The 60948-nt window shown below is 39.8% G+C and overlaps 2 protein-coding genes and 1 non-coding gene across 7 annotated transcripts; 1 reads left to right on the forward strand and 2 right to left on the reverse strand.

Annotated features, from left to right (window-relative positions):
* Positions 1-16713: 16713 nt before the first annotated feature.
* snai1b (snail family zinc finger 1b) lies at positions 16714-25843 on the reverse strand. Its single transcript, XM_088330089.1, has 3 exons — positions 25549-25843; positions 20925-21443; positions 16714-18379 (listed from the first exon to the last, which is right to left on the reverse strand). The coding sequence occupies exons 1-3, from the start codon at positions 25631-25633 to the stop codon at positions 18195-18197; spliced, it is 789 nt and encodes a 262-aa protein (XP_088186215.1). The 5' UTR covers positions 25634-25843; the 3' UTR covers positions 16714-18194.
* Positions 25844-37917: 12074 nt separating this feature from the next.
* trnaa-ugc (transfer RNA alanine (anticodon UGC)) lies at positions 37918-37989 on the reverse strand. Its single transcript has one exon. It is a non-coding gene; the product is annotated as a tRNA-Ala (tRNA).
* A 10543-nt stretch (positions 37990-48532) lies between these two features.
* On the forward strand, positions 48533-60690 carry tp53inp2b (tumor protein p53 inducible nuclear protein 2b). 5 transcript variants are annotated; one of them, XM_088332705.1, is made up of 5 exons: positions 48533-48802; positions 51899-52220; positions 54796-55104; positions 55177-55333; positions 57127-60690. In XM_088332705.1, exons 2-5 carry the CDS (start codon positions 52097-52099, stop codon positions 57380-57382), a joined length of 846 nt encoding a protein of 281 aa, XP_088188831.1. In that variant the 5' UTR covers positions 48533-48802; positions 51899-52096; the 3' UTR covers positions 57383-60690. The 5 variants fall into 5 exon arrangements, with proteins under 5 accessions (XP_088188831.1, XP_088188828.1, XP_088188830.1 ...); XM_088332702.1 differs by having other exon boundaries at positions 54796-55333; XM_088332704.1 differs by having other exon boundaries at positions 54799-55333.
* The last annotated feature ends 258 nt before the right edge of the window (positions 60691-60948 follow it).

The following is a 60948-nucleotide window of genomic DNA, read 5'->3' on the forward strand; positions in this document are numbered from 1 at the left end:
GATTGCTGCCTGAGTCTGCAATGATCCTGCCACTTTGATGCCCTCTCCCCCTTAAGTCCCCTCCACTGGGAGGTTAATGAGCCACAGAACGCTCTGTTGTTGGAGGATTGGAGTTGCTGGGTGCTCGGAGAATAGCAACATGGAGCCCCCCAAGCCACAGAAGGGGTTTTGAGGTGCCCCACCCCCCTCTTTGCTTGGATCAGGTGACAGCATTGGCTAGCTCTGTTTGGTTTCAAGGACGGGTGGGAGGATTAAAAAACATTAACTTGAGATGATTGAAGAAACTTGAAATGACAAAAATGCCATTTTGGCACGCGACCTTCCCGTAAATCTCAACCCACAAAAGCTAATGTTTTGCAAGTAGTGCTACTGTAATCCATCACTACCTCATGGCGTCAGTGCATGGCGGGTTGTAAAATATTTGCCATCCATTTTCCCCAATCACATATTACTTCAAGTGGGGTCTTCAGAGCGCACCTTTGGTAGGGCCCGCTGGCTTTTTTTCTCAGTTCTGTCCAACAACACGCTAACTGCACTCGTTTTTCTGCAATCCATTATCCCCAATCATATATTGCTAGGAGTGGAGACCAGCAGAGGGCACTTTTGTTGGGCCTGCCGGCTCTTTTTTTGTCTTTGCTGTATTTCACCATGAAATGGACTGCACTCATCTAACCAGGATCCATCATCCCCAATTTCATATTTCTGCGAGCATAAGGAACTTCTATTAGGAACCATGCCATTCTAGCACAATATTTTATCGCCGGTTGACTATTGCACAGAGCAGAGGTTGGCGGAGGACTTTTTTTTTCGGTTTGAGTCTCTGGCGCATTCCATCATTGCCGGACTTAAATGAAATACAGTACCGTATTTTCATGACCATAAGGCGCACAATGTTAAAGGGCGCAGTCTCCGTAGTTGGTTCTGTGTTTGTATTTAACACAAGGCGCACCTTAAATAAAAAGCATGGTTTTGGTCACAATCCTTTATCGCCGCACCGCATGATAGGGTTACAGCCGCCTTTCGCCAACACAGACGAGCATATTTAAAAATAGAGCAGGAGCAAAACTGAGTTATGTTGTGTTTTATTTAAGTATTGATTACAAAGTTAAACACAACGATAAAAACTTGTCGAAGTTCATTTTCCAGCTTTCTCCACTTGCAAACCATTTATTCATCAATCTTCACTTCTGTTGTGGCTGCTTGGTTTTTATGTTATTCTGCGTAGCATAGAAATCAACACACCACAGTGGACAAAAACACGGAAAGCATTTAATGGAGAGAAAGTAAAGTTTTGAATTTGATAAATATTTAGTGGGACAATTCTGCTCAGCCTTCGATAGAACAGTAACTTTGGAATTGCTACATACGCTACGGCGTTAGCATCCATGAGTACTTCGTCAAACAATGGACGCATTGCGCGTGACGTCACAAGTCCTTTTCTGCACACGTTACGCTTGTTGAGTTCAAACAGGAGATGCATAGATGGAAGTCACTGGAGATCAGAAACAAGTTGCATTTAATTGCAAATGTTAACTATCTCACAAAAACACCGGGTTTCACCCAATATTTTGTAAATCTTAGGTATGACTCAGCGAAGGCTCGAACCTCTGATCTCCCAGTCTGGGGGCTGTCTCCCAACTCGAAAGCCACCGAGCTGGTCTTCGCCTGCCGCTTTATATCATGCACAGGGTGCACTGCACAATAATGCGCGCACACAATTTGAAAAAAACGTTAGACTTATGGTCATGAAAATATGGTAATCCCTTGCTACATCGCGATACCAGCTCAGTAGCCTAGATGGTAAGGCGCCCGCTTTGAGACTGGGAGGTCCAGGTTCGCGCCCCGGCCGAGTCATTCCTAAGACTTAAAAAGTGGTCGGCGGCGCCCTCTGTTGGCTGCGGCTGCATCGGCTCGCTACAACGGGTCAGGTGCAATCGACATTTCGTTCTGTGTACATTGTTACACAGAATGACAATACAAGGAAATTATTATTATTATTATTATTATTATTTACAGTTGCTCTGATTTGCAGATTTTCATCCTGTATTGTGCATGCAATAAACAGAACCATTATCCTGGTCGACTACTACTGGGAGTAGGGATTGGCAGAGTGCTTGTTAAAATGGAGGGGTGGTTACATTGCAGATTTCTGCATATCGTGGGGGATCATGGTCCCCATTAACCGCGATAAACGAGGGGATCACAGTTTGTTTACAATTATGTGTTCAGTAACTTTAAGTGATTAGAATGGGTAAAACATTGCAGCTTTCAATGTTAATATTTTTCGCATTTTAACTTTTTCATGACTCGTGTTGTGGCGGGTTTGAGTCGAGGATGTGCTAACAACCCCACAGCGACAAAATAAGAAGGACTTATGATTATGCAGTTGTCGGTTATAATGCAGTTTACTGAATCAATCAATCCATCCATCCATATTTTTGCACCACTGAGCTGGGGTCTATGTGTCCTGGTGCCCATCCCAGCTATCTTTGGGCAGTGAGCGTTGACTGAATCCTGTACTCTTATTTTTTCATGCAAGCCATTATTCAATCATATCATGGAGTTATCTTCCATGAATGGTGTTTAATTGATAGAAACAAATATTTGAAATGGCTTGATTGTTTAGTATGAATCATCATAACGCAATATTGACAGTTTTTAGAATCAGTTGGAGCCGTGTGGAACACTATGCCATATAATTTATTTTTCATTTTAGTAAAAATACAAATACATATATCTTGACCTATTGGCATAATTTTTCCCATTTAGGGATTTGTTTTGTTTTGTTTGTAAAATGCACAAACTTTACTGATATGGTTGACATTTTTTTAGGAATCGTCATAAATGAACCAATTTAGGTATTGAGATTTTTATTTTACTACATTTTATTTTGCTACTAGACAAAAAATCCCAAAGGGCAATTTTTTTCTAATACAATAAAAAACGCTTATCAATATAGGTATCTCTTTCCATTTTTCTAATATGGAGGTTAAATTAATGTTCTTACTTTAGTAAATTAATAAATGATAAAAAATATTTAAAATATACTGTCACAGACCAGAACGGACACAGGACTCAATAGCATACGTTTCTCAGTTTTTTTTTGAAAAGAGAGGGAGAGTAAGACTTGCTTGCTTTATCCGAGGACTGACGGAAAACAGGAGCGAGCGAGGCGGGAGTGACACTTTCGTGTCGGACAAAGACAAGCAGGAATAGTAAGCCGTTTGGCCGGGCCTGGAGATCAGAGGCGATGTCGAGTTCGTAATCAGGGTTGTAGGCATGAGGCAGGCAGGTAACGAGGCAACAATGAGTCAGGTAATTGGGGCAGGCAGAACGGGTGTAATCAGGTCCAGAAACGGGTCAAAAACGAAGATCAGGCAGGAGAAAGGTTTAGCAGAAACGGAGTCGGACAGGAATGCTCACTGGGTGGAATACAACAGCTCGCAACGGTCTGACAATGACTGAGAGGAAGCCGGGGGTTTAAAAGGGAGTGTCCACCAATCAGCAGTCCTGACTGGTGCTCCAGATTGGCAATTACGACATATAACAAATCAGATATTTTTTCTCATTCTAAATGTCTCATCTCATTAGCTACACCGCTTATCCCCAGTAGGGTCGCGAGCCATTCTAAATCATATGTATCATATTATAAAAAAAGCTTTTTATATAAACTTTTTATACAACTATTGTTGTTCATAAATAAACTAAAAAAGCTGTACAAAAAGCTTATACAGTGGAACCTCGGTTCTCGACCATAATCCGTTCCAGAACCCTGTTCGAAAACCGATTTGTTCGATCACCGAAATCATTTTTCCCATTAAAAATAATGTAAATCGTTTTAGTCCTGAATGTTTACCTTGAATGTTTAACAAAAACTTAAAGCTAAACCAGGCTAATCGTACGTTCGCGTTATCGTAATCTTCCGTACGAAAGATTACACTGACATGAATATTAAAAAAAAGGATAAAGAAAAGAATTATGAATAGGATTTCTTACCTTTGTGGTGGTCAGCAGTAGGCGCAGGCAAGATCAGCAATAGTTCTACACACTACTTTTCTTTTTTCACCTGTAGCAACTTTGCTGCTTGCACTGACTTTCTTCGGAGGGATAATTGGGGGCTAAAACACTTCGTACACCTATATTAAAAGCGAAAGCAAAACAAAGCATGTCCACATGCGATAACAGTTGGTCACGAAAAGAGCGATCTACACCCGTACGCAGATCAGTATCGCACCCTAGCGTACGCACTCACGCATTACCGGAGTTCGAACTCCCATTTTTTGACCGAACAGCGTAGCAAGAATTTCTCAATTTTTGGTCGGACTCCAATTTGTTCGAACTGAGAGGCGTTCGAAAACCGAGGTTCCACTGTATATGTATTATAATAATAAAAATTGTATTGAAACTGTTTTAAACAAACAGTTGCAGATGGAGAAAAGTTTTCGGCGGTATAATTCATTGCCAGTAATGTCGTACAACTACAGGAATACCTTACTTAAAAATATATGTAGTATTCACTTTTCTTTTTTTCCAGAAGATTACCCATTCTTTTTTATTTTTTTGATAAAAACAATTCTTTTTTTCCAGCTGCTAAATAGTACCCGCTTACACCTTGCAGTTGCCGGCTTATTTTTATCTGCCATGAAAGCAAAGTACGCTCATCTGGAAAGGCTTAATTTGAAGTTCCCAACAAGTAAGAATTGAGTGCTTTTTTGTTTATGTTGCACTGCATGGGTGCTGCCAACATGTGGGAATCCTCTCTGCATTCTCCCTTGGGATTGCTTTCCTAAGGTTGAAAAAAAAACACATGACACACTTGAGTGTGTGCGGGGTTTGTGTGTGCATGTACGTATGTTTGGGCACACGTGCACGCTCACATGCCACCCTCCTCTCCTCATCTGGTCAGGCCCTGTAGCTGGTAATCTGAGCGTTAAGATTAGAAAGGAAAACAGCAGAGAAGAATGTCTTTGGTTAGGCCAACGAGGAATTTACAATGGCCTTCAGGCTGCTATGACCTCTCCCTCCCTTTCATTCTCCCACTCTCTCACTTTCTGTCTCTTACACACACACACACAGTTGACAATTTCATTTCTTTTTAAAACACCGTTCTGGCCACCATCCTTATCAGCCTGATAGCATTAGACACAACAGTGATGTCACAAAGACTTGTTTGTTCGTCAAATTATGGTCGGCATCCCGAATGTCCTTCTCATAGTCTGGTATTCTCATTTGATTTCTCTTGAAATTGATATATGATGTTGATATAATGACCCAAAAAAGAAGAAAATTAAGTTAATAATGAATGCAATACTCCAGACATAAACATAATGACCAAGTGTTGTACATTTTAGGATACTCTATATGTGATGTAATCAAGTGGTTATTCAACATAAAAGAGAAAAAACTATTTTGTGTGTTGTGTTTGTTGGATCTTATCAGTCTCATATTTTTTTTTGCAGTTATAGCTGTTTTGCATAATTTACAAAGAATTTAAAGAGTACCCAAGTAAGGATGACCAACACACATGGTTTTTAATCATCTTAAATGCTAAAAGGGAATCTTGTTATATTTTCTACTTTGATGGATCAACTCAACTTTACATCCAGCAATTTGTTGTCAAACTTGCACAATGAAGCCCAGGAAAGGCAATATTAGGCTAGTGTAAACGGTGTTAGCGTGTTGGCTGAGTTTAAAGGGCAGAAAAATATATATTTTATGTTGGCTGATAATATTGCTCATTTTATGTTATTTTATACAAGCAATAAAGTTCTTAATTTTGATCTGATTTCGCAAATTAAAAATACGTATTTTTGTTTTCAAGATTATTTTGGAGATTTTTACATTTATCTTGACAAATTTCATTATTAAAGCCAAAAAATCAAATTTTCTTTATTTTTCTCTTTTTTTAAATAGTTTTGGGTATTTGGATTTAGTTTTCTTATTGTTGTAATCTTTAAAATGAATTGTCAACTATTATTTAATTGAAAAGAAATGTTAAAATAAATGTTCTGTTACAAAATCATTCTCAAAAGACATTCTGAAATAATAAAACAAGAATTATAAACAAGCAGTATTTCTATATGAGAATAAAAATCTTAGGTAGGTTGGTCAGTACATAGGTGGATGGAGATGGATAGGTAGGTAGGTAGTCATGTCCTGTCATGAAAAAAAAAAACGTTTTTAGTTTAAACATGAGTGAAACTCTTCCATCTGTTCCGCCGACTACATTCATCTTGAGTCAATGTGCATCAGAATGGGGCCGTAAAGACATTTATCAGCTTTCATTTCAGACGGGACAGCTGTGATAATACACAAGCCGGACCCGACTCCTCTTCGCCTCGTCATGGTCCGGCGACCTGCCTTCCTGTCGTAGAGGTAAGTGAATGTCGTGTTGTGGGGTCAGACGAAGGGGACAGGTGTTAGGGACAGGAGGTGCCGTGTGGCCCCCGGGTGTGGTCAGGTGGTGGCGCACCTGTCCCTACTTGCACCACGGGGGTCCAGTTACATGCATGCACCGACAAGTGCGCACATGTCTCAAGGTCCAAATACTTTGAGACTGTAACCAATCCTGCAAAAACATATACAGTATGTATATCTGAATTCTGTTTTTTTCTAACCCAAGACCACATTTTTTTTAAATAAGAAAAGTAATTCTTAACATGAGCATGATTATTTTTCATCTGCTCTATCAGAATTTATTTTCTTGTAAAATATAAATATTCAGAAAGTGAGAAAATAATCTGCCAACTGCCAAATCTAGGCGGCAGAGTGGATGACTGGTTGGCACTCTCCCTCGCAGTTCAGAGGTCATGGGTTCAATTCCAGCTACAAACCTCCCAGTGTGGGGTTTTCATGTCCTTTCCGAACCTGAGTAGGTTTTCTCCGGGCACTGCGGTTTCCTCCCCATTCAAACGCATACATGTTAGGTCATTGGCAAATCAAAATTGTCTGTATGAATGAGTATTTGGGTCTGTCTTTGTGTGCCCTGCGATTGGCTAGCAATCAGTCCACACATGAAACTCACCTGACATAGGCTCCAGATCACCTACGACCCTAGGGAAAAAACTGTTAAAATATTTTCAAGGGGGAAAAAGAGCTCAAATGTAAATTGTGCAAGCCTTTTTGTTTTTGTTTTGTTTTTTGCGATGTTTGGTTGCACCACAAAAAAGGATCAAGAATATGGGACTGTGACCTGTCCCAGTGAGGAAAAATGTCTTAATATGTTGCTTACGTTTTAAAGAGGTACAGTCTTATACTAAAGCCCTTCATTTTTAGCAAGCACTCTGTCAACCCACTAAAAGTTGGCCACAGATAATACATTGCTTACAAAGCAGAGGTGTTCATTTCGGGCAGGTCACAATCTGCCGGTCCATGCTCTCATCAATTGTGTGCCAGTGATAAAGAATTGTGGCCACAACCACGCATTTTATTTGAGGCATGACCGAATACCACGTCTCCCGACAAATTGTGCCTTCTGCTGGTTCCCGCTCTCAGTAATAAAGGTTTGAGGATAATGGATTGCGGAAGAACAAGTGTTGTTAATTCTAAGCAGGAGTACAGTAACAGTAAAAATGAGCCGCTAGGCCCGACAGAAGTGCATTCTGCCAGTCCCCGCTTGCAGCGTTATGCAGTCGGCCATAATGGAACCCAGCCGCACGTTTGCAGTTCACTTTTTGGTGGACAGAAAATCAGAAAAGTGCCGCCAGTCAGGCCTCTGGTTGCATATGGAGCCTAATGGATAACTAATCATATAAAACTTTTCACTCTACGATGCACTTTGGTCACGAAGTGCGAAGTAGTGAAGGATCACAGTACTCTGTTTCATATAAAGTGTTACCATTTGCATTATGCCAATCATTTCATAAAAGTCAAGGCTAAATTGTGCAGATACCCCACTCAGATTATGTTTCCAGTACAAATGTAATTTTTTTTAATTTTATGATATACAGTACTACTATAAGTAGATAGCTAAAAAAAAGTTTGGGGCTTATTTTGGACAATTCTCCAAGGATTTGTGACTCATTTTACAAGATTGCCCTTGCAAGAGAAAGCAAAATGTTTGGCCTAAAGATGACCCGCAGCTCGTAACTCAAGGCAACAGTTGGATATATGAAAGCATTTTCTTCTGCCGCTCCAAAAAGATCTCCATTTACACTAGTAACGTTTGAAGTTAAATATAGCTTAGAAAATACCCAGAGTCCATTTTCAACCGGGTAAGCGGACACCCATGTGTGTGGCACATGCTGCGTTTATATAAAACGACAGAGATGGGGGAGAGGGGCATCTAGTGCATGGTGGGTTCGGATTTCAAGCAGGTGCATTTGCCGACGGGATGGAACAGCATGAGGCGAGAGGACAACGAGGGAAGACAATTCTGTAATCTCTGAATTCACGCACCCAATTCGATAGTCGCTCTAAAATGAACCCCCCTGCTTCGCCCGTATTCTTGGATGATTGGAATGCGCAGGGACAATGGACCGTCCCCGTGCTTCAGTCGGCAACACCCCCAGGCCCACACAGGTCCTGACAGGAGAACAAAAGTGCACCTTGCGCCTCTCAAAACCACCGCTTGCACCTCAGGGGCAAATACCTGCGCCTAAAAAGAATGACAGAAAGGCATGACGCAAGGTGAAAAGCAAGACGGCCTGAACCAAGAATTTGGATCTGACTGTTTTCATGGCACAGACAATCAGAGCGGTCCAACTACACAAAAACCGGTGCTGCTGTCTTGGAGCCATATGGCATGACAAGCAGATAACACAGTAAAATATCCTATTTGAAAACATTGTGGAAAATCCTAGTAAAACCAATTCCAAATCAAATATTTTCTGGTCGTAGATTTTTTGGGTCATTTTGTCAGATTTTTTCCAGGATACACTATGTTTTCCCTATTTTTGTTAACATTAACCCCTCACCCTATCTTCTAACCTCAAGCCCTGGGCCTATGTGTCCGTACTTGGATCCTCTCCACCCAAACATAATAACCCTCAACCCCATACTCATTTTTTACATCTACATGCATCTACACTCACTATCAATCATCAAACTCTTAGATCAGAAATTACCTAAATTGTTACAAATCATCATCTAAATAATTCATAATGTTTTGGTGGGGTGGACCCAAGCATAGACACGTGACCTGAATGAAAAGAGTTTATTTGGGGGCAAAGGGAATTGACAAAAGGCACTCCGCACGTAGGGGGACAACAAACACAGTAAGGAATACACTCACAGTTGATTAAGTTCAGATGGTCCAAAAAGATTGACTATAGATATACACAGAACAAAAATTCAGGACATCAAGGGCAAATAATGATCCGACGGCTTATGCTTCTGGCTCAGTCCTTTACTTGCCTCCTAATTAGAGTCAAGTGTTGGTGACAATGAATAGGTGAGAGGTCCTCCAGTCCGTCTACCCTTTGAAGGACGGTGGTATGCCGCATCCTAACATAAATGACCCAGTTTTGGAGAACTGTTTGGTAGAACATGATCCAATTCTAATGTAATTTGAGATTAGTCTAAATGATTCAATTTGGGGGATTGGTTAAAGCTGACGTTTCAAAACATTACCTTTTAAAACACAATCATCTATTTTGTTGTTGTTATTGTATTTTAACACCAACATTTGGATCATTGTTTTAAATCCCCCTTAGTCATGTTATTAAGTTATAAGAACCCCAAATAATTTTGTTTCAAAACCCATTTGATATATAACAATCTAAAGAATTAACTTGATTATATATGGGTACCAACCCAACCTATGGTGTCCTTCGGTCCAAAACAACACAGACTAGCATTCAAGTTGAAGATTGATCCATTGTTTGCTCAATATTGATTTTTTTTTTCCGTACCTTTTTATTTGGGGTATGAAGGTCACGTTCAAGTGAGAATTCTTTTAAAGCTTGGATCAACACAATTCCTTCAGGTCACACATCATCTGTTTACCATCAAAGACTTTTTGGCTCCCCTTCTTTCCTCTGACCCTCTGCAAGAGAGAAATGTTTGTATTGAGACGGAAAAGACAAAAGCCTATCTAGTCCACTGAAAAAGACATCAGCAGTGAAGTTTAGTGCTCAGGAAAGAAATCATGTGTGTGAATACTATCAGTGAATCAGTTCGTTATATTTTATGAATTGTTTTTTAAAATAGCTGATGTCAACTTCATGTATTTCCAAGCAAAAATAAAGCTGGGTGTCTTTAGTTTAAACATGGCCTTTTGGTGTGGAGAGTTTTTTATTTATATTTACTCAAATTAACCATTGACAATTTTGGAGGGCTTTTAAGAATTTATATATGGATATAAATTCTCTAGGGTAGTAGGATAAATAGGATAGTGGGATTGTGGACGCGTTCTTAAGGGTGGACTGGGCACCCGTATGATGCGGCAGGGGTAAACCAGCGAAAGCTGTCAGGCCCTGCTGTTGAACAAAAGAGTGTGTTGTGTCACCCTGACCCGAGTGACATGGCCGCTTTCTGGTGTCCCGTTTCATCTGAAGGGACGAAAGCATGACCAACTTGGGTGCCGAGGTGCCTAACTTGTTTGGGTGTTTGGGCAATTGGGTTGTCCATGGTCCAAAACATTTTGTGTGGGTTTTTTTTGTTATTTATTTCCCTTTTAGTTTCTTTGTTATTGTATGTGTGTGTCTTGCTGTCGTTCACCCCTCTTGAGGGATATGACCAAGGTAGATAGATAGATAGATAGAAAGATATAAATTCTCAAATTATATTATAGAAAGGTATTTTGTTGTTTGATTAAAGAAAGGATAACTGAATTGTGTACTTGGTAAATAACAGTTAGAAAAGTGAATTACAGTAATACAAAATTACACATTTCTCCACTGGTACCCATGAAGTGGGTCACAGACCTACAGTGCATCCGGAAAGTATTCACAGCGCTTCATTTTTTCCACATTTTGTTATGTTACAGCCTCATTCCAAATTGTATTAATTCAATCTCTTATCTCAAAATTCTACACAAAATAGGCCATTATAACAATGTGAAAACGTTTTTTTTTTTACTTTTTGAATTTATCAAAAAATAGAAAACTAAGAAATCACATTTACATAAGTATTCACAGCCTTTGCCATGAAGCTCAAAATTGAGCTCGGGTGCATCTTTTTTCCACTGATCATCCTTGAGATCTTTCTACAGCTTAATTGGAGTCCACCTGCAGTAAATTCAGTTGATTGGACATGATTTGGAAAGGCACACACCTGTCTATATAAGGTCCCACAGTTGAGTGTGCATGTCATAGCACAAACACGAAGCATGAAGTCAAAAGAACTGTCTGTAGACCTGCGAGACAGGATTGTCTTGAGGCACAAATCTGGGGAAGGATACAGAAAAAATTCTGCGGCTTTGAAGGTCCCAATGAGCACAGTGGCCTCCATTATTCGTAAATGAAAGACAGTTGGAACCACCAGGACTCTTCCTAGAGCTGGCCAGCCTTCTAAACTGAGCGATCGGGGAAGAAGGGTCTTAGTCAGGGAGGTGACCAAGAACGCGATGGTCACTCTGTCAGAGCTCCAGCGTTCCTCTGTGAAGAGAGGAGAGCCTTCCAGAAGGACAACCATCTCTGCAGCAATCCACCAATCAGGCCTGTATGGTAGAGTGGCCAGACGAAAGGCACTCCTTAGTAAAAGGAACATGGAAACCCGTCTGGAATTTGCCAAAAAGCACCTGAATGACTCTCAGACCTTGAGAAACAACATTCTCTGGTCTGATGAGACAAAGATTGAACTCTTTGGTGTGAATGCCAGGCGCCATGTTTGGAGGAAACCATGCACGGCTCATCACCAGGCCAATACCATCCCTACAGTGAAGCATGGTGGTGGCAGCATCATGCTGTGGGGATGTTTTTCAGCAGCAGGAACTGGCAGACTAGTCAGGATAGAAGGAAAAATGAATGCAGCAATACATAGAGATATCCTGGATGAAAACCTGCTCCAAAGCGCTCTTGCGAAGGTTCATTTTTATTAGCAGGACAATGACCCAAAGCACACAGCCAAGATCTCGAAAGATTGGCTTCAGAACCACTCCGTGAATGTCCTGGAGTGGCCCAGCCAGAGTCCAGACTTGAATCTGATCGAACATCTCTGGAGAGATCTGAAAATCTGAATTTACTTCAAAGAAAAAAATGATAGCAATTTTCTAGTATTCTCATCTCATCAGCCGTACCGCTTATCCTCATTAGGGTCGCGGGTTCTAGTATTCTGTCAAACTGAAATATTTTTTAAACATAATTGAAGTGAAATACAATAAAGTGCAAAACATCTAAGAATCACAAAACAGCAATGAGAAGTTATTCCTGGTGTATGATAGGACAATTAATCAAGTTCATCTCATGGGCCTTTGAGAGCCTGTGGGCCTTGAGTTTGACAGATGTGATTTAAATGGATGACAATACTGTACCCATTTTTTTTTACTTGAGTAACTCATCATTAAACTATTTACTCTTCGGGGTTAAATAACATTATAACTATGACTTAAAAGCAGCAGACGGAGCCGTCGTCTCTGCGTGACACAGTAGTATTGGATGTCTGTCACTAATGACCGCGGAATGTCACATTAGTCGTGGGACCGCTAACACTGAAGCGCTTTCAAGAACACAATAAAAAGGTATCGTCTTCACGCGCCCACGCGACGGTGACGCAGGTATCAAAGCCTGACCCAGCCCGAGCCGAAAGCAAACCCGAGTTTTCATATTTTATTTGTGAGGACTCAGAATGTTTTTGGCGTAGTCAGGCCAAAACACCCTTCCCCCGACGCGCCCGTCTGCATTCTGCAATCTTGACTTAGTTTCCTCAAATGCTTTAGTACAAATCTCATATCAGACATGGAATTCTCCTAAAAGTTTGTCAATTCTCAAAACAAATCGAACAAGTCGCAAAACACCATATGGATTACCTGCAAAAGCTAGTAGCAAATTACAAACTCATGACTGATTTAAAATTAAGTAATGAAAATTATTACAAATCAGCACCCACAAACTTACTTTATATTGCTTATTGCAAATGTTTATCTTATTATATTGTTTACTGTTCATTTTTGTTACACATTAAGTGTAGGATAAATCTGTTCCCGGTAAGGTACAATTAATATTACAAGTGCTATAACTTAACTTTCTGTCCTTTTCTATTCAACTGACTCGAATACTGCTCAGAAAATGTACAGTTATTTGACAGACAACTTCTTTTTAATGTAACAGAAATAGTTTGCGGGTAACTAGTTACTTTTCCTATAGAGTTATTTAGTTATTAACTCAATTACATTTTGGAAGAAGTATTGAGTAACTATAACTAATTACTGCCCAACACTGCTAATGATTATATATTGCAAGTGGGGAGACAATTCTATACTGACTCATGAAAAGCCATTTGGACAAATATGACAGATGCAGCTGATAATTTAGGCAACAGCAGAGAATTGTACCAAACAATTTGCATGAATGTACAAAAATATCTGCAACTTGTTCAAAGAAAAGAGAAGCTGCTTTTTGAACTAGTGATGCGATGTTGAACAAGTAGTTAATTTCAAGTCTGAGCAGAGAAACATACTAAAGCAATTGAGAAAAACTAATAACTACTGGAATAACGCAGTAACGCAACATGTACTAACCACAGTGAAGATACAAAACGTGTTACAGTACTCGTTACGGACAAAAATAATTGCGTTGCAGGAACGTGCTCCTTTGTAACGCATTAGTCAAAACACTGATTAGGAGTTTGTGGCAATAGATAAATTATCCACGCGGCAGGTGTGAGGGAGCACATGTGTAAAGCTTTTGCAGCGGGTGTTTACATTGAGAAACATAAGTCGTGCAATCTGAGAGAAACCACCCCCCACCCCCATACTGAGGCCACCCCCACATAACACACTCAAGCGCCTCCACCTCTCAACACCAGAAGCTATTGCAGGAAACACATTGTTACCTCTGCAAGACAGGCTGGCGTCAGTGCATGCAGGTCAGGAGGGCAAGGTGGGAGCGCAGGGGTGTATTGGGGGGACACATTGCTGCCATATGTACACGGCATCTCTCAGCTAGAAGCACTCAGCTTATACTTCCTCCTAAAGTTCCTCAGAGGTAACTAGAGTTTGGCCGAGCAGATGGCGAGACCAGACGCATCAGATCTTCTGGGGGGACGTCTTGGGCCTAATTTTTCTGCAGGTCACAAGCGGTATTAATAGGATTCTCACCGGATCAATCCAAATATCAATATAACAGATTCCAAGCAAGGAATTGGATCGGATCGATATTATTGTCCTCGGATCACTACTTCACTCCTCCACCAATTTCCTAAAAGCGCCGCTTCCATATGTTGGTAGCGCAGCCCTTCTCTCTCACCCAGCGCCCTCGGCAACTTTAAAAGTGTAGGCCTGGGCACACTTGGAGAATGAGTTTACACGCGTGCTTGGGGTTTTCTTTTGTTCCAAGATGAAAATGGTGAAAGTAGAAAAAGGTCTGTTTCAAATACAGTCCAAAATGCCAACCCAAAGCCTAAAAAAGATTTAAAAAAAAGAAAGGTTTATTCGAGCGCATCTAAGAGAGACTCGTACATGCACACTCAATACAAGTAGCTTGACAGAGACTGCAATGATGATTTAATCCAGAAGATGGCATCAGCAAGTAGAATATTATGAACTTCAGACACCAGCTTTACCTAGTCCTTAAAAATGTGAAATGATAAAAAACATTTTTCGCAAAAACTCTAAGCCAGGGGTATTCAACTTGCGTCCTGGGGGACAAATTCGGCCCCCTAGGATAATAGTTTGAGGTCCCCGCCATAATATGAAAGTTAAAGAGACAGTATGTATTATTTTCCCACTAGTTGACGCTGTATTCTGTCATGCCACCAAAAACAAGTGCTGAAAGAACAACCGAAGAAGACAAAATAGATTCAAAGTGACAAAAATGCATCTTGCAATGCATAAAATAAAATAAAAGGACATAAAAAGAAGAAAACAAAATTTAAAAAAAGGAATTAGAACCCAAAAAAAGGGATTTTTTTTCTTTTGTTTTTGTCTTCTATTTTTCTTTATTTCATTTTTTTCCTTTTCCCCACTTTCCTTTCTTTTCTCTTCTCGTTTTCCCTTTACCTGTTTTTCATTCTACTTTCTTATTTTTTATTCACTTTAAAAAAAATAATCTTTCCCCTTTTTTGTCTTTTTGAGAAAAGCTAGGTAAAAATTTGTCACTTTCAGTCTCTGTAGTTTGTAGACTTCCTTGGACTCTTTTTTGGTTGCACTACACATTACAGCGACATCTAGCGGACAAATGTAAAACACTGTCACTTCAAGAACAGCGAAATGTTTGTATCAGCCATATTTTTGTGAAAATCCTATTTGGCCAAACCTCACTTGGACCCTAGCATCAGCAGCCCCCAACTCAATTGAGTTTGAGACCCCTGCTCCAAGCTATATATCTTTACCGTCACTATTTCATTTCATGGAAAAAGGTCAATAAGAATGACTGATTGACCAATTCTCCTTTACACGCCGAATGGCGTCTTTGTTGGTGTAAAATTGGCCCTGGTCAGCCCTGACAGGTTGGCAGCAGGTGTGTGCAGGTGTCCCTGCAAGTCACTCAACAGGGCACAAAGCAGAAGCCGTCCCCTCAAACACACACATCTCCATCTTCCTATTGAGGACCTGTCACACCCTTCTCTAATGACATCATTTGGACTTGCCATTTTCTACAATACTTGTCGATTAACAGGTTTACAATGTCAATGAAAGGACGCTAGTCTTTGTTTCCTTTTTGTATAACAAATGTTTTATTTACATTCAACATGATGAAAAAAACGGTTCATAAAATCATGACATCAAAAATAAGTAAAAGAAAAAAAAAGGCAAGACACCACTCTAAAAAAAGGAAAAAACCCAAAATCGGGCCACAGGGACACCAATTCACTAGACGAATTTGATCCGATAAACCCCCCCCAAAAAAAGGCCTTTGTGTTCTACAGAAATTACAGAGTTATTTTAATGACACCGGTCCAATTTCCCCAAAAAAAGACTTAATATTTGTGGATACATGCAAAATGACATAATTAGGGTATAAAACAAGTCGCAATCGAATGAATTAAGTTTGAGGGAATTATTTGAAACAAAAAGGCCCAATTTTTGTGTCCGTGTGTGTGTGTGCGTGGGGGGGGGTATCGTTTAAATAATAGTTTGGGGTCAAAACAAAAGACAATGTTTGTGGGTTGGTTTTGATATAACAAGTTCTTATGTTTTTTTTGATGAAATAGATACATTTCTGATGAAAGTCATTTCAAAACAAGACCTTATTTTGAGAATACATACAAAATGACACCATTTGACGGGATTTCGAAATATATATTTTTGGTTGGTTGGCTGAAACAAAAAAGGTCCAACTTTTATGGATATGTGAAAAATAACAATTTTGGGTCGTCCAAAACCAAAGACAAGATTTGAGAGTTGCTTTATATCAAGTCGTTTTGATGAAATTGGTCTTATTTCCCATTTTAAAAGACCCATTTTTTGTAGTTGCATGTAAAATGTCAGCTTTTGTGTGTGGGGTGGGGGGTAAATCAAATGACAACCCAGTTTTTAAGTTTTTTTGAGGAAAGAAAATTAATTGGGAACAAAAAGACAGTTTTTATGGATACAAGCAAAATGACATCAATTTGTGAGGTCTAAAATAAACTACAGTTTGTTACAAATAATCAATTTGAGGCTAGCTTTTAAAACAAAAAAACGTTTTGTGGGCTTTTTTTTTATTGCAAAGCCACTTCATTTGCTTTCGAGTTTGCTTTATATAAACCTGGAGTCACAAAATCACGACCCGGAAGCAAATTGCATCCCCCAGTATGATAGTTTGAGACCAAAGCCTTGATATGAAAGTTAAATGGAAAGTATTACTTTCCTGTTCTATTTTCCCACTCGATATAGCTGTATTCTGTCGTGCCACCGAAAACGGGTGCTAAAGAACAATAGAAGAGGACAAACTACGCAGACTCAAAGTGACTGAAATGCACCCCATTACTTTTGGAAGGAGAAATGAGAATAGAAGGGATTAAAAGAGAAAAATGGGGAAAAAGGAAATAAGACAAAAGTAAACGGAGAAATGAAATTATTAAAAAGAAAAAACAAACAAAACAAAAAAATGAAAACTGCATTACTTTTCCCTTGCATCACTCGTTTATTGATTGGAAGAAAAGGGATGCCTTTTTGCTCACTTTCAGTCTCTGTAGTCAACAATCTTCCTTGGACTTATTTTCTGTTGCATTACAGCAAAATCTAGTGAAAAAATATAAAACACTGTCCCTTTAAGAACAGCAGAATGATTTTATCACTGCTGTTTTCGTGGAAAATCCCTTTTGGCCCAACCACTCCCTGATCTAAAATTAAAATATTTTTTTTAGGGATATTAGAAAACTGACACCATTTGGGGGGGTTGCAGGGGTTAAATGAAAATACATTTTGGTGGGTTAGTTTGGATAAACAACCCAGTTTTAAGGGTTATTTTGTTATATTGAGCTATCTGATTCATCCACTTTTTTGAGATTTTGTTCCAAAAAAATATTTTGTGGAGAATGAGAAAATAAGGACGGGGGGTTGTAAAAAAGGCAAGCCAACTGTTGTGGGTTGGTTGGTATCGAAACTCAGTGTTTGGGAGGGTTGTTTCAAACATTATTAGAACAATTTTGGAGGTGAGGGGGGCGGTTTGCCTAGTTAGTGGAAAACAATCCATAAATAAAGGTCAATTTGACCCAAATACTAAATCAATTCACTACTTTTCTACTATTAGAATGCAGAACATGTTGCAGGAGCACGCTCGGCCCTTTGGTCAAGGTTTCGTGGTTGGGTCAACCGGTGCTGGGAAAACGGCTGAATGAGAGTCACCTGTCACTCACCTTCACACCCAGCTGTCTCAACAAACACTCACAAACACATCTTGAATTTATCATAAGGAATGGCATCCACGCGGATGCACCCAGAACACCCCCAAGCAGCTGAAGGCACGGGCAGAGTCCCGGACCGGCCGGCACCGACGGGAGCTTCTGAGATTTAACTGCGTGTCCAGCTGCTCTCGTGTCATACGCGCTAGCGCTGTTGACAGGCCACAGCTCCTCTTAAATCTCAGTCCCCGAATCAAAAAAAAAGGCACTCTCGGATTTGTGCTGGGAGAGGGAAAGCCCTGGAGGCGGAAAAGGGAATGCGGCTGCATCTAGTGGGCCTGGTTGGCGCAGGTGGAGGCGTTGTGTTTTTGCAGCAGGGACATCCGGCTGAATGTGCGCGAGCAGGAACTGCATTGGTACTTCTTGATTTCGGAGTGCGTCTGCAGGTGCGCCCGAAGGTTGGAGCGGTCGGCAAAGGCCCGGTTGCAGTGTGTGCAGGCGAACGGGCGCTCTCCTACAGAGAAAAATGGGAAAGTTTTAGATTTGACGGGCAAAAAGTTGGCCGTCCACCAAGACCATTTTCATCATATGCAAATTGTTTAGTGAGGTGGTAATACTGGTTCATTGTGCATTGTGTTCTGCATTCTGATTTCCTAAATACAGGAAGATGCTCTCCATCTCCAACAAAGTTGGACCTCTACACCCACTAAACCTGCCCAGGAGCCACATGAGAGTCTTTGGCGCTTCCTAGCGCCTTTTTAAAAATGTTTGATTTCTGTAGGACAGAACCGGAAGGGAAATACAGTTTTCAAAAACAGGCACATGATGGCGGCAAGGTATATAAAAAGAGAAATGGATCAGGTCTTTAAGTCGAAGTTATGGAATTAGACAGCATTATCCATTCACTGCTTATTCTCAGGGTCGCGAGGGTGCTGGAGCCCATCCCAGCTATCTTCGGGCAGTGGGGAGGGGACACTCTGAACTGGTTACCAGCCAGTCGCAGGGCACACAGAAACAGACAACTCACTCGCTCATTCACACCTAAGGATGATTTGGACCAGCCAATTGACATGACATGATGTTTTTGGAGACCGGAGTGCCCGGAGGAAACCCACGCAGGATCGGGGAAATCATGCCAACTCCACACTGGGAGGCTGCAGTAGCTAGACGTGAACCCTGAACCTCTGCACTGTGGTGCTGTGCGCAAACCACCCAGCTGTCGTGCCGCCCGACAGCAATATTCATTTTTAAATTATAATATGACACTAGAGGAGTAACTTTGTTTTAAGAAAAAAAAATACAAATAAGTACTTTTATTTATTTAATAGTTGAGCCTGCTAATTTGGTTTGTTCTTGAGTAATAAATTAAGGTTTCTTCTTTGCAGATCTTCACGTTTCGCGGGGCGTTCTGAGATAACTGAAAGATTACTGTAATCGTAAATAAAGTACCATCCATTCAGAACGACGGGGCGCACCGGATTGTAAAAACCTCACTGAATTTTAAGCCAAAGGCTAGAACAGCCATACAAATGAACCAATTCAAATGCATCTTACATTTTAAGCCTGGCACTAACCGCGTGGGGAATTTGCCGTCTGTGCAATGGTGCCATGACGCCTTTTTCAGCTGCATCCTTCTCAGTTCTGCTCTGAGTTGATTTCGTCACATATTTTGGATCATGTGACTATTAAAGATGCCGATTACAAGGATGAGCACGTATTAACTACTGTGCCAAAAGGAAACAAAAATGAGGGCTGCGTCGCGAAAAATGTAAGCTCTATATTTCGAGACGACCATACTGTGGAGAATAGTGCCAGAGTTCAAAAATGACTTTTGTGGCGGGGTCATTGTTGGTTGCCATGTTAATAAACTAAATTGCATTTGCTTGTTATCATTCCTTAAAGATTAAAGGAAACATCAGCGACCTGACATTGATGCTTATTGTATGGAAAAAGATTTGTAGCGTTTTTGATTGATAATTTACACTGCTCTTCAGTTTGGATGCATCAAGTGATACATTTTAGAGTAGCATGAAAATGTTGAAAGTAAAAGGCCTTCCATAAATACAGACCGAGCGCCAACCTAAACCACAAGCAATGATGATGCAAGCCGCAAGACGGCTTAAAAATCAAATTCCGTACAGCTCCTTTAACTTTTTAATTTAAAAAATGAAAAACGGTCCTTAAATTAAGCGGGAAAAAAAAATTCAATTTAACTTAAAAGGAACAGTGCGATTTATTTGACCACTAAAAGTGCTAAAAAGTACTATTGTAATGAGACTCAAAATGACCAAAAGGCATTTTTTTGCCCGGTCTTTTGCAAGATTTTTGGATAATGAATGCTATTCAGTTACACTGCATTAGAGGTCAAGTTATAAATATCTTTCTCGTTTGATTAATTATTTAAATGGGATATTGTTTTTACTATTTGACCCCCTATATATCAATGTATTTTGTAGTACAAATAAAAACAATTTTTTCAAAGACCGATTTATCATCAGATACGCCAAAGAGTTGGTTCCTTTGTTGCGCCTTTTTGGTTTTATTTACGTCTTATTAAATCCAAGACCGGTGTATGTTGTTGGGCCCCTCTGCTGAATAAGGGTTGCATGGCACAGCAATTCACTCCTTGTTGTGCTGTGGGCTCAATGTTCAGTGTCAGGTTAGGAAGAGCAAAGGGGAGGGAATGTGAGTGTGTTCTTGACATCAGCCACCTCCCACTATGGGGATATGGCTTCAGTATATAGATAGGAAAGTAGATATAAGACAAAAGAAAGGGGAAAAAAACAGTCACATCTTTTATTTATTTCTGTGCCTGCGGAGGTCACGTTAACCGACAAATTTCAATCATTGGACCTAGCAATTTTAAAGTAACCCTCCCAATTCTGGGGATATTTTTTCTAAAAAATTGTAGGTGTCTTGTTGCTCAAGAGATGTGGTTGCATTTAATGTTTTTGCGATATATATTTATATTACATACATTTAGCTTATCATATCAAAAATTGCGCTTTTTGCATGGTTAAAAACGGCAATACAGTTTCCTTAACTTGAGTGTGTCTGACCTGTGTGTGTGCGGATGTGTCCTCTTAGCAGCCATGGCCTGGAGAAGGCCTTGCCACAGGTAGGGCACACGCATGGCAAGGTGTGAGAGCGGATGTGCATCTTCAGGGCGCCCAGGCTGCTGTACTCCTTGGGGCAATGTTTGCAGTGGAATGCGGGCCGAGAAGCCTCGACGGGCAGCGGCGAGGGGGAGTGAAGGTGCGACGTCTGGTGGCGGGAAAGCGCCGACAGGCAAGTGTAGCTCTGGCTGCAGTACATGCAGTGGTAGGCAGAGCGGGCCACGTCCGGGCTAGGGGGGTCTGAAGAACGGCCGTTGTCCTCGTCTTCATCCCCGCTGCTGCTGAACGGGGAGCCGCTGAGGTCCAGGGGTCCGAGCGGTGACGGGGGGAGGGACGACAGGTCTGTCGGGGACCTCGGGGCCGAACGGGCAGGCGCGAACGGAACGGACGGGTAGCAGCTGAGGGCGAAGCTGTGGTGCTGGGTCGGGAGGTCTGCCCGGCGGAAACTTTCCGATACGATAGCTGTCAGAAAGAAATCAGAAAGGGTTTCATATTTATTGAAAGATCAAATAGTAAATAGCTCATGTCAACCTTTCGACATTAAAAAGCAGTCAATATCAGCGCGCATTCTATTTTTACACATGAGACATTATCAGTCTTTAGAATATTAGAAGAAAACGTGGTTGTTTAAAACCAGAAGTGACAAACTCTTACCAAACTGGAAATCTAATTTGCTTGTCGGAGCGGTTTATTCATGCACAAATACATAGTCTCACTCGCATTTGACCCAAATCTGACTCTTCAGTTCCACATCAAGACTATTACTTGAACAGTTTTTTTAGTCCATTTCCATCCATCATCTGCACCGCTTATCCTCAGTAGGGTCGCGGGGGTGCTGGAGTCATCCCAGCTGTCTTCGGGCAGGGGACACCCTGAACTGGTTGCCACCCAGGGACATATAACTCTGCTCATTCACACCTAGGGACAATTTGGACCAACCAATTAACCTGAAAGGCATGTTTTGGGGAATGTGGGAGGAAACCAGAGTGCCCGGAGGAAACCCACGCAAGCACGGGGAGAACATGGAAACTCCACACAAGAGGTTTGATCTCATGACCTCAGAACTGTGCCGCACACGTGCTAACCACTGCGCCGCCGTGCTACTAATCCATTTTCACAACATTGCAATAATTCACCCTATACTGTCCCAGTCTGATGCTAATCACGTGTTTGTCATCTCCCCTCCCCATTACTGTAACGTATTACTCCTTAGTCTCCTAGCATCAATTGCCTGCAGCTGGTACAAGATACTGGAGCGAGGCTTTTTACTAAGATGAGAAAGTTAGTTCACATTACCTCAATTTTGGTTGACCTGCAATGGCTCCATGTCAGTTTAAGATGTGATTTTATGGTTATGTTGGTGTTATACAAAAAGATGCATGGACTTTCCCCTTCATATCTTTCAGATTGGATTTTTAAGGAGAGAACAGCATTATAAAGGCGTGAAGCAAGTGTTGGCGAGAATAAAATAGTGGGGACGGAATATGATTTTTTACAAAAAGTATTCTTTCATATGGGCAACAAATGGGAGAAAGACTGCAAATACAATACATTCTACCTGTAACTAGTTGTAAATTGTAGAGGGCACACATGTCTTAGCTATGCTTACACTGAATCTTAAAAGAGACAGTCAGCATTATTTGACCACTAGATATCACTGTATTTTGTCACGCAACTGAAAACAAGTGCCGAGAAGCACAAGAAAGAATCAAAATTATGGAGACTCATAGTGACCAAACCATACCATTTTTTTCTTTTTTTGTGCGGATGTTAAGTGGGAAACGATTAGCTGCAAGGTGGTGGAAAATCAGATTAGCTACCTCTAGGATACATTTCTGGACCTATTTGTATTTTTAAAAAATGCATGTTTGTACAATTGTTCGTGTATTTTTGCTTATTATCCCATTTTTAATGAATTGCGCTTTTACCACTAGGAAGAGCTCTATGACACGCAATGTCCCTTTAAATCAGGGGTGTCGATCTCATTTTAACTCGGGGGCCACACAATAGATCAAACATTCTGTCGAGGGCCGGACTAGTAGATTAAAGAGAAAGAAAAAGAGAGAAAGAAATAAAAGAAATAGGGAGGGAAAAGGAAAGAGGGTGGGACAAAGAAAAAAAGAGAGAGAGAGGGAGAGAGAGCGTGAGAAACAAAATGGATAAAAAGTCGTGAGAGGGGGAAAAGAAAGGGAGAGTAAGAAAGAAATTCAAAGAGAAATAGAAAGACAGAAGGAGATAAAAGAGAAAACAAGCGCGAAGGGCAGGAAGAGAGAAAGAGAAAAGGAAAAAAAGGAAGTTAGAGCAAAAGAGGTTAAAAGACAAGAGAGAGAGAAAGAGACAAAGAGCAACAAAGGAAGAGAAAAAGTGACACAGAGAGTGAAAGAGACAAAGAGTGGGAGAAAAGGGGTGGAAAAGAGAGAGAGAAATAAATACAAGTACAGTGTCTTTGTTCGAGGTATCTGGCTTTGGCAACATCAAGTTGACATATTTCAACCTGCAGCTTGGTTTTCTCTTGCGCTTCTCTGAGTGTTGTCTCGCAGGCTGGATTCAATCCCTTAACGGGCCTGATCTGGCCCGCAGGCCGCCTGTTTGGCACCGTGCTTTAAATAGTAAATAGATTTGCATTCATCTTGTATAACACGAGCCTCACCTAGAGGGAGTTGACATATTTGTCTCCCACCTTGCTCCTACAGAGCCCCAAAAATGACAAAAACCTTGTGAGCGATGGGCAGAAACAGAAATTACAACTAAATTTGTGTGGTTTCGTCACTTTAAGCCACCATATTTTGTAATCTCCCTTTTTTTCAGCACAAAAATATAGCGACATCTAGTGGTCAAATAAGACATACCATCCCTTTAAAGGACAATGCAACAGTAAATAGTTGGAGAAAAAAATATATTTAACGAAAACATTCTGGGTAACATATGGGAAAATATAACAATTGCTGTAACCTGACTGTAGCATCAGGTTGCAATACCACAATTCACCACTAGATAGCAGACCTGGCTTTGCTGTGTTGGCACTGGATCCAAACAACAAAGTATTTTTTGATACTTTAGTTCACAGATGGGAAAAAGACTGAAAATACACTATATCCAAACTGTAGCAGCAGGTTGTACTAACACTATTCAACACTAGATGGCAGATATGGGATAGTGGTGCTTACATTGAATATTAAACTCCTGACTGAGTGAGTCTATTGTTTTGTTGCTTTGGGATGATAAAGACACGCGTAAGCACATCAATAACGTTTAGTTTTGGGGAGGGTTATTTTTTAGCGCACATTAAACCTCTCAAAAGAATTTGTTGCACTTATGTCGCTTCGGTGTACTCACTGGACGAGCATTTTGTTCTCACTTTAAAAAAAAACTTAATCGGAAAAATCTGCTTTTCGAAGCAAAATATTTCCTTCGTTATTATTTTATTTTACGATTTCGTCGTTAATTAAGATCAATATTTTCAAATGTACCGGAGGCTAGATCATTCCGCTGAGTACGGCCATAATTTCTATTCCAGAAATTGAAGTATCATTTTCGAAATTTGTCCAGAAGTGAATCTTAAGAAAATTATTCATCATCTAATAAAGAAACATACAAATATCTTCAAATTAACAAGAAAAAACAGATAAAGATAAGCTGGGAATCAATTAAAAATATAGAGCGGATGACTGAAAAACACTTTCTTTTCTTTTTTACAAAATCTGCCATTTTTTTACATTTTAACATTAGAATGTAAACAAGATAAAACATGTTGAATAGAATAGAATAGAATATACCTTTATTGTCATTGTTACAAATGGGCTAACATATTGTGACAACGAAATTGGGCATGACACTCCAGTTTTACACATTCATAGTGAGGTATGAGCAAGAAGATAAAGGAACAGAGAAGATAATGTTATAAGACAAGAGGGGTAAGGCTATAGTTATAATTTACATGGTATTTACACAAGAAATGTCGGCATGTGGGATGTTACATACAGGGTTGTCGTGATAACGTTGGTATCGTAACGGTTGTGCAATATTGCATTTGGTGCAAAGTCATCATAGTGCAAAAATAGTCAGCATGAAACAGGAAATGGTCAGACATTGTGCAATTTGAGCATTAAACGTAGTGCAGTCGACATGTGCAAGAACAAGATGAGTAACATTATATTCGTATGAGGTAGTGTTGGCACGAGTTTTCAGGTTTTTTTTTTTGTTTTGTTTTTTTGTGCGGTGTCTGTTTGAGCAGTGAACAAACATAGTGCAGACAGCATGTACGTGAGTACCATTTTACATACGTGTGAGGTAGTTTTTTTGCAACAGTTTTCAGTTTTTGTCCGGTGTCTGTTTAGGGTGGTAATGGCTGTGGGGAAGAAACCAATTTGTACATGACCAGAACCCTTTTATAGGTGCAATGTGGCCCCTGACTAAAATGCAAAAACTTGTGGCCCCCTTCCCGCATTTGAGTTGCACAGTTGATGCCCATACCACCTTTCAAAAGACCCTCGTGGAACTTCGACCCAAAAACACGCCAAACTCGTTTCAGATTTTGCGGCTTTTCACGGATAGAAGTTCAACCTACCACTTTGGCTGTCCAGTGGGCTCTCTCTGTAGCATGCTGGTTTCTTGCTGGAAAAATACTTCTTGACGAGGAACGATCGAGGCATCGTGGACTCGAGTAGGACTTCCCGCGGAAGTGTCTTACTCACTTGGACAAGTTTTTGGGGTCAAGAAAAACAAAACCAACCCACGCACGGCACGGCACGCAGACTCACGCAACATCCGACAAGGCTCCTGAAGTGCACCAAGAAGAAATGAATGCAGCCTCGTCGTCTCCTCATATAGTGACCAGCAGCAATGGGAAGGAAGCGTTTGGGTGGGTGGGCGCGTCCACGATCGCCCACGCCCGCCTGCCTGAGGCGTGTCCAGGCGCCATCGGCGGCTCGATTCCCCGCAGGTGACCGAGTGACCGGTGTGTGTGCGCGTGCAAGCGTGCACAGCGCTGCAAATCTAATTGTGCATTTCACGCCCTTAATGGCTCCATCGTAGGAGCGGTCGGGCGTGAAGAAAGGCAACAATGGAGCATTCAAAATGAATCTAAATTCAAATAAATTGCAAAACTATGTTAAAAAATGTTTGCCCTCTAAAACGTTTCTTTAAACCTAATTTTCGTGTTTCCCGCAGGTACTGTAAATAATTGCACAAATCCGTCATCGGGTCCTCAGGAAAACGACAAAATAAACAATATAGTTATTTAATGAATTGTTCCCCCAGTAGCTTTTATTTTTGTTTATTTTAAGTAATGTGTTATAGATCAACACCATATATATATATTATTGTACAAAACTGTTAAAATATATAGCATGAGCGTAACTAACCCATTGAGCACCCCCAAATTAAACCCAAGCACCCCCAAAATTATAGCATTCTTGTGTTGAAATGAATGCATCATTTTCTAACATGCCTCTCCTTCTGTATGTGTGTGCGTGTACTCCAGGGGCGATTTTAGGTTCAGAGCGTTAGGGGTACTGAGCACATAGATTGGGGATGAGCAAACTAATATCTAAACTAATATATAATGAATATAGTATATATAATAGTAAATAGGACACCAGTAATAAGGTTTATTTTGTACCAACTTTGCCCAAACTGTCCCTTTGTGTGTATACAACAAATATACTACAAGGATACCACAGAATTACTACAAAACTAAAAATCAAATTTAGTGCTTAAAAACAGTGTCCAACATATTATTTTGTCCTAATTCTGATGAGAAAAAAACATTATATAAATACGACAAAAACATACTATGATTCAAAAACTTTACAGAAATATTACAAAAGAAATACTGTACTACAAAAATACAACAACAGTATTATTGAAAACATACTTAGGAAATACTACAAAGGTATTCGTATAGAAATACTCCAGAATACTTTTACAGAAATCCTAAAAAAATAACACTACAGTAACACTACTGGACTGTCTCAGAAAATTAGAATATTGTGATAAAGTTCTTTATTTTCTGTAATGCAATTAAAAAAACAAAAATGTCATACATTCTGGATTCATTACACATCAACTGAACTATTTCAAGCCTTTTATTATTTTAATATTGCTGAATTTGGCTTACAGCTTAAGAAAACTCAAAAATCCTATCTCAAAATATTAGAATATCATGAAAAAGTATACAAGTAGGCTATTCAACTAATCACCTGAATCATTTAATTAACTCGAAACACCTTGCGAGGGTTTCCTGAGCCTTAAAAACACTCAGCTTGGTTCAGTAAACTAAATCACTGCTGATCTGACTGCTGTCCAGAGGACCATCATTGATACCCTCCATCAGGAGGGTAAGACACAAAAAGAAATTTCTCAAAGAGCAGGCTGTTCACAGAGTGCAGTTTCAAAGCATATCCACAAAAAGTCTGTTGGAAGGGAAAAATGTGGCCGGAAACGCTGCACAACCAAGAGAGATGACCGCAGCCTTAACAAAATTGTGAAGAAGAGCCGCTTCCAGAATTTGAGGGAGCTTCAAAGACAGTGGGCTGAAGCTGGAGTCCAGGTATCAAAAGCCACAGTTCACAGACGTGTCCGGGAAATGGGCTACAATAGCCGTATTCCCATGGTCAAGCCACTTCTGAACTCAAGACAACGGAAGAAGCGTCTGACTTGGGCTATGGAGAAGAAGCACTGGACAGTTGCATAGGTGTCCAAAGTCCTCTTTTCAGACGAAAGCAAGTTTTGCATTTCATTTGGAAGTCAAGGCGCCAAAGTCTGGAGAAAGGCTGGAGAGGAGCAAAATCCAAGTTGCTTGAAATCCAGTGTGAAGTTCCCACAGTCAGCAATGGTTTGGGGAGCCATGTCAGCTGCTGGTGTTGGTCCACTGTGTTTCATCAAGTCCAGAGTAAATGCAACTGTGTACCAAGAGATTTTAGAGCACTACATGCTTCCATCTGCTGAAAAGCCCTATGGAGATGAGTATTTCATTTTCCAGCATGATCTGGCACCTGCCCACAGTGCCAAAACCACCAGTAACTGGTGCACTGACCATGGCATCACTGTCCTTGATTGGCCTGCTAATTCCCCTGACCTGAACCCCATTGAGAATTTGTGGGGTATAGTTACGAAGAAGATGAAAGACACCAGACCTACAAATGCAAATGAGCTGAAGGCCTCTATCGAAGCATCCTGGGCATCAATAACACCTCAGCAATACCACAGGCTGATTGCCTCCATGCCACGCCGGATTGATGCAGTAATCCGTGCAAAAGGATTCCCAACCAAGTACTGAGTGCATCAATGGACATTTTCAAATGTTTGATTTAGTTTTGCTGTTATAAAATTATTTTTTTTACTTGGTCTGAGGAAGTATTCTAATATTTCGAGATAGGATTTTTGAGTTTTTTTCAGCTGTAAGCCAAAATCAGCAATATTCCAATAATAAAAGGCTTGAAATAGTTCAGTTGATGTGTAATGAATCCAGAATGTATGACATTTTTGTTTTTTTAATTGCATTACAGAAAATAAAGAACTTTATCACAATATTCTAATTTTCTGAGACAGTCCAGTATATTACAGAAATACAAATATTACGACAGAAATACTACAGATACATGACAAACATTAAACTATGGAAATACTACAACAATACTACTGTAGAAATACCTCAAAATACTATCAAAGGTACATTAGTACTTTAAAAGTCTTACAGAAATGCTACAAAAAAATTGACTAAAGAACACTTTAATAATACTACAAAAACAATTCAAGTAAGACTACTAAAATAACAAAGGAATACCAAAGATTCTACTACAGGAATACTACAAAATACAACTGCATAAATACTACAAAGAATACAACAAAAATAAAAATACAGTAAAAGGACAGCAATATTACAAAATGATGTCTACAGCAATACAACAAAAATACAACTACAGTAATACTACAGATATACGACAAAGATTCTACGATAGAAATACTACAAAAATTCTACTGCAGAAATACTAAAATACGGTGCTAGGAATCAAATAGACTCAACCATTTCAAGGCAGTGGAGTATTTCCGACGCTGCATTCACTTCTTTTTTTAAAAATCTAGAATTTTTAATGATATTGAAGCTTATTCTGAACTTTATTAAGGAAAATTGTTTTTAAAAAGCTATAATTTTTGGGGGTGCTTGGGTTGGATTTGGGGGTGCTTGAGTAACCCCCTAAAACGGGCTAGTTATACCAATTATGTTCCTTATTTAAAAAACTGGGCATGGTGTCCCAATAGTGTTTTTGCAAACAAATAAGTGCACTGCATTAAAGAGAGGATGACTGGGGACGTGTATTGTGAGATTTTGGGGAACAACCTCCTTTCCTCAGTCAGAGCATTGAAGATGGGTCGTGGCTGGATCTTCCAACACGACAATGACCTGAAGCATACATCCTGGAAAACCAAGGAGTGGCTCCGTAAGAAGCATGTCAAGGTTCTAGTATGGCCAAGCCAGTCTCCAGACCTGTACCCAATCGAAAATCTTTGGAGGGAGCTTAAATTCCGTGTTTTTCAGCAACAGCCCAGAAACCTGATTGATCTAGAGAAGATCTAACAGAAGGACAGGGCCAAGATACCCCCAGCAGTGTGTGCAACCTGGTGAGAGACTACAGGAAACATTTGACCTTTGTAATATCAAACAAAGGCTACTGTACCAAATATTAACATTAATTTTTTAGGTGTTCAAATACTTATTTGCAGCTGTATCACACAAATAAATTGGAAAAAAAATCATGCATTGTGATCTTTTTAGAATATCTCTCTCACAGTGGACTTGCACCTACGATGAAAATTTCAGACCCCTCCATGATTTCCAAGTGGGAGAAATAGCAAAATAGAAGGGTGTTTAAATACTTATTTTCTTCACTGTATCATATACCTTTACCGTTTTTTTTGTTGCTGCTGAATGTTATTGCACTTATTTGTATTGCACTATTGTTACTTTGCACTATTCTTTTCATTCACGAAAAATAAGCTGTTACTCTAGTCTATAAGCACTACGTTTTAACTATGATTTTCTGTTTGTTATCATGTTTCTTTTTTTAAATTGAAATCTTTATCACACGTTTACCCTGAATTGCCATGTCCAATCTTGTTGCATATGATGTTTCACAACGTTGTCTGTGACAATAAACACATTCAATTCAACTGCATTTTCTTGTTTAACTATATACAGTGTTTTTGTTTTCAAGCATATTTTTTACAATATAAAAACAAGTTCTTAATTCTCTAAAGGAGCTAAATTTAATATCAATAGTCTAGATCTTTTCTACATGCGTAAATCGGTAGGATGTCCTTTTTTGTGAGTATTTTAGAATGGCTTTTTCTAAACTTGTTGCTGCGGGCTAAAGCAACCATAATATTAAACACAGAAGCTCTGTTCTATTTCTTCTCATTCCCCGGTAGCTCACAGCATGGACCCAGCTGACAATTGAAAGGGGAAAAAAACTCCTATCATTATCCCAGCTCGAAATGTTGTGGCTGCAGGTGGCGTGAAATGTGACAATCCCTTGGGGGGAGAGGTGTCAGGGGTGTGTCCAGAGGAGAGGAAATACAGATCTCAACTGCAGAAAATTCAAGCGCAATGATTTTAGAACAATGCAAAACTTGCACCATGATTCATAGTATCGCTCTAAATACAGTGGTACCATTACTCACAAATTTATTTTGTTCTGGGAGTAGCTTTGTAACCTGAAACTTGTACGTAGCCCAAGCCCTGCAAAAGTATGATATATTTTTTTCAAAAAAATCATAAAAGAGCTTCAAAACATGAAACAAATACATGGTGTGTGTTTTCATACCTTTCTATTATCCTTTTGCTTTGTTTCGATATACATATATAAAAATATGTACACCTAAGGCCAATTTTGACCAGCGAATTAACCTGACATTCATGTGTTTAGAATGTGGGAGGAAACCTGTGCCTCGAAGAAACCCACACAAGCACAGGAGATGCAAACTCCACACAGGAAGGTTTGATCCCAAAACCTTACCACTGCGCTGCTGTGTTTCAGGGATTCTCTGTTGCTGTTTGACTTTAAATTTCTTGTGTGTTTGTTACGGGTTTGAAATTACCCCAGGTGCCACACACCAATATTGATTTAAAGTGGCCTAGGCCTCACCCACAGGGTTTCTATATAATAGAGAAATTGTGTGTTGAAATAAGGCTGTCTAACCATGCTTGTTGCTTCCATTCACTGATATTACGTATTTACAATAATCAATAACATGCATCTTCCATAGGCAAGTCAAATATCCAAATAAGGTTGCCATGAACAAATTATATATAACTTCTAAAGAAAACACTCAGCTTGCATACTGTCTTCATTTAGCTGTGAAATGGAAAAATAAATGTAACTAGCCTAAACCACTGGGTACTCAGCACCCCCAAAACTCTTAACCTTAACTCGCCCCTGCACTAGTATAAAACATTTCAAATGAATTATTTATCATTTCTATACATAATGTCACATTGATTCAAACAACAAAAATCTGTTTTACAGCTAAGGAGCCAGCTCTTTAGTGCGTCGAGCCAAAAGAGCCAGTTCTCTTAAAAGAGCCGGAATTCCCATCGCAGGGTTACTGCAGTTTAAAATTGAAGGCTGAGTTGGGGGCGGGTAAAGGGGGGTGTTGACGATGGGATGGGGGTGCCTGTGCACCTGTCTATGGGCGCCATTGTCGCGGCATGCCCAAAAGGTTGACACCTTGTAGACGCTCGTTGACGCCGACGCCACAAAGACTGATGGAGGTCAAGGGGGGCTTCACGCTAATAGAAACAAAAAGCAAATTGCACAAACATGCATTAAAGTCAGTCAAGTCCTATGTTACAGTAGTGGATTGTGCATTTTCTTTAAAAAGATTGCAGCAAAGACAAATAGGCGGCCTGTTTTATTTCATGTTGCTGTTTATTGTGTGGTTACATGCAGGTCAACGTGCGTTCAAGAACCATAAAAGATCTGAACTCCTTCAAGTTTGTATCCTAAACCAATGTTGGGCTTCCATTCCAAACTGACAATGCACCTCACCTTTTTGCTTTTATTTGTCTCTTTCCCGCACAAACTAAATTGCTCTAGTGGCTTTGGGTAAAAAGCACTTAGCAAAATTATGATAGATTGATAAAAAAGGAAAACTGCGATCCAGGCTCACATGCCAACCATTTGACACAAAAGTTTGTGTCCGTAACTTAAACAATATTGTACTTGGCTGATGCCATCTTCTGGCTGAAATTATCATTGCAACCTCTGTCAAGCTGGCTGTGTGCCGCGTGCACGTACGTGTCTCTCTTAGACTCACTCGAATAAACTATTCCTTTCTCATCTTTTTGAGGTTTGGGATGGCATTTGGACTTTATTTGACCTAGTCCTGTTCTTACTTGCACCACTTTCCTCCTAGATTAAAACTAAGAACAACCAGCCCGTGCATGGAAACAATCAGAGAAAATGCACGATTGCAGTTCACTTTTGGTGGCCAGAACGGTAAAACAAAACCGTCAGGCTCAAAAAATGAGGGTCTTCTGGTCCTCGCTTGCAATCAAAACAGTGGAATTGTAAAGCACTCTACAGTAGCCTGAACCTAAAAGAAATGCTCTTACTGTAAGCAATAGTCGACTGGGGATCATGGGCAGGCATTTCATAAGAGAGCCAGAACGGCACGCCTCCCAACGAAAGTTCCAGTCCCGGCTCAAAGCAATAAGTGATAGTGGATGATGGATTATAGGGCCACAAGGTGAAGTTCATTTTAGGTGGAAATAACAGCAAAAACAGTTTTGAAAGGTCTGGAAAAGTACACTCTTCCAGTCCCTGTTCGCAACAACACGGGATCGGGGATAACGGATCGCAGTTGCACAACTACAGTTGAATTTTTGGTAAACAGAACAGTGAAAAAGAGCTGCCAGGCCTGAAAAAAATAGCTGTTAGTCCCTGCTCACAACAATATGCGATCAGCTGGAATGGATCGTGGCTGCACGGGTGCAGTTTATTTTTGGGTGGGCAGAACGGCGGAAAGCAGTTGCCAGACCTAAGCAAAATGTGCTCTGGCCCATGCTTGCAGCAATAGGGGACTGGGGATCATGGATGGCGGCTGCATGGCCACAGTTCATTTTTGGCAGAAAGAACCGGAGATTAAGAGCCACCATGAACGACACAAATTTGCCCTTTCGGCCCTTGCTCTCATTTGTCAACGACGGAATTAATTTTTGGAGGTCCGCAATGGCGTGCTTCAGCAGACCGAACCGAAAAAAAATGTGTTTCTGCATCCAATACACAAGGCTTCAATTTTTGTTTGTATTTTTTACAACTTTTTAAATTCAATTTTTTTCTCAAAGTACAAAACGCAAGGTAGCGGATATTACAGTATTGCCAAACTTTTAAGTATGAGATTTACGCAGCTTTATCAAGTTTTAGGAGCTTTTTTTAGTGATACTAGTAAAATTCCCATTTCCCCCCAAAAAAATAAATCTTCGACTTCAAACATGATGAACATAAAAAAACCTCAGACGCCTGAGCTTTGAATGCTTGTAAATTCCTCGTGTGTTTCTCGTCTTCCTTATAAGTCCACCATAGACCATAAGTGATTGTGGAATATGAAGAAGTATGTTTTTCATAAAGACAACATTAGCAATCGTATGCATCAAAAACCTCTTTGATTTTATAAGAAAAAATCCAGGGTTAAGATGTAAACAATTATTGCCTATTGTTTAGAGAGACCTTGCTTAGAATGTGACGATATTTGTCCTTTGAAACAAATCACGAGAGGAAGATCTCACTTGAACAATGTTCACTTTCAAAAAAAGTCACATGAATGCTTTTTAAAATGTTCAATGATTAAAAAACAGTTGAAGTGTAATTCATACTTCACATAATCTTTTATGTTCAATGGTTTAGTTGACGGTCGGCACGGCAGCTGAATGGTTAGCACGTCTGCGGCACAGTTCTGAGGTCATGGTTCAAATCCACCTACCAGCCTCCCAGTGGTGAGTTTGCATGTTCTTTCCGGGCTTACGTGGGTTTCCTCCAGGAAGTCCAATTTCCCCCTACATTCAGAAGACATCCACATCAGGTTAATTGTTCAGTCCAAATTGTCCCTAGGTGTAAATGAGCAAGTGAGTTGTCTCTGTGTGACCTGTGAATGGAAACCAGTTCAGGGTGTCCTGGGATGGGCTCCAGCACTGCAGGACCCTACGGAGGAAAAGTGGTGCAGATAATAGATAGACCTGGTAAGGTCATAAAAAGGAAAAAATACATTTCAAGCGATCCAGCAATCGAAACCTTCCCTAAATATTTTCGCCCTTCATTCGAGAGGCCTCCATTAGAAGCCATACGTTCTGCTGAAATAAAAAGCCATCGCACCTTGAGTCAAGTGTTTTGCGTGCAGGTGGCAAAGTCCAATTTTGCATGTCAAAGCTTTTAATCCTCAAACGCATGGTCGACATTCAACACATTCGGGCCGTTCGGACAACGGCCGCATTTCCATTTGACAACTTGGTGGTTGGGCTTCCTTCGTTATGCAGACGCCCCAATGAATCTGAAAGGTTGCCAAGGCCTCTTATTATAGATGCGATCTACAAGGTTGTGCTGTTTGTTGTTTTTGCATTTGTATGTCGCCGGGCAATGGAGGAAGATAAGGTTCTAGTTCTCACCCGAAGAAGTCTGCGCGCTCCCTCAATCTATTCTATTTACACTCGAATAGGGGTGAATGTATGTAATCAAAATGGTGCTGCTGAAGCCTAGACTGACTTAACAAATTGGAAAAGAAAACAAAATTGTTGAAACATTGCAAAAAGACCTGAATATAAATGGATATGCCGTTATTTATTATTCCAACCCCCAGAATAACGCATATCTTATGCTTTTAAATACATTTAGTATGATACAGGAGTGATGGATCTTAATCCACGTTTTCAAATATAAACATACATTAATTTAAAAGTTAGAAATTCATTGTTTTCTTCTATTTAAAACCATCAACTCTTCTTGAAAACCTTCCCCAAACTACAACCGCCTCCACATTTTGTCCGGCACCCCTAAACAATATCAGAAAACATTTCGACATGGTTTTTTTGTTACCTTAATAAGAACTCAAAGTTTGGCTGCTTATGTTTGTTTGTGACGGGCTTTAAACCCAGGTTTCAGTGGTAAGAGCACCAAACTCTCACCACTCAACTACCAGTGATACAGAGGACATGTGAAAAGGTATTGGAATTTTCCTTAGTATCACACTATCTTTAGTCATGCCAACAGAGAAGAACTTACATTATGTTGTCACTCACTTACAAAGCTTGGAATAAAATTTATTGTCATTGCAATGTGTGAAATGCACAACCAAATAAACATTTGTCCCTGGTAACATGACTCAAAATAGAGTGATAATGATATCAAATCAACTGCTTTTTTTGCAAGTCATCTACTGTATGTATGCCCCTGGTGCTTCAGAGCTCTGACGACTAAAGTGATCTTGTACCTATCCATAGAATGTTTCTATTCCATGGACTTTTTCTGTGAAGTGTTATTTGATTCTTATTTAAATCCTTGATAATGTTATTTTTTATTTTCTGACTTTCGTTCTCTGAAGAATTCAGAATAGTTATTTGATGGTGGTTTTCTGGAAAACAATACATGTTTACATTTAAGCATCCCTGGAATCACACACAACTCACAGTTTTACACCAGAGAACGGAAAAGCTGTATGGCCCTCACAGGAAAATGATTGGGGACCCCTGCCCTAAACCGTAATCAACACACCAATTTGAAATTCCAATCGATGTGTAATACCCTGATTTTAACAGTACTGTGTGTATTAATGGACTACTAGATGTCTATGTGTTGTGTATTGCAACTGAAATGAGTGCAAAAAGTGTAAGAAAGAATACAAACTATGTAGACTCCAAGTGACCAAACCGTGCCATTATTCTTTTAATTTTTTGCCAGGCATTTCGCAAGATTTTTTGTTTTTTTGGGTTACCCGTACCAGCAAGATGGTGGACAATTATTTTAGGTCCCTATACGTCAGTGCTTCACAACTATTTTCTAAAATGGGCCCGCCCCACTATTTGAGAACCACTGCTTTTTAAAATCATTCTTGAAAAGTTAATGTATTTTTGCTTATTATTTATATCAATGGAGGTTTTTTTTTTTTTCAATTCAGTTTTTGGAGCACTAATTAATACAAACTGTCTCTACCAGAGTTTGAGTTGTATCTTGAACAATGCCATCTAGCATTGTACACGACTACTCCTTCAAATTTACCAGCCACCCTCAGGTAGGTGCGTAGTTTGTGGCTTTCCCAATAAGAGTTTAAAATAGATATTTGCTTTATTTATTATATATATATATATATATATATATATATATATATATATATATATATATATATATATATATATATATATATATATATATATATATATATATATATATATATATATTTATTTATTTTATTTATTTTTTTAACTGCGCCTATCTACATTTATCTTAATTTTATCATCTGTGTTCCGGCAACAAAGCGCTTTACGCTAAAGGAAAGGAGCCTGAGGGATTTGTGGGAGTATTTGTGGTTTCTTTAGTTGTACGATGAAAAATGAGAAAGTAAGAAAAGGACCGTTTCAAAAACAGTCCAAATGCCAATTCAAACCCCCAAAACGAAAGTATTCAAATGAGACTAGAAATTTCTCACACTTGCATGTGCAACAAAATAAACTGCACTGATGATTTAAGCCAGGAGATGTGGTCAGCAAGTAAAATATTTTTAAGTTACTAACACCACCTTTGATAAATAAAGATCCCTAATCCCAAATTAATGTCAGTAAATTATTTTACACTTAGTTTACCACCTAAAATTCAAGTGTCTTCATTCAGCCACCGCAACGAAAATTTCTGGAGGCGCTTGTGGGAATCAGAAGCATAGTTTGAAAAACAATTTTAAAATTGCAAATACAGTTTGAAATGCTGTTTTGTAACCTGAAATTGCGTTTTGGAATAATCGATAAATGCCAACTTTTAAAACAATTACTTGTGCTTTTCTGCTTGAAATTAAATACTTCAGATTGGTATGCCAAAGCTTATATTATTTAGAAATGTATTCATCATCAGCTGCACCGCTTATCCTCAGTAGGGTCGCGGGGGTGCTGGAGCCCATCCCAGCAATCATCGGGCAGTGGGCAGGGGACACCCTGAACTGGTTGCCGGCCAATCGCAGGGCACACGGGGACAGACAACTTACTCGCTCAGTCACACCTAGGGACAATTTGGACCGGCCAATTCACCTGAAATGCATGTCTTTGGAATGTGGGAGGAAACCGGAGTGCCCGGAGGAAACCCACGCAAGCACGGGGAGAACATACAAACTCCGCACAGTAAGGCCGGGAGCTGGATTTGAACCCACGCAGGAGGTTCCCACGACCTCAGAACTGTGCCGCACACGCGCTAACCACTGCGCCGCCGTGCTGCCCATTAGAAATGTATTTAAGAGTATCAAATTATTTCATTAGGAGCCCTCCCTAGTTTGATGACTAGCTATCTGGCGTCATCGAGTGTTTAAAAGGGGAACTGCGGAATCCTAAACACTTTTGAAAAAAACACTAGAGGGCAGCCAACGACAGATGAACAATCGTTGAAGTACTATACCCTTAATTTAAATCATAAACAAACTACATTTGTCATGTAAAAATAAAATACTAATATAAAACAAGCGTGCTTTAAGAGCAATATGTTTTTGAAACACTTTCGACAGTTTCTTGAATTGGTTATTAACTAACATATTGCGTTTTGTTGTCTAACTGCTCTCCAACTATGATAAATCAAAAGTGGAATATAGTATTGTAAATAGTTAGTACTTGGGGCACTGTTAAGAATAAGAATCCTATCGACTGAAACACCATGTGTTAAATAAAAGGCCTTTGGAGTAAATAAAAGAACTTTGGAGATGCCGGGGATCGAACCCGGGGCCTCATACATGCAAAGCATGCGCTCTACCACTGAGCTACATCCCCGTCTGCGATCGAAAGGACGTATTACTGTTTTTTTAGTTCCGTCACACGTCTACACAAGATGGTATACATATATTAATTCATGTGTATATATATATATATATATATATATATATATATATATATATATATATATATATATATATATATATATATATATATATATATATATATATATATATATATATATATATATATATATATATATATATATATATATATATATATATATATATATATATATATATATATATATATATATATATTTATTCATGTAAACGTGAGTAGACGTACGTCTGGAAATTTACATCTAGCGGGACCTGATATATTTATCACCGTCTTGTTGGTAGGTGTACCCCAAAGGCCAAAATCCTTGTTAAGCCAAGGCCAACAAATTGCGTTGAAAAAGTACATTCGTTTTTCATACCTGTCAACCCAAGAAAATTGTTTTCCTTTTTTTAATTGCAATTCCCTTTATTGACAGTTCCTGATCACGTGACAACATCCGGGCAACTCAAGTAGTGGCGGCCATCCTGGTTGGGTGTAACCAGTGTTCTGCCCGAAACGTTCTAACATGCCAAGACGTCCTACCGAATAGCCGGGAGCCGCTCCATTACTGCTCTCTGCCATTTGATTTAAAAAACAACGCCTGACACATTTCTCTTTCATTTAAACATCCAACTAAGGTAGCGTAGACCCATGATGCCATCAAATCGAGTCTGTGGGACCCCCAAGTATGGCCGACTGCCATGTAACGTCACACAAAAATGCTCGATAACCGTATATAAAACGGGGAAACGTATAACTCGACAGCTATGGTTTTCAGTTGCATTACACGACTACAGCAACATCTAATGGTAAAATATAACACAGTGTTCTTTTAATGTTGTTCTTGCAGAATGTTTGTAAAAACGCTGAATATATGAGATATCTTGTTTTGAATGTTGCAAGCAAAACATATTGCTTTCTCTTTTTTGCCTTAACCAAATTTGAAATGATAAGAAGCTTCCTTCCCAAGGACACTTTCAAGGCCTCGAAGGGACTAAATGCATGGAGGCTTTGGAAGAGCTACAATGTAATATAAAGAGAGAAAGGAGAGAAAAGTTGGAGAAGTTGACACGTTCCCTTTCCTGTTCTTCTGTCTGGAAAGTGGATTGCGAAAGGGAATCTCCCGGGATACAGGAGGGGCGTTTTTGTCGTCTGTCAGCTGGCTTGTGTAATTTGGATGGAGGTCAGGAAGCTATCAAGTGGAGTCTGTGCTGGCTGGGTATTATGTGTATTTATGGGTTATCTCAGGACCTCAAAGTGCAGTTAAGGATAACCTTTGTAAACAAACAGCTAAACGTCACCGGGAACAAAATTCGGGTGTAAAATCCATGACATTGTAAAATATGCATCTTTTGTGCCAGATTTTATTGAGCATTTGGCAGTGGTAAGAACAATTAAACAAGTCGTGAAAGCCAAGCGTCAGGTCATTAAAACAAAAATGACTTCTTCTTAGGTTCAAACAAGGGGACCCAAGAGAGGGGAACTGAGGGCTGGGGTCAGTGTCTGAAACTCATGACAAAAAGTTACCGGACACCCAACCATAAAGTTGCCTGCCCCATTTTTCACAACTTGAAACACAATAAGACGACTAATCGCGAAAAAAAAACATTGTTGCAAAGTATTAAGGAATGATAATCAGAATGTATAACAAAACAACACATTAAAATTAGGTTTATTATAAATCTACTTATAACATTCATTGCATATATATGACATCGCCGTTTTCCATCTGCCATCAGTATATACCTGCATTTACTCACCTTTTATTCATGCAATGTTTGCGTTCCGTCGTCTGCTACAAGCCACGTGAACTCCTCTTTCCACGATGCTTTTAATGTCCGTTTACGTTTTGTAGCGTCATTAATTTTGTCAGCTTCTTTTAAATCTTTCTTCTGGGGCTGAGGTTTTGGCTTGATTCCTAACCACTTATCCATTTTTCTTGTGTTCTCTGTGCGTCTACTTTGGAAAATGATATGCAAATGCACGACCTTATAACGCTCCGGAAAGTCCGGAAGCACGAAGTTAATTTGATGCAGGCTTCTGATCGTCTGCCAAGTATGCAAATTGCCAAACGAATCGAAATTTACAATCTGATCGAATGTTTCGAAATCGGAATAAAGAAAACGTTTGATTTGAAAAAAATAGTTTTTTTTTTCTTTCAAAAAGTTGTCGGCCACGTTAAAGATGCACGCCCCGGGCGTCCGGGCAGACGTTATTTCAAACACTGCTGGGGTGCTCAAAATAAGGATGGTATTTATTAACAAAACAAAATAACAAATGACATGTCCAAACAAAATCAACCTGACAATTTCCAAACCAGAAACAGACAAAAAACGGATGTAAAAATTTCAAGGAACACAGTCATAAACAAAAAAAGACAAAAATGGACGCAAAACAACTAAAATTTACATATATTATATGTATCCATCCATTATCTGTACCACTTATCCTCAGTAGGGCCGCGGGGTTGCTGGAGCCCATCCCAGCTATCCTTGGGCAGTGGGCAGGGGACACCCTGAACTGGTTGCCAGCCAGTCGCAGGGCAGACGGAGACAGACAACTCACTAGCTCATTCACACCAAGGCACAATTTGAACCGGCCAATTAACCTGACATGCATGTTTTTGGAATGTGGGAGGAAACCGGAGTGCCCGGTGGAAACCCACACAAGCACGGGGAGAACATGCAAACTCCACACAAGAAGGTTCGATCTCATGACCTCTGAACTGTGCCGCACACGCGCTAACCACTGTGCTGATTGTTTTTTTAACTTATTGATTTATTCAGTCATTTGTAGTCAGCTTTAACATGGTTTCGGTTGCATTTTATTCTATATTAAGAAAGTGGCCTTGAATGATCTCAATTCATTTTAGAACCAGTTTAAACAAATAGCCCTTGTGGAGAGGAAATTTCCACAGAGACAGACAACTCACTAGCTCATTCACACCAAGGCACAATTTGAACCGGCCAATTAACCTGACATGCATGTTTTTGGAATGTGGGAGGAAACCGGAGTGCCCAGAGGAATCCCACACAAGCCCACACAGGAGGTTTGATCTGATGACCTCAGAACTGTGATGCACACGCGCTAACCACTGCGCCGCCGAGCTGCCTACATGTTCAGCCATGTTAGTGATAATTAAGACAGTTCTAATCATGAATTATTTTCTAGCTAAAACTGGGGCCTTTTTCAATCGTGAAATAGGGAAATGTCATCCAATTGTTGAAAAAAAGTGAAGTGTAGACTTTTTGTATCCAGTGTATGTTGCTTCAGTATTCAAATGGTTTTCCTAGCTACATTCAAAACGGTGTCGCACGCAGCCCCTGATATAGCACTTCACATCTCATCAAGCCGGCCACATTTGCCTCGTTCTTATCATATGCAAACAGTCGCCAATGATGCAGCACACAGGCGCACAAAGCGGAGAGCGAGCGACAGGCACCAAAAATAAGACGCTGGAAATCAAAACTCAAGACAAGGTCTCCTAGGTCAAGTGAACACAGAGTGCTGCTCAGTTCCTGGCATCTTTTGTTACATAACATGCTTGCAGCTTGCAAGGGGGACACGGTGCTTTTTTTGTATTGGCATGTTTCCAAATGGACTGTTTATGAAGTACACTAGAACTGATTTTGATTGTTAGGCAATTCAGGAAGGGATGAACAAAAGCCAGGAAAAAAGACACGCATTAACATTTAGGGCTGCAACAATTATTTTGAGATTTCCTTAATATGTCATTTTGTTGGTCCATAACATGTTAATTTCAATTCACTAAATTCTAAATCAGGTCATTAGTTCAAATGAACATTTTAAGAAACGCAAATTGACTGTAATTTAGATTATTACATAGCACATTTTCTTAATATCAATAACAATATGATGCCTCACTCTTGAGCTGTCAAAAACAGGCACCAGCCAATAAAAATGTCCTTTCTTTTTTAAAAAAGGCTGATATTTTTACAAAAATACCTTTAAAGCCCACTTTTCCCCATGGTATTATATTAAATTAATGGAAATATCGTAATCTTTTTTACTTCATTGTTCTTAAAAAAGCAGCTGGATAGAGGGCAGCTGTTACTGATCAAGGTCACGGATATTCGAAATATGGCTGGGAGTTGCAAGAAAAACAATAACTGGTATTGGTACTCGCCAATCAATACATTTAAAAAAAATACCATTACCTGTTTGTTTCTTTCCCAACATAAATTGCATTTTTACACTTCAGATTTGTCAATAATTTTGTTAATTAATATATAAGAAACGAATGCATACATACTTTCATAAATATATTAATTACCTAACTAGCTAACTAACAATTGATCTGCCAAATAGTTCTATTGAAAAATATTCCTGTTTCATTTTAATATCTGTTACATCGGTTACTGAATTTCTTCATATATGAAGTATCCGGTAACTGTAACTGGTTAGTCCTTTTCAATAACGTGTCCAACACTGTTAACCAGACCCTACGAACAGTTTCCATTTTGAAGCAGTTGGTTATGTCGACAGGGCCAAGGGCTGTTGTGCCGGTAAAACGGCGTGTCACATTCATGACCATCAATATGTGGGCGGGCGGGATAAAAGCCCTGAACTTTCACCTATTTCTTCATCCGGCTCAGAAAAACTGTGGGGATTCTGGCAATGCTAAGCCTTTGTCTTTCAGAGCCCAACTACTCATTTTTATTGTGCAATACTCCATTGCTCGTATAACAATTTGAGGAAAAACATAAGGCTGATGGACAAGCGTAACAATCTTTGAGATGTTTGTTTGAGGTTGAGCGTGAGTTTCCTAGCAATTGTGCAGACCGAAACCTTTTATCGTCTTGCCCGAGCAGAGCTCCAGCAGTGCAGGATACCTTTGCCATCATCTGGCGGCACACAGATAAAGGCGTGGCAAGGGCTTGCAGACCAAAAAAAATCTGCTTTTGAGACGTTGGAATGGAAATCAGGTGATTGTAGACACAATTTATCTGGGTGCGGCTCATTTGGTTCCACTTTGCAACATAAACACACAGGCCCAGGTGTTATTACTTGCATATTTAAGATCCTGATGAAAGAATTTAGCCCGAGTCCATTCATTTTCTGCACCACTTATCCTTAGTAGGGTCATGGGGGTGCTGGAGCCCAACCCAGCTATCTTCAGGCAGTGGACAGGGGACACCCTGAATTGGTTGCCAGCCAGTCGCAGGGCATACGGAGACATAAAACCATTCACATACTCACTTAAATCTAAGTACAATTTGGACCCGCCAATCCACCTGACATGCATGTTTTTGATATGTGGGAGGAAACCGGAGCGCCCAGAAGAAACCGACGCGGACATGGCGGGAAAAAAAGAGACATTTTACAATTAAATGGCACAAAAATACTACATAATTGGACATATCCCCAATGTTATGTATAATATGAGACTTTGGACATATATCGTCTTTTGAAGGAGAAAAGACGTTTTCTTACTCCGCATGTTCAAGTTAACATTTGTGACATGAGACGAGACAGGTAAAAACAAGTGCTGAAACGAGCAGTTGGAGGTCTTTATTACAATAAAACAAATAAAATAAATAAAACCGAATATTCTGGGCTGGAGCACGGCGGCGCAGTGGTTAGCGCGTGTGCGGCACAATTCTAAGGTCTTGGGAACCTCCTGTGTGGGTTCAAATCCAGCTCTGCTTCCTGTGCGGGGTTTGTATGTTCTCCCCGTGCTTGCGTAGGTTTCCTTTGGGCACTACGGTTTCCTCCCACATTCCAAAGACATGCATTTCAGGTGGATTGGCCGGTCAAAATTGTCCCTAGGTGTGAATGGGCGCGCGAGTTGTCTGTCCCTGTGTGCCCTCCGATTGGCTGGCAACCAGTTCAGGGGGTCCCCTGCCCACTGCCCGATGATTACTGGGATGGGCTCCAGCACCCCCGCGACCTTACTGAGGATAAGCGGTGCAGCTAATGAGATGAGATGAGATTCTGGGCTGGTGAGTACAGAACAAGGCTGTAAGGCATGGGCCTCAAACTCAATTTACTTCGAACAACTGGAGCTAGAGTCTGGGTGAGGTTGGCTAAATCTAATTTGACATAAAAAAGTTCAGATAACAGCATTCCACTGTTCTCGTGTATCATTTTGTCACAAGCCAGAAACGGAGACAGGACCCAATAGCGTTCGTTTTTACTCGGTTTTATTGAGAAAGAGAGCAGTGCTTGCTTCCAGAATACGATGATCGTGTGAATAATATTATGACTCACAACACGTGTTAAGCTTTCTCTCCTGGCTTTGATCTCCTTGATCTCCGGCAAAACTATCATAAAATGCGACAGAAACAAAATGAAAATAAATCCAAACAGCTTGCCAACATCATTTTTGCCGTTCCTTGTATTCCGTTACTCCCCAAGCCTGCACAAAATTTAATAATTGTATTCATATTTAGTTTATTTTGTCTTTTATTAGCATATTTGGTATTGGAGTAATCCAAAAGTAATCCAGTAATCCAGTTAAAGTAACCCTACCCAACCCTGGTTGGCTCACATGTAAAGCTGCATTTACTCAACTGTTCAAATAAATAGATTGTCAACATATACAATGCCAAACATGAAAATCATTTTTTCCATTGTTTGTGAATAAACATTTTGTTCTTAGTGCTTAAAATTTGGTGTTGACATTTTTTACTAATCCGGCCCACCCGAGAACATAAAGTCTAGATCCGCCCCCCCAAGCCAAACTGAGTTTGACATGCCTGCTTTACAATAACCATAAGCAATTTTCTAATAACTGTAAGCTATTTTGTTATTAATCTCACCCAATTGAGCCATTTATCTTAAGCAATCTGTCACCAAGAAGGACAAAAAATGGTTAGAATATCGTCAACCGCGATAACCTCTGCCAGCACCTCTGCTGCCCTGTCAGATGCTACAGGTCCCTTAAAACAAGAAAGTAACATAACTCAGAGGCAGTTTCTTCCCCGGGGCCATCACCATCATAAACAAGAGTACTAACTGTAAAAAGAGTATCTTTCCTATGTATAGACAAAAACGTATGGACGTATACGTTTTCCCCATATTTTATACGTTTTTCATTTCACATTGTATATGCCGTATCACAATTGTTGTCCTATATATATATATATATATATATTTTTTTTTTTTTTTTAATTTTACTTTAAAAACTCGGTTTTGTTAGACTGATCTTGTTTTGCCCATTCTGGTTCTAATACGGATGGTCTCGGTCACTAGTAGCAGAAGACAGCATCATCGTAGATTAGTAATATTCTTCTGGTATGCTATACAGTCTGCCTTGCTATGAGTAAATAGGTGCCGTGTTGTGTTTCCAAGGTTTATTATTGCTTAAAAAGGGGAGTGCAATCATTTATTGTCTGAGATTTACAGGTATGTAATTATTATTTAATGTTTTCATTTTATTTCTAGGCTTATTTCAAAATCATGTTGCTCCTAACATGATTTCACTACTTTTCATTGCAGTATTGTTCTAAAGTATTTATAACCCAGACCTTTCTCCAACTACTACCTTGCAAAAATAAATTTGCCTACTTATTATCCTAGCATTTTCTTTTTTCATTTGTTAATTTTTTTAACACGTTTCTCCTGAGCTGCCACATAATCTTCTTGGAAACAATGTTATGTACGTTGTCGATGTCATGATTACCGATGTGAATCACCTGTGTCCGCTCATTTGGCACCAACCGCTGCAGGTTCTGATTGGCTCCCTGTCCCTATTTAAACCCAGTCCTGTCAATCTCCTGTTGTCAGTCCGTCTGCGAACATCTGTTTATACAAGGCAAGCCTTTTTTTTTACCCTGACTCCCACCTGTCCTGTTTTTGCTCCCGTTCGTCTCCGGCTACGACCTGTTTTGATCCCGACCACGTCTGCTTTTCCGTCCCGGCTTACAACCTATTTTTGATCCCGACTATGTCTACTCTCCCGTCCTGGCTTACAACTTGTTTCCAACCCCGACCGCGTTTTTGCTCTCCCAGTTCCGGCTACCGACCAGTTTTTCCGTCCCTGACACTGCCATCTCGCTCGCTACGGAAGATCCACTTCTATGTTCGGATCACAATCCGAGTGCGAAAGCGACTTGCTTCCAGCGTTCAGCGAACACTGAATTGTGGGCGCAGCCCCTCCTCTTTCTTTCAACAAAACTTGTGGAAAACGTTACGCAATTGGGTCCTGGGGGCAGAGGTTTATATTGTGTAAAACAATCCCAAAAATTGAAAGAAGTTTTAAAAATCGGAACATTCAGTGCTAAATTGATCGAAAGAATGGATTCCCAAGTGTTTCTACTGTCCAGTGACCGCAAAGGGGTCAAAGTTAACAGCAGGGTTTGTTGAAAAAGCTCCTTGCTCTTTACTGGTTACTGAAATGCTGCATTTAGAGACTGCCCTTCTGATTGGCTGTCTGATGTAGGGTCAGGAGTAGAAATCCGTCCTACCAAGTGGCCACCAAGTGGGAGAGAGCAGCAGTAGGTTGAGGGGGAGGGAATTGGCTCTCTTTACAGCAGTGGTCGCAATCTCAATTTTCTTGGGGACCGGCTAAGATAGGGTCTTAGTAAGGTTGGATTGCCTTTCAACACAAAATACGCTAAAAAAAACAAGATTTTATGAAGAATTTAGGGGGATGGGGGTAGCAGTAGGCTGAGGGGGAGGGAATTTTACAGCAGCGGTCTCAATCTCAATTTTATTGGGGGCCGGGCCAGAGAGGAGGGGGATTATCAATCAATAATCAAGAAAACAATACAGCAAATACACTCTAAACTCTGATATCTGAGTAGAAGAATTTAATTATTATACTTCTGATTCTAATGTGTGTATTACCAGTCTTTAACCTGTAATTTTCTGAACACAAAATGTTTTGAGCACTGCTTCTTTCAAAATAGTTGGTTACTTATGACAACACAACAGAAACAAATACAGCCAAGATGTGTTATATAACCACGCTCAGTCAGGTGAAGCATGTGTAACGCACTTGTCTCAAAGGCAAAAGTCACTGAAAGTTACGTGCAAGGTGCCTCTGTCTTTAAGCTTCAGTTCAAGAGCGGTGACTAGCTTCTACCAGAGGTAGGGCTCATTCATATCAAACTCTCACATTTAAAGTACAAATGAAGGCCGGGGCCAAACAACATCGTGCCGTGGGCCCCAACTGGCCATCGTGTTATGTGTTTGAGACCCCTCGCTTACGGGATTTTTCAAAAATGATCATAAAGTTGTTCTCTTCTTTTTTATTATCATTTTGGGATGCCAACTATTGTACAATGGATTCGAAATGTAATACTCAGACTTCTAGAGTGGTATTATGCTTTAATAAACAGTTACAAATGTGGTGTGTTACAGTTATACACACTTGTTGAAACACTTTCCCACACTGATTTTTTTTAACACACTACTGATTGTCACTTGTGAGATAATTTGTCTTGTATATACAGAATAATTGGGGGAAAATCCAAACATTATTTTATTATTTTATGCAAAGTACTCACATCAGTAATCATGACAGAAGCTACCAGGTAAAGGCAATTTACTGCGAAATTCTGAAAACATGCAGTTAAACACACAACCGGAAACACACGGGCAAAAAGTGCAAGATGAGACTCTTTCTGATTAAGGGCTATACAAATAAAAATGACTTGACTTGAATGAAATGAATTATAAAAGTCCTACTTTTAACATGTTTCTTTTTTTTCCTGGCTTTTTGGGTTCAACTAGCACCTTTCTGCCCTCCATCATACCTGACTCATATCAGTTGTGGTTTACTGTGTTCATTTTACCGTTATAGAAAAGAAGAGTGGTGGTGGTCCAAACTAACTAAAAATTTCGGATGAGAAAATTCCTCCAGATGGTAAAACACACCTCATCTGTTGCACTGAATGTGGTCAGATTGCTGACTAAAGATTTAATGCACGAGTAAGGTTAGATAGTGACAGACATATGTTCAAAATATTTTTCTCATCCAGCCAGCCTAAACTCAACCCTTCCGTTGTTCTTGATTAGTCAATCCGGCATTGTATATAGCTACAGAACAGATTTTCTGTATGCCTTCAAAAATGAGTCAAAATGGCAAAATTTGACAAAACATTTGGGATTGAATGAGTTAATTGTATCGAGTGATAGTCCTAAATAATGTTCTTATATGAACAAGAGTGATGGATTTTAGTCATGTGTGAAAGCGTTTACTCTGTTATGACAATTGCCTTGATTATGTCACAGAAAGCGAATGCGAGTGCGAACTAAATTTTGTCCCTCGCGGGTTTTCGTAGCTGAGAGTGCATCTACTGACTTTGAATCAGTTTACCATCCCCCAATATTGTATTACAGAAGCTGCGTCGAGCACAAAGGCTGATTGGTGATCAGCCACTAAGCCCAAATCTCCGGGGCCCACGCCCCGCCTCTTGTGTTTCTCACAGCTGCAGCTTGTGGCTTGTGTCCGATTCTGATTGGCCGAATGGCTCCATGTGGGCGGAGCGAAGGCGTGACCCTATGTATTGTGATCTCACAATCAGCTGTTTTGTACGTTCTACATACTGATCTGAGGATCAGCTGGAGGCAGCAATAAACACAAGAGGAAAACGATAGGAAAGCCGCAGATGTTTTGATCCCAAACATCGTTGTAATATATTACACGAAGCCCTTCTTCTAAGAAGAAAGTCTTTTTATTTTTGTACCTTGGTGTTTTAAGTACCTCTTACAAAGGCTATTTTAAAGCTATGCTTTAAGAATTGTCGTTCCTACTGTGTGTGTGATCTTGTTTACAACTTGAACAATATTGCAAAGGCAGGTAAGCAGTTTTCACAGTTGTGTTTGTTTGTTTTTATTCGACCCCTCTGCTAAGGACATCCTTGAAATGTCATTAAAATTCCATCGCGTATCGTCACCTTCTAGTTGCACAATCTAATTCTGTCGATGTGGTGTACGATATAAAGGGTTCTATCAAGCGTTTTTCGCAGCCCTTTGCTCGGAAGATGATACTGCTTCGTATTTTGCAGCCGTGTTGTGCAAGCTGCACTTAATCGTGAAGTGGCGTTTGCGAACGAAGCGGCTTTATGAGCCAGCTCTTAAAAGTGATCGACTGTCGCTGGCTCTACACTACTCAAGGCGTGGTTACTTTCAAGAAGCTTTTCACCCCCTCCTGTTATTGGTCAATATTCATTTTCTTCAGGCATTTGTTTTTTTTGTACATATGCATATTTCCTGTGTTTTTTTCAGAGATACTGTGTTTCACGATTAGCATTTGTAAAAGTAAAGTTCATTCTTGTATTTCATAGTTTATTTGTCGTTGCACTGAAGTCAAGATATTTACTTGATCTTTCGTTCACATTCCCATCTAAATGCGACTTGATCTACCTGTGTGAATGCTACACAAATGTCACCATGTGTCCTGTTGGGCGCATGTGTTTCACACGCAATGCACTCATGTTTGCGGAAGCACTCATGGATGTTAACAGCGAAGCGTTGTTTCATCAACTATTGATGAAATTCAAAACCTCACCCTTCCCCATTGAATGCTGTCTTTGTAGGCATTTGTATGTAAACATTGTCAACTACCACAAGAGGATACTATTGCATTAAGAATAACCTTGATGCGATGTTGGCTGTTCCGTGAGTTAGAAATAGAACAAGTGTTTATCTTCCATGATATGTGAACTCCTTGTTTTAATTTGACGTTTTTTATTTCTCTGCTTCCTCCTGCTTGGTTGAACGCAGAGTAGTGACGTCTGCCGCGTATCGATGTCGTGCATGAATGCACCTTGACTGTTCGGACAGCAGTTGCATTCCAAATGATTGGAAAGGTTTTGGATTTAGGACCACATATGGAAGCGGCGTGGGTCTGGTGTGAAAAAAGTGGATAAGTTCCGTTTGGATAAACTTCAGATAACAGATCAGATAAGGGTCTCGTTTGTGCAAAAAAAAAAAAATGTTTAACCTGCAGTGTGAACCTAACCTTTGTTGCTTGAATCTGAGTTGCTTAATTTTAAAGTTGCTTAGTTTACAATTTTTCTATTTGAAATCAGTTAGATGTTCGTTGTTAAGTGAAAAAAACATTTTATTGTAATTTAGAAGAATAATGGATTCAAATTTAAATTTGTTTTGTGCAGAATGTTAAAATTTATATTATAGGTAATATACCAATTAACCCATTGGAGGTGTTTTGCATCTTTGTCTCTTTAAAGCTTTTGATGATATATTATCAAAGAACAAGCAACGTAAAAAACGCTCTATGAAGTGCGTAAAATAGCATATGTGTATGCGTAGCTAAGTGCCGTTTGGGAGCTGAAAGAGTCGGCTCTTTTTCGCAGCCGAGCCGGAAAAGCCGGTTCTAAAAAGCGCCGGAATTCCCATTCCAAGCACCAAATGCTCGGATGGCGGATGTTGATGTTTTCCAAGAGGACATTAGAGGTTAACGTTCTCCATCAATGTCCTTTGTATATTTTTCCTGTTCACGTAATCGTCGCCGATCAGCTACTGTCATTGCTTTGACCCTTCGACCGGAAGGTTTCGAAGATAATTCATCTGTAACCTGAATACCAAAATGCACACTAGAGTCCTCCGCCAGCTGTCTGGTTGCCGTCGAGCTTCGCTGCGTTTAGGCAACCAGCAACGAAATAGCTTCTGTGAATAATAAACCATATTCGCCCCGGGAACGACACTCAGCCTATTAACACCGATCGGTGTCCAGGATCACCTAATTCGTTTGGCGTCGCTTCAAATATGGCCGAGAATTTTGCGTGGATAGAAAAGCACTTTTTCTGCTGCTGGATGAGGACACAGTGACGTCACTGCGTCTTGTTTTCAAACTCAGACCACGCCTACTGATACAAGGCCCGCCTCTCCGTGGAAAAAAAGGACACTTCATTTGTAATGTAGGCGGTTGTTGAAAAAGAAAAGCTGCCTCTCAATTTTCATCGAAAAGCACACAATAGGTTGTCTACTATGTAAACAAATTTTGCATTTTCATGTTCTAAATTAAAGAGAACACTCACAACCTCAGCATGAGGAAAATGAATTGACTTTGACAACCACAAACTCTCTTCTTGATTTTATAAACGCGATATTGTGAGGACTGACTATTGTTTAGTTTAAATGAAAATAAAAGAAATGATGTGTGAGGACTCAAAGTGACAGTATCACACAATTTTCCTTGTCATGTTTTTGTCCAACCCTTTGTGAGGTTTTTGATTTTCTGGGTATCCATAGCAGCAAGACAGGAAAATTATGTCAGCCCCCATTAGGAAAGGCTCGTGTAAAGGAAAAATAAATGCAAATCTCTCGACCTACGAGTACTTTAAAAATGCATGTTTATATGATCATGCATTTTTGCTAATTTCCAAAACATTTATAAAAAAAAAACATTAGGAGGCGCACTGTCCTTTTAACAATTATGTATGTTATTTTATGACAATCAGATTTTTACTTATTATAGTGAGCAAAATCATTTATATGAACAATCCTTTAGCCTATATAATGTATTATTTCTTATACTATGTATATCTTTCTTTTACAAATACTAATTATTTCTGCTAGTGAAACAAGAAAATCTTAGCAGAGAATGCAATTATTTTACCTTTTTTTCTGTTTGAACAAAACTTTCGCACAGTAAGGCTTGGAGTGTTGAACGTCAACTTTTCCTTTTTTCTAATCCTTTATGTGCTCAGCGAGTAGTCGTCCTCCACCTTTACACTTTAAGTGTCCCAATATGGACATTGTCATACTTCATGTACCCGCTCTCTTGTTGGGATACATGATTACATTGCTTTGACACATTAGGACTGGACTCATGCCTTTTTTCAGTTTACACAGTGCTAAACATTTCACAAAACTGTGTATTGCAAGTAAAAAACAATTATAAAAATGTTATCTTTGTACTCTCTTTCAGGCCTTTGCGACAAACCAAGTAATACCTTACATTTGCACTACCGAAGCCCATCCTTTACTTTCCAATCCAAGATCCAGCAAAGGGCTCTGAGTGGAAGCAAACTCGAATAAAACAGCAACAAGTCTTACATCCAAACGAAAATCATCTAAAGGCAGCTACAGCTTTTTCTTTCTGGCCACTCATCCAAAAGTTGAGGTCATGTTTCAACGTCTGAGCAACTTGCTTTTTGGAGAGGTAGAAGAAGTTGCGGCCGAGCTGAAGGGACCCAATCCCTGTGTGACGGAAGCTGACGAGGAAGGATGGATGATCGTCAACCTGCCCGGTGAGTCACGTTTTTTGCTTGAATGTGCTAAAAGTGCTTGAGAGTGAACTCATTCAGGTCACTTGGCAGACATATGTCTGTGTCACTTTTATTTTACTATAGAGGGGGAGGAGAGTGATTTCACGCACGCGTTAGCAGTTTTATTTTACTATACGTTAAAGATGATGAAAGTAAGAAAAGGACTCTTTCAAATACAGTTCAAATGCCAACCGAAACCCTCAAAAAGATGAAAAGGGAAGAGTTTATTTGACCTTAACAAATAATTTCTCAAACTTGCATGCGCAACAAAGGGAGCTGCAATAATAATTTCAGCCAGAACACGGTGTCAGCCAGTTCAATACTTAAAAGTAACACACACCACATTTGAATAAACTTTTATTGAACAAAAAATATATTCAGTAAATAGTTTCTTTTACTCATGAAACCAATGATAAATGTCTTTACTTTTTTTCTCGTAAAACATTACATAATCTTGAAAGGAGGGAAATGTATAATACGGCAGATGAAAAATACCTTTGCTCAATTGAGCTATTTTTAAAGGGGAGAAAAATGATACTTAAATTAGTCAAAATGATCTTTCATCTGTCTTAAGGTGACAGTGTCTAATATTTGACCACAATATGTCACTGGTTGTGTAGTGTATCTAAAAACAAGTGCTAGAAAAGCACAAGGAATAATACAAACTACAAAGACTCAAAATGAGTAAAAGTTTTTTTTTATCTGCCACAAGATTTTTGGGTAGCGAATGCTATTCCCAGTAAGGAGCATACTGCTCAAAAGTCCAAATGAAAAAAATATTTGCTCATTGGATTGTGATTTAAATTGATATCATGTATTATTTGACCAATAGATGTAGCTGTATTGTGTACAATTGACAAAGAATCAAAATAACCAAACTTCACAATTTTTCTACTGATATTTTGCCCAGTCTTTTGCAAGATTTTTGGGTACCTGTAGCAGCAAGACCCCTTTAAGTGAAGCTCATGTTATGCAAATTTCGAGAGCTACAAGTATTTTTTTTAAATGAAAGTTAAGAACGTAATTCATATATTTTTGCTCCTTTTGAAGTCAATATAGTTTTTTTAATGGATATTTTTTTAACACTAGGGGGCGCTGAATGATATACTGTCTCCTTGACAATTTTGATTTTTGTTTATGGTTTTTTTTCTTTAGGTACAGAACAAAAAAAACATCGACAACCAATAAATAAATTGGGGACAGAGTACAGCATATTATTTAGCGCCTTCTAGTGGTAAACACTTGTTGCTTTTTAATCTAGCACAGTACAAGATAAACATGAACCCGTTGTAAACTGTTTTTTTTAAAGTATTTTTCTACAGAAATAAGTGAAATATGTAAATATAATCTTGCATTATTATAGGGAATATTTTATCTCCTGAATGAGAATGTTTCTGTCGATGTGGGTAAGGATTTTTTAGCTGTGTAATGAGATTGATGATCAGAATAATAATCAGAAATCTGACCATTTTGAATTCTTATTTCACTAGAATTTACTTTTAATTTACTATATGTAATATATATGTATATACCAGTGTATATATATCCATCCATCCATTATCTGTACCGCTTATCCTCAGTAGGGTCGCGGGGGTGCTGGAACCCATGACCTCAGAACTGTGCCGCACACGCGCTAACCACTGCCCCCGCCGTGCTGCCCTATATATTATATATAAGATAAGGTCTTGGGAACCTCCTGTGTGGGTTCAAATCCAGCTACCAGACTTCCTGTGCGGAGTTTGTATGTCCTCCCCGTTCTTGCGTGGGTTTCCTCCGGGCACTCCGGTTTCCTCCCACATTCCAAAGACATGCATATAAGGTGGATTGGCCGGTCCAAATTGTCCCTAGGTGTGAATGTGCGAGTGAGTTGTCTGTCCCTGTGTGCCCTGCGATTGGCTGGCAACCAGTTCAGGGTGTCCCCTGCCCACTGCCTGATGATTGCTGGGATGGGCTCCAGCACCCCCGCGACCCTACTGAGGATAAGCGGTGCAGCTAATGAGATGAGATGAGATATAATATATGTATGAGAGAGAATTTAAACAAGGTAAATTTCCATCCTATGAGGCAAAGAATTGTATTCATTTTTCAGTAGTGTGGTCTAGAGTGAATGAGTTCAATAACATGAAAACGATCTGTGTTTGAAAGTGCTGTCCCCTTTTCGTTGAACTTTGTAAGGTGAAATGAAGGTCATGTTGGGCAGTAGTCAGGAATTGATCAGGTACAGGCCGAAAGGGCATTCAGAAGCCAACCAAACAAGAAGAAATAGGAGGAACAGTCAAAACCCAAGACGGTCAACGCAATTAATGATATGACTCTTATGTTTTGTGTCTCCTTACCCCCCCCCCCCCACCCTTCTCCACCCCCTTTTTCAATTTTTTTGTACATACCCTTACACCCTTCACACTGGTATGTGTGCACGTGCGTATGTGATGGCCATTAATTGACCCTTTCGACCTGCATGGCATTTTGAAAATCTCCTTCCACATTTGAATCAAATTCTCTCACCTCCACCTTAACGGCACCCATGTCACCAATATCACGTGCACCATGCACTTAGAAGAGTCCGGTTGCATGCTGCAAGTCGATGGTGAGACACGAGCCCAGCTTAACGTTGCACATCCAAACCCAGACAGTAACCACTCAAACCAGGAAGATGCTCAAACACGGATTGAATGCCAAACTTCCATTTCCCGCCTACCGACCAAACGACGGAGGACACGCAACGTTCGGGCAAAAGGGCCACAATTTCCCTCAGACCCCACTGCTAGTCCAAAGCCATCGAACTCTGCCCGGTCAAGAAATACCAGACTGTCCACGGCCTCCTCTACCTCCTATTCGGCTTCTCCATCTGGGAGCGGGGGCAGCAGTAGGGCGGGCTCAGAGAGGGGATGCATGGATGAGAGCTGGTTTGTCACCCCTCCCCCCTGTTTCACTGCAGAAGGAGCCACGGCGGAGGCCAGCCCCATGGAGGACCTGCTCATCGAGCACCCCAGCATGTCAGTGTACGTCTTGCCGGGCAACCTATCCATGGTCTCCAACAGTAACCTCTCTGTGGTGGGCGAGGAGAGCATTGTGAGCATGGCGAGTAGCGTGAGGTGAGACGCTCACGAAACCCTTTTCTTCCTGTCCTCTTTCCTGCAAAAAAGAGACTACTGTACATTAAATTCTGAACTACAGATCAGAAGCCGCATGCTCATATTTAAGATCGTAAATACCAAGTCGCTCTGGATTTTGAGTTGCGGGCTTGACCCCGACACACAGCTGCTGGAACCACGTGGGGAATTTGGCATGTTGTTTACGTCTCGTTATGTTGGATCCTGTGACCATTCAAGACGGAGACAACCGAAAACAAAACAAGCTGCAGTGTGTAAAATGTGAGCCTTATATTTCTAAACGACTTTGCTAGCGCAACCATACTGTGGAGAATAGAGCGATATTGCAACACAGACGTGGTTTTTGTGCTGTTGGCAATGATTTTTTTGTTAACGGACAAAATTGCATTCGCTTGTCATAGGTCTTTGAGTATTAAATGAAATTGAAGTGACCTGACAATGACTTTGATGATACAGAAGGTATCTTGCTCTGCTGTCCAGTCCGGATGTATACATTTAAGACTTGATTTGCGGGGGAAAAGTAGAAATATCGTGAGTACATAGGTAATCTCATCTCATTAGCTACACCGCTTATCCTCAGTAGGGTCGCGGGGGTGCTGGAGCCCATCCCAGCAATCATCAGGCAGTGGGCAGGGGACACCCTGAACTGGTTGCCAGCCAATCGCAGGGCACACGGGGACAGACAACTCACTCGCTCATTCACACCTAGGGACAATTTGGACCGGCCAATTTACCTGAAATGCATGTTTTTGGAATGTGGGAGGAAACCGGAGTGCCCGGAGGAAACCCACTCAAGCACGGGGAGAACATACAAACTCCGCACAGGAAGTCTGGAGCTGGATTTGAACCCACGAAGGAGGTTCCCATGACATGAACTGTGCCGCACAAGTGCTAACCACTGCGCCGCCATGCTGCCCGCCTTGGGATCAAGGGATCCCAGTTCGAATCCCGGCTCATCCGTGTTACATGTCGAAGTGTCCTTGGGTAAGACACTGAACCCCTAATACCCCCAATAAGCAGGTTAGCGCCTTACATGGCTGCAAAACGGTAATACATAGGTAATATTAAATAAAATACCTTCAAACCCCATTTTTTCGAGATGGATTTTTTTCACACCAAGTTTCCCGGCGGCAGCCCGTTTTCCCTCTTGCCAGAGTGATCGCTTTCAACTTAGATGCTGGATTTTATGCCTTTCTTCTAGTATTATCCATGTTGATGAGGGTTAGTACAAGTGACTGATTTACAAAAAAAAAGTTGTGATTAATCATACTATTTAATCGAACTACTCATTCGTTTTATTGGTACTTTGAAGGACTGCTGCTGGGCAAAATGTTTTTCCGTCCATACAAAAAAAGAATCCGCTGCACCTTGGTTAAAGGCACAGGTTTTAAAATGTACCCAAAAAAGCAGCTCATCTTTCGGAATATACGGTACTTCGAAAGGACATAAAAGATTGTAGGTTTATGTCAAAAGGGTTGGCATGTATGTATCTTAACTACATATAAAAATGGGGTTTAGGTATATCCTACTTATTGGCTTATTTTGTAATTTTTTGCACAGTTGTTTGTATGAACTAACAACTTGGGCCAGTCTACAAGCAGTACATTGAAAATATTTCTGCCCATTTTTCCAGACACTCTTTTGGTCTTCATTACGTTTTTCCTCGAGTAAAATGTCTTATCTCGTTGTCAATATTGTTCATTACGTTGTTATCAATGCCAATAATGACAATTTCAATTCAAATTCTTCTCCTCCCCATGCTATCCTTCACACAGCAGAGTAGCCGAACCAGCCGCCGCCCCGGCCACCCACACCCCTGGGCCGTTCAGGGTGAGTTTTGGCCCGTATGTCCAGCCCAAAGTGGCCCAAGTGGCAAGAATCCAACGTAGCAAAGCTCGTGTGGAGAGGCGCCACCTGAGCCGCAACCGCATCCAACGCCAAAACCGCACCAGGGAGCAGATTCCTCGCCATGCCAGTCATGCACGCCACACCTTTCTGCACCAGCCTAGCAAGCGCAACTTCTGCCACTAGATCTTAGCAACAGAAAGGTATCGATTCTTCCCTGGGCATTTGAAGAGTGCAGTCAAATTTCAAGATTGTTTTTCTGCATAATCTGTTTAAGTTTGTTTTAATATCCGATGAATTGGAGTCTTCTTATTTTTCTGCCGAGCTCTCAGGGTAGATCAGAACACGGCTTAGGTATATATGTACCCCAGAAAATACTCTCAGGAGTTTAAGGTAAAAAAAATGACAAAGTTGAAGGTTTTACTTTGATAGCATTAAAAAATAGATAAAGGTCAAATGTTTTTGACTCCTTTCCGAGACCTGTTTTATTAACCTTGCAAAATTCTAGATAAGAATATGAGCTCAATTACAATATTGATAACTTCATGAGTAACATTAGTGAGCAATCTTCTCAGTGAACAGAAAATATTATAGAAACTTCACGGCACTGAAACAAAGAATAACATTATTCGCTTATTATTTCCTCACTAATTTGTTTCGTCACGACGAATTGTATATCCAAATGACAGTAATTTCCTACAAAAATGAGGACGGATATAGTGGGATAAAAAGCAAGATGAAACCCTTTACATTATGGCAAATGATTTTACCACGGGAATTGAATTCATATATGCCAACCTTTTGCCATTAAAAAAAGGTCAATTTAATCGAACACTTTCTTTTTAGGCACGAAACTCAATCCGTCTCGAGAATATTTTAAAAACAACACGTGCTTGTTGGAGCAACTTAATCTAAAATACATAGATTAGAATAGTAGTCACGAGTCAAGATTTTCTCTTGTTATTTGAATTTGAAAAAGCGGTAGATTTAAAAAAAAATGTAGTTTGCAGTTTTAAGCGGTAGTGTTGTAAACATTGTGCGATTTCTCACGTCTCACTCTGAGACGGTGAGAGGACACGAGCAAAACTGACCTAAGAGTGCTGGTACATAAAATGTGAAAAGAAAAACAGCATAACGTGAGGGATCAAGTGACCCGATCATCAATCACTGAGCATTTAAAATTTCAATAATTCACCCTGTGACTATTCAAACTTTCTTGAATGCAAACAGAATTATTGGGTCACAAGATAAGACAGGATATAGTAAGTAGAAAGAACGCTGTATTGATGGTACAGCTCCTTATTTTTTTCTATTCACTGTGCAGTCCATTTACGCTTCCACCAATTTCAACCGGTTCTTGGAGACAAGGTTCATACTTTAAAATCTGCTGTCTGCAGAAAGCACGCAGCAATTTAGCGACTGAAGCGATGCGCCCGGTACACTCCGGTCACAAGGTGTGCCGTGATTTTCTTTGAGGAAATAAAAAAAGTGTGATAATATATTTATTATTGCTTTTCAATTAAATTACTCCTGATAAACGTTTTTTTTCAAATTTTTTTTAAAGAAGTCAACCCAAAAAAATCATTATAAGAATAATCTGTGGAATTAGCTCCCCCTAGTCCAGATATGTATTTCTGATTAATATTATGTTTGTAGAGTATAAATTAAAAAACAAAATATCCACCTATTTTTTTTAATCATCCTCAGCGAGCGGCTATTTTGTTCTTGCTGTCCAAGAAAGATTAACTCAAAGCTAAAGATTAGCCATGAATTGGTCCAATCAACAGCAAGTTTCAAAATGTTCACTCCCTAATTCATATCCTACAAATGTAATATCAATTAGAATGTATTCAAATAAAGGGGCAGGAAGAGAAGATATTGTTGTGTAGAAAACTTGGTCTGTTAACATCTGCTTTAAGGAAAAATAACCTAAATAAAGTTTATTTTTGTTTGTTTTCAACACCCTCTATATGTTTTTGTGTGCACACCAAACTCTAACATTGTCCAATTAGAGGTTCAGCCTAACAATATGTATTACAATTTTAAACAATGGTGCTGAAGTGTAAACTGTTTATATATTATTGGAGACATGGATGTTTGTTTGCACTATCATGGTTTTTCTTTGTGTTTTTGTTTGAGTCCAACATTTTAGTTGTGTGGTTGTGGTTTTCTTTTATGACCTTTTTGTTTTTTATTCCACTTTAAAAGAAATCATCTTAACAGTCCTTCAGGACGCCTGTATATATTATCAGAACAATTCATAGTGTTTGGTTGGATGTAAAAGCCTCCACACTAATGAGTTAAAAAGGGGCTGAGACAATTTCTTTTTGTCGTATTTGGTGCTCCTTCTCGAAACAGAAACGTTTTTCTATTTATCATGTGGCATCTTTGCCCCTGTTTTGAGTCACGTCTTACTGAGGAGCACAATAAAAATCACACCAGTCCTAAAGAAGATTTTTTTTTCACGGCTGTAATACAACCTGTATTGCTGTGTTGAGTGATGATGCTGTCCTCTCATAATCACTGAAAACAATTTTTTAAAACTATTATTTCAAGCCATTACTACTCATTTACTGCCAGAGATGGATAGAGACGTCAAAAATATATTTCAAATGAGCTGACAGTGAATTGAGTTAACGACATACCAACATTGGTCTGTCCCATCAATTACCCTAAAAAAAAAAGACTGTTTAAAAATACTAATTTATGAAATGAGGATTTTTCCCGTTTATGTGTACGTGTTGTGCAGGGTAGGCATGAAATGACACACAACTGAATTCTAATAAGATCTCAGATCTACGTGTGACAAATTGCGAGTGTATGTGCATGCGTGTAAAATGCAACAATCAGGATGTGTCCATTTTATTTTGACTTGTTTTCCCTAAATGCTGTTGTCCTGTGAGAAGGAAATGTGCTTAGTATGTGGTGTGTAAGTGTTGGGAATTGTGTTCAGAGTAGAATACAGTATGGTAAGGGTGGTTGTCATACGATGTGATGGAGAAACAATTGTTGGGCCAGGAGACAGTTTATATTTAAAGAAATCAAATGATGTATATGTATGATAACAACATATAGAATATGTGTGTATTTTCCTGTATAGTAGTTAAATCTAGTATGTTTTAAATGACAAGAACAAAACAAAACAATGAATGTCTGGGGAGTTTCTGATGTTTTTATTGTGCCCTGATATAAAGGCAGCTTACCAACACTCGGCCTTTGGCCCATGTCACATCTCAAAAAGAACACAACTCCGCAATGATATGAAATATTTAGACACAAAAAACGTGGTGCATTGGACATCCATGGTTATTGTGCCTTTCACTATTTCTGCATGGTTTTGTGCTTTTTCAACCATCAGAGTGGACTGTTTTCCACTCACAGGCCAAACCTATGCAAAAACGACTGATGAGTATTCCAGCACCCAGTCAGAAAACACAGGTACCCAGCCACCCACTTTCAAAAATATACAATAAATGCTCAGGTTCACTCCTGAATCTTGTGTCGTTATTTTCATGTGGGAGGACCGACTGGGTAGGAAGTGAGAGGGGAGGCGGAATGAATCATTTTGATTAGGCAAGCTAAGGCCTGTTTGTAGATATACTGGACTGTCTCAGAAAATTAGAATATTGTGATAAAGTTCTTTATTTTCTGTAATGCAATTAAAAAAACAAAAATGTCATACATTCTGGATTCATTACACATCAACTGAACTATTTCAAGCCTTTTATTATTTGAATATTGCTGATTTTGGC

The sequence above is a fragment of the Urocampus carinirostris genome, chromosome 3 (assembly GCF_059441175.1).
Source record: "Urocampus carinirostris isolate Australia breed hairy pipefish chromosome 3, RoL_Ucar_1.0, whole genome shotgun sequence".
NCBI lineage: Eukaryota > Metazoa > Chordata > Actinopteri > Syngnathiformes > Syngnathidae > Urocampus > Urocampus carinirostris.

What these genes read in the sequence shown, in the direction of transcription:
- snai1b (XM_088330089.1), bottom strand. Translation starts at nt 25,633, where the DNA reads ATGCCTCGATCGTTCCTCGTCAAGAAGTATTTTTCCAGCAAGAAACCA. An exon ending in CCCACTGGACAGCCAAAGTG is followed by an intron (nt 21,444 to 25,548) that starts GTAGGTTGAACT and finishes TCTTTCTGACAG; the next exon opens with CTATCGTATCGGAAAGTTTC. An exon ending in ACACATCCGCACACACACAG is followed by an intron (nt 18,380 to 20,924) that starts GTCAGACACACT and finishes TTTTCTCTGTAG; the next exon opens with GAGAGCGCCCGTTCGCCTGC.
- tp53inp2b (XM_088332702.1), top strand. Translation starts at nt 52,097, where the DNA reads ATGTTTCAACGTCTGAGCAACTTGCTTTTTGGAGAGGTAGAAGAAGTT. An exon ending in GATGATCGTCAACCTGCCCG is followed by an intron (nt 52,221 to 54,795) that starts GTGAGTCACGTT and finishes CCATGCACTTAG; the next exon opens with AAGAGTCCGGTTGCATGCTG. An exon ending in AGCATGGCGAGTAGCGTGAG is followed by an intron (nt 55,334 to 57,126) that starts GTGAGACGCTCA and finishes TCCTTCACACAG; the next exon opens with CAGAGTAGCCGAACCAGCCG.